This window comes from Sarcophilus harrisii, chromosome 6 (assembly GCF_902635505.1).
Source record: "Sarcophilus harrisii chromosome 6, mSarHar1.11, whole genome shotgun sequence".
Lineage (NCBI taxonomy): Eukaryota > Metazoa > Chordata > Mammalia > Dasyuromorphia > Dasyuridae > Sarcophilus > Sarcophilus harrisii.
In genome coordinates, this window is record NC_045431.1 from 109,788,365 (window position 1) to 109,860,453 (window position 72,089).

Below are 72,089 nucleotides of genomic sequence, written 5' to 3' on the forward strand. Positions count from 1 at the left end.
AATTTATTCAGCCATTCTCCAATTGGTAGGCTGTATAATTTTTAAGAACTTGAGTTAAAATAATGGTGGTTTCTTAAATAATAACTTAATAGTTAATGTTATTTTAATAAAATGTTTTATAAGTGATAAAAATAATATAAAATAAAAACATTGGAAATTCAGGTTACTAAGCCTTCAAAAAGTATCACATGAAAAGATAGAAAACATTTCAATTTCAAGAGTTGTCATTTTTTTCACAATTGACAGCTAGATATGATTTCCATCATCACTGAATTCACTGAATTCTGCACTTTTTTATTCACTTGGCACCTTCTAATTTGTATGCTATTTATTTCTTCACATGCCTAGCACCCTAGTAGCTTGTGAACTAAGCAGAGTAGGGGGACAATATCTAATTTATCTTTATATTATTCTAAGCATCCTGTTTTTGCACATAGTAGGGACTGAATAGAAAGGGAAAGCGTGAATGGTTAAAGAGAAAAACATCTTGACAGAATTTATAGAAAAATTTGCAAAAGCTTTCTTTTTTTTTTTTGGTGAGTCACTATATAAAAAGAAAACTAATCTGAAACAATTCAATTTTCAATCCATTTCACATTTCAGAATCATTCTTTTGCAAATTTCTCTTTCACCAGACTCATGCATAATTTCCAATAATTAAAAAAGAAACAAGTAGCTTATTCCTATTCAAGACAATAATTTCAATTCTTACTTGTATTTCTAGTGACAGCAATCAACACTTACATTATTGTCAATGCTGCTCTCATGTTAATTAACCTCCACTGTTGGATGATGAGTAGGTGAGGGAAAGTAATAGGATAAGAAGGAAATTCTGTCTGAGCAAAATCATGTTTCCTTTTTTCTTTTATAATATCTCTTAGCAGAATATTGCTATTTCACCCATATTTTAATCTTAATAAGATACTTTATTTAGTTTCAGATTAGAATTAAATATCAAATGCACATATCCTTACCTTTTTTCCTTTGTGAATAAAGATGATCTTTTTCTCTTTCTCATCAGAAGGTCCATAATCAAATCCAAGTTTTATTTGGATAGGACTGGTTTGGATAAAATTCATTGTAACATGGCTTATTTTTTTCTCTCTTTAAAATGTTTATTAGAGTTATATTTCTCTCTCACAGAGGCCTCAAATAATTTTATATGGCAAAGGAATATAGGAATAAAATGTCCTATATTGGCTGTATCTCCTCATGTGATAATTAGTAAGTTGATAACCTGAAAGTTCCTCCTCTCTTTCTGACTACTCATGTTGTTTTCTAGAATATTCCCTATATTCTGCCCTCTGACTGTGAGTGTTATCTGAAGATCTCATTCTGATTCATCTTTCCTCCTCTTTCTTTTTATACTCTATGACTTTCTTTTTATTCAGTCATTTAGTGGTATCCTTTTTTTTATAGTGACTCACCAAAAAAAAAAAAAAAAAAGCTTTTGCAAGTAGAATCTTAGTGATCCCAGGTATCATAACAAACCAGACCCTTCTATCCTCAAACTGAGTACAGTTGTCAACATTGTATAACTGACTTCTAGATCTATGTACTCAAATTTGTCTTTTATCTGAGAACCAGTCCAATACCAACTCTCTATTGAACAATTCAAACTAGATGTCCCATAGAAACCTCAAATTGAGTATATATCCTTAAGGTAAAGAATTATTCCACCCCATTACCTACTTTAGCACTCTCCTTAGCTTTTCTATTTCAATTGAGAGAGCCTCTATCCTGGTTTTACAGATTTGCAACTTCATAGACAATTTTTGACTTTTTACTCTCCAGCATGTATTAGATATCCAGTTAGTTTCCATATCTTATTGATTCTACTTTTGGCATCTGCTCTGTACTTCCACATAGGTACTATCGTACTTCAAATCTTTATCACCTCTAACCCAGCACATTGCAATACCTTCCTTATTGATTTAGTTCCAATCTTTTGCCTTCTTACCCCAATACAGTCTCCACACAACTTTCAAAGTGATATTCTTAAAAGCATAGGTTCAACAAAGTCACTCTCCTCATTAAAATCCTATCCCTTTATTAGTTCTAAGCTCAAATTCAAACACCTCTTTTCATTTAAACCTTTCACAAAATAATTTCAACTTACTATCCCAGACTTAAAATAAATTCTTCTTCTTAATTAATTCTGAATCTGAAAAAATTGACCTTGTTGCTGTTCCTCACAGATAGCATTCCATCTTCTATATTTCTGCCTTTCCACAGCATGAGACTTAGGTCTAATTTACTCACTCCCGTTTTTGTTGCTGTTTTTCAGTCATTTCAGTCATGTCTGATTCCTCTTGGAGTTTTCTTGACAAAGATTCTAGAGTGGTTTGCCATTTCCTTCACCATCTTATTAGATACATGAGTAAACGGAGTCATACAGGATTAATTGACTTTCCCAGGGTCAGACAGCTAGTAAATATCTGAGATCAGATTTGAATTCATGAATTCCTTCTAGCACTCTATAGATTTGATTTCATGTCTACCTCCCAGCACTCTATCTACTGTTATAGCTAGCTGCCTCCTTCTACCCTAAAGAATCCCTAGCTTACTTAAAACCATTTACACATTATATCTTCTACATGATACTTTTTCCTGATTCTTTCATCTGTTCATACCTTCATATAATTGTCATATTTATTTTATATATACTGTCATTGAGAACATATTATTTCCTGAAATAAAGTATAATCTCTTTGGGGCCAGGAATTGTTTTATTTTTTTATTTTTATGTCCCTAGCACATGGTTAGTAGTTAATAAGTACTCACTGATTGATTATTGTATTGATGCTGCCCAGAGCTATAATTCATGTATATAGATAAATCAATGTAAACTATACATAAAATACAAAAAAAAAAAAAAACCCTGTGATTTCAAGGTGTCAGAAAGAAGAACCTGACAACTGTGGGAATCAGGAAGGCCTGATGTAGGATGTTTGTGTTTATATTTTAATTAAACTGTTTTTGTTGTTTGTCTTTCCTTCTCAAAGATGTCTGTGATTTCAGGGAAGTAATGCTACAACATGAAAGTGAGTTGGATTTAAGTGAGGGAGAATTTTGCAAGGTCACCTGCCTCCAGAACCATCTGATCCAATGGCCAAATACTGATCAGCTAGAGATGAGGAAGGAGAGCTTCTATCCTAGTTGCCCAGATTTGTATAGATGTAATGGATGAATACAAGGATAGGGGCAATGTTTTTATTGTTATGTAAAGGAAACACCAGTAAGCAAACTAATCATTACTCTAGAAGAAAATGTTGTCAATATAGAAAGATCTATTTGAGGCAAATAGTGAAGCACCTGACTTAATAAATAAGCAAAATTGAATTATATAGCTAACAGGAAGATATTAAATTTTCTTGAGCAAAGTAGTGAACTAGGCTTTAGAATTCAATTTGGCAACTATGTAGAAGCAGGAATATAGAGGTGAGAGGGTAGATGAAGGGAAATCCAGTTATATTTATTATATTTAAATGAAAAAATCCTGTTCTTTTAGTCTTTCCACCTTTATCCTTTTTACCTGTCAATGGAATCCTCTCTTCTCCTGTGCAGTACTCAAAACTCATGTTTTCTTTTACTTCTCTGTGAAAAACTGGCTTTCAGATATACTGTTTACATAAAGGTTTGATTAACTATATAAGGTTTAAATGTTATTTTAAAGACAGAAGGGGCACAGATTTCCAACTTGAAAGTCAGCTTGGCAAAGTGCATATACACCATACTTAAGTCATCAAGACCTGGATTTAAATCTTACCTGCAATCACAAACTGGTTGTGTGACCCTCAGCACATTACTTAATCTATCAATTCTCTGGAAACTATCTAAGACCCCAAATTTCCAGAACTTCACTACTTAAAAAATTTCTTCATCTACTGTAATATTCTTCTCTAAAATGTAATATTCTCTTGTTGGGGCTTTCTTGGAGTCTCTGGAGGCAGCCTTCATTTCAGGTCAGTAATCACCACAAGTGCAGCCAGGGATTAAAGTTCAAATTCTTTATTGTCTCTTTCAAAGTCTTATCGCCTTCATTTGGGGCTCGACTAGTTTTTCTGGAGGCTTTCAGGATCTTGGTTTCAGTAGAGAAGCAAAGGAGGACAGACTGCCACCACTTCTCTGTTTTCCTTTGTTCTGATTCTGGCTGAGCTTGTCTGAGCTTATATGGTCTCTTATCAAAGGTGTGAATCTTGTAGAACTATAGTTAGTACTAAGTACATGTCCTGAACACTGAACTAGAGAACTGTTAAGCAACATGCCAAATAACCATTGTCTCTATCAATTCCACTGACTTAGCACCTTGTTTCAAGTTTTCAAGTTCTGTCCCATAACAATCTAGCAGTTCCATATACTGAGGAAAACATAAATCTAATTCCTCTCTCACAGTCTTCTCTCACAGATTAAGGACACCAGGCTAAAAACTATCATCCTATAGACAGACAGATAGATAGATAAACATAGATATAGATATAGATCTTCTTTTCCTCATTAAATCTCCTTGGGAGGTGTGTGTGTGTGTGGGGGGGGCAAACAGTCTATACTTACAGTTTCTCTTACCTGTCCTTTTACTCAGTATCATTATTAAAATAAAAGTCATCCCTACACCTTTTCCAGTGTTTCCTCTTCCCCGCAACTCTCTGAAAAGGGGTATTTAATGGAATAATATAGCAAGAACAGAAATGAAAATGCAGCCCTTAAACTAGATGTACATTTTTTGTTCTATAATCTTGTTGCTATGGAAAATGGGCTCTCTTTGTAGTTGTAAGCCCTAACAAATTTATTTCCAAATATGGAACAGCTGCTTGATATTCTCACTCTTATTTGTAGGGCATGGCATCATGCTGCCAGATCAATCTGCTCTGCTGGGTCAAAAAGGTTATTCCACAAAGCTGATACCTTTGCAGCCTTGACTGTTGGACATCTGGTAGCTATTCCAGTCTTTTGAGATCTTCCAAGTTTCATTGGCTACTTGAAACTCTCCAGAGAGCTTTAAGAATTGTTAAAGATTTAACAATATATTTTTATTACCATAATGCCCAAACAGTAGGCCAATTAGGTCCACTCAACCCACCATCTTTTCTTTTAGCTTCTCCCCATTAATATAATGTGTTCTGATAGTTTTAGATAGAAGCTACTTATTACTTTAAAATAATTTCATTTAAAACTTCATTTATTCCCATGCTCCTATGCTACGTGTATTTTGTCAAAAGCTTTTTCTGAATCTATTTAAATTTTCATATGATTTCTTTTAGTTTTGTTATTGATATAGTCAATTATGCCAATAATTTTCCTTGTATTGTATTGGTCCTACATTCCTGGTGTAAATCCCACTTGCTCATACTGTATTTACTCCTGATAAATTATTGTAATCTCTTTTCTAATATTTTATTAAATTTTTTCATCAATATTCATTAGGAGATTCGTTTATAATTTTCTTTTTCTGTTTTGGCTCTTCCTAATTTTGGTATCAGCACCATATTTTTGTCATGAAAGGAATTTGACAGGAATCCTTTGACTATTTTTACAGTATCAGAATTGATTATTCTTTAGATGTTTGATAGAACTCACTTGAAAGTCCATATGGCCCTGGAGCACATTTCTTAGAGAGCTGATTGAGTATTTATTCAATTTCTTTTTCTAAAATGGGGTTACTTAAGTATTTTATTCCCACTTCTGTTAATTTGGGCAACATATTTCTATAAATATTCATACATTTCAATTAGATAGTCCAATTTGTGTTATATGGTTTGCAAAATACCTCTTAATTATTACTTTTATTTCTTCTTCATTGGTGGTAATTTCACCTTTTTTCAATTTTGATATTACTCATTTGTCTTTCTTTTATTTTTCCTAATCAAATTAACCAAAGATCTATTTACTTAGTTGGTTTTGTTCATAAAACCAACTCTTAATTTTATTTATTATTTCAATACCTTTTTTACTTTTAATTTTATTAATATTGCTTGATTTTTAGAATTTCTAATTTGCTATTTAATTGAGAGTTTTTAATTTGTTGTTTTTTTGTTGTTTTTCCTATCTTTTTTAGTTGTATGCCCTATTTAATTGATTTCATCTTTCTCTATTTTATCCATGTAACTATTTAGATATATAAGATTTTCCCTGAGAACTTCACCCCATAGGTTTTGATATGTTGTTTCATTACTGTCATTCTGTTGGATGAAATTATTGATTATTATTTCTTTGATTTGTTGTTTGATTCACTCATTCTTTAGAATTAGATTATTTAATTTCCAATTAGTTTTTAGTCTCTCTTTCCCTGTCTCTTTATTTAACTTTTTTTGAATTATAATTTGAAAAGGATGCATTTACTATTTCTGCCTTTCTGCATTTTATTGTGAGGTTTTGTGTCCTAATACATGGTCAATTTTTGGGTAGGTGCAATGTACTTCTGAAAAACAGATATATTCTATTCTGTCTCTATGTGATTTTCTCCAGAGGCTATGATATCAAAAAAAAAATTTTAAGATTCTATTAACCTATCTATTTTCTTTCTTGTTTATTTTGTGGTTTGATTTATCTAATTCTGAGAAATGAAGGTTGAGGTTTCCCACCAGTATAGTTTTGCTTTCTATTTCTCCCTATAATTGGCTTAAGTTCTTCACTAAGAATTTGAATGCTGAACAACTTGGTATACATACATTTAGTATTGAAAGCACTTCATTATCCATAGTACCCTTAACAAGATGTAGCTTCCCTCCCTATCTCTTTTAAATAAATATAATTTTGCTTTTGCTTTAACTGAGATTAGAATTGTTACCCCTGTTATTTTAGCTTTAGTTGAAGCATAATAAATGCTTCTGTAGCCTGTATGCATGTCTTTCAAATGTGTTTCTTGTAAACAACATATTGTAATTTTTACTCAGCTATTTGCTTCTTTTTTTATGAAAGAATTCATCCCATTTACATTCATAGTTATGATTACCAACTCTGTATTTTCCTCCATTGTTTTTTTTTACCTGTATATATTTTGTTTTCTTTTTCCACCCTCTCCCTCCTTAGTAGTATTTTGTTTGACCCATTCTTTTTATCACTCCTCCTCTCTTTTCTTATTTCTTTCTCTCCTAATTTTTGTGCCCTTCATTTTATCCAGTCCCTCCCTTTACTTTCCCCTTTCTTTTCCTACTTTCTCATAGAGTAAGATACTTTTATTGTTCTTTAATAAAGTTAGTATCTGATTTCCTGTCATTTTTTTTATTTGCCTACTCTTGCCCAGTTTGGGGACAATGAATTCCCAGTTTCTCAGCCTAAATGAGTGAATGTTATTCCCTCTTTTAGCCAAAACTGATGAGATTAAGATTCAGACAATTCTTATCCCCTATCTTCTTTGTCTGTATTATAACAAGTCTTTTCTGCCTCTTCATGTGATCTAATCTATTCAATTTTACCTTCATCTTCCTTTTCTTTCAGTAATAAGCCTTTTCCCATCCATTAATGTGTTTTTCTTTAATATCATCACATCAGAGTCATTTCATACCCATCCCCTCTTTCTCTGTATGCCTCCTCTAACTGCCCTAATAAAAGATACAGTTCTAATAATTACAAGTATCATTTGCCCATTTAGGGATGTATGCAGTTTAACCTTTAAATAATGTTTTTTTTTCTTCCTTTCCTCTTTGCCTTTCTATGCTTCTCTTAAGTCTTGTCTTTAAAAGATGATTTTTTTTCCCCCTTTAGCTATGGTCTTTTCAATAGAAATGATGGAAAGTCCCTCATTTCATTGAAGATCTTTATCCTCCCTTCAGTCTCACTAAGTAGTTAGTTATTCTTGGTTGCAATCCCAGGTAATTTGCTTCCTAGAATATGTTAACTCCAGATTCTTTCTATCCTTTATTGCAGAAGCTGAGAGATACTCGGTAATCCTGAGTGTGGCTTCTTAATACTTTGTTTTTTTCTGACAGCTTACAGTAATTTACCTTAAGATTATAGCTCTACAGTTTTGTAAAAAATGTTTTTTGAGATTTTCCTTATGGATCTCTTTCTGGAAGTGATGAATGTATTCTTTCAACGAGTTTTTCTCCCTCTTTTTTTAGTATATCAGTTTTCCTTAGTAATTTCTTGAAGAATGCTAACTAGGCTCTTTTTTTTAGCTGTGGCTTTCAGGTAGACCAATAACTTTTAAATTGTCTCTTCTGGATCTATTTTCTAGTTTGGTCAATTTTTTTTTCCAATGCAGTATTTTCTTTCATGTTTTTCATTCTTTTTACTTTGTTCAGCTGATTCTTGATATCTCATAGAGTCATTAGTTTCATTTTCCCTCTTTTAGTTTTTCTTTTTATTAAAGCTTTTTAATTTTCAAAACATATGCATAGATAATGATTTTTTCAAAATTAACCCTTGCAAAATCTTGTGTTTCATTTCCCCCCTTCCTCCCACCTCCTCTCCTATATGGCAAGTAATCCAATATATGTTAAACATGGCAAAATATGCATTAAATCTAATATATGCATACATATTTATGTAATTATCTTGCTGCACAAAAAAAAAACAAATCAAAAAAGATAAAAATGAGAAAGAAAATAAAATGCAACTAAACAATAAGAGTGAAAACGTTATGTTGTAATGCACACTCAGTTCCCACAGTCTGCTCTCTAAGTAAGTGTAGATTACTCTATTACAAGATCATTGAATCTGGTCGGGATCATCTCATTGTTGAAAAGAGCCAGTTCCCTCAGAATTGATAGTCATATAATTTTGTTGTTACCATGTAAAATAATCTCTTGGTTCTGCTCATTTCACTTAGCATCTGTTCATGTAAGGCTTTCTAGGCCTCTCTGAAATCATCCTGCTGACCCTTTCTTATAGAAAAATAATATTCCAAAACATTTATATATCATAACTTATTCAGCTGTTTTTCCAAAACACAGCCAGGGGATAAAAATTCAGATCTTTTATTGTGTCCTTCAATATAGCCCGGTTAGCCCAGAGGCCTATCTCTCCACTTGGTTCTAAGAGCTCCACCGAATGTCTCCAAATCCAAAGGTTTGTTCTTCCAACTCCAGCCAGCACCAAGGTAGAAGATAGGATGAATCTCTCTTGCCTAAAAGATAGGGCTTGTAGGCTTTCTTGCAGAGTGCTCCTCTCCGACTCTTGGGAATGCTCCCAAGTACCTCTTTTGAGTGGCTTACTGGAGCTGTATTTATGCTACTTCTCTGAGAGTGAGATTGTGGGATATCTCCCAGCATGCTCTCTGGCCCTAAGGGAGGTATGAATTCAGATATCTCTTTCTAAACCCTGAATTCTCCCAAATATGTGAACTCCATTGAGTACTTAGATACTTATGAACTCTCTAAAGGTGTGAACACAAGCATTGTTTTCATCAGTTGTACTTAGTACCTTGTTTCAAGTTCTGGCCCAAAATATCTCCTTCTAAGATCAAATCAATCATATTGAACCATAACAAATTAGATAATTATTGTCTCTATCAACTCCAATGTCTTAACACTTTGTAAAGATTCCAACATCCAACAGATGGGCATTCACTCAGTTTCCAGTTTCTAGCCACTACAAAAAGGGGTGGCACAAACATTTTTGCACATGTGGGTTCCTTTCCTTTCTTTAAGATCTCTTTGGGATACAGGCCCAGTAGAAAGAGTGCTGAATCAAAGGATATGCACATTTTGATAGGCCTTTGGCTATAGTTCCAAATTGCTGTCGAGAATATTTGGATCAATTTACAACTCCACTAACAATGTATTAGTTTCCCAGTTTTCCCAAATTCCTGTGAATCTAACCTATTTCTATGATTGAATATTCTATTTCTAATCAGTACTAAATGGTTTTGATGACCACTGCTTTATAATGCAGTTTTAGGTTTGGCACAGTTAGGCCTCCTTCATTTGAAGTTTTTCATTAATTCCCTTGAAATTCTTGACCTTTTGTTCTTTCAGATGAACTTTGTTATTATTTTTTCTTGATCTGTAAAATAATTTCTTGGAAGTTTGAATGATATGACACTCAAAAAGTAGATTACTTTAGGTATCATTATCATTTTTATTATATTAGTTCAGGCCTACAAGTTCTTTGAGAGAACTTGATATTTTTCCAGTGGATTAGATCTGATTTTATTTGTGTGGGAAGTGTTTGTAATTTATTCATGTAATTCCTGACTTTGCCTTGGCAGGTAGACTCCCAAATATTTTATATTATTGACAGTTATTTTAAATAGAATTTCACTTTTGGCTGTTGGGCTTTATTGGTAATATATATATAAAATGCTGATTATTTATTGGGGATTTGTTTTGTATTTTGCAACTTTGCTCAAGTTTTGAATTGTTTCTAGTAGTTTTTTAGTTAATTCTCTAGAGTTCTCTAAGTATTCTATCATATCATCTCCAAAGAGTGATAATTTGGTTTCTTCATTATCTTACTCTAATTCCTTTAATTTCTTTTTCTTCTCTTATCATCAAAGCTAACATTTGTAATACAATACTGAATAGTAATGGTGATAGTGGGTAACATTGTTTCACCCCTAATCTTATTGGGAATGGTTCTAGTTTGTCCTGATTATATATAATGCTTGCTGATGCTTTTAATAAATGATACTAATCATTTTAAGGAAAGCTTCATTCATTCCTATATTCTCCAGTGTTTTTAAGAGATATGGGTGTTGCATTTTATCAGATGTTTTTTCTGCATCTATTGAGACAATAATGTGTTTTTGTTAATTTGGTTATTGATATAGTCAATTATGCTAATAATTTTTCTAATATTGAACCAGCCCTGCATTCCTGGTATAAGTCTTACTTGGTCATAGTATATTATCCTGAGGATGATGTTCTGTAATATCTTTGCTAGTATTTTATTTAAGATTTTTCCATCAATATTCATTAGGGAAATTGGTCTATAATTTTCTTTCTCTGTTTTCACCTTCCTCATTTAGGTATCAGCTCCATATCTCTGTCATAAAAGCAATTTGGTACGACTCATTCTTTCCCTATTTTTCAAATACTATGCATAGTATTAAAATTAATTGTTCTTTAAATGTTTGGTAGAATTCACATGTAAATCCACTTGATCCTGGAGATTTTTTTCTTAGGTAATTGATTAATATCCTGTTCTATTTCTTTTTCTAAAATGGGGCTACTTAAATTATTTATTTCCTCTTCTATTAATATAGGCAATCTATATTTTTGTAAATATTCCTCCATTTTACTTAGATTATCAAATTTATTGATGTATAGTTGGGCAAAATAATTATCATTTACTTATTTTTGTTTTAGCTTCATCTTCACTGGTTGGAAGTTCTCACTTTTCAGTTTTAAAACTAACAATTTGATTTTCTTCTTTCCTTTTTCTAATCCAATTAATTAATGGTTTATATATTTTGTTGGTTGTTTCATAAAACCAACTCTTAGTTTTATTTATTAATCCAAGAGTTTCCCTATTTCCAATTTTATTAATCTCCCCTTTTATTTTCAGAATTTCAAATTTGGTATTTATTTGGGGTGTTTTAATTTGTTTTTTTTTTCTGTCTTTTTTACTTGCAAGTCCAATTCACTGATATTCTCTGTCTCTAGTTTATGCAAGTAAGCATGTACAGATATAACATTTTCTCTAAAAACCTCTTTGTCAGCATCCCATGAATTTTGGTATGTTGTCTCATGGTTGCCATTTGCTTGGATGAAATTAATGATTGTTTCCATGATTTATTATTTCACCCACTCATTCTTTAGGATTAAATTATTTAGTTTCCAATTAATTTTGAGTCAATTTTCCCTGGACTTTTATTGCATGTAATTTTTATTGCATCATGGTCTGGGAAAAGTGCATTTACTCTTTCTGCCTTTCTGCATTTGATTTTTAGATTTTTATTCCCCAATACATGGTCAATTTTTGTATAGGTTCCATGTATTGCAGAGAAAAAGATATATTACTTTCTGTCTCCATTAAATATTCTCCAAAAGTCTATCATTCCTAACTTTTCTAGAATTCTATTTACCTTCTTAATTTCTTTCTTACTTATTTTGAGGTTCAATTTATAAAGTTCTGAGAGAGCAAGTTTGAGGTCCCCCAATAGTATAATTTTGCTTTTAATTCTTCTCTCAGCTCTCTGTAGTTATCCTCTAGGAATCTGGATGCTATACCAGTTGGTGCATATATGTTTAGCATTGATATTACTTCATTATCTATGGGGTGGATATAGTTTCCTTCTTTATGTCTTTTAAATAGATCTATTTTTTGTTTTTGCATGATCTGAGATCAGGATTGCTAGCCCTGCTTTTTTTTTTTTTAACCTCAGCTGAAGCTCCAGTCTCATCTTTACTCTAAAAGTTTCATTTTGTTTTAAATGAGTTTCTTGTAAACAACAAATTGTAGGATTCTGGCTTTTAAGCCAGTCTGCAATCCACTTCTGTTTTATGGGAGAGTTCATTCCATTCATATTCACAGATAAAATTACTAACTCTTTATTTCCTGTTATCATCATCAACTTTTTGGAAATAGCAAAACACATATCTTAGAGACAACCCAAACTCAATATAACTAAAATACACTTTATAACTTTGTCCCCTAAACTTTGTTTTTTTTTTTTTTTTTGAAACTTTGCTTTTGCTTTTCCCCTTCTAAACTTGCTTATTTGTACCATACCATTACCATTTCTCCATTTCGTTAGATTCAGAACTGTTTTGTCATATGGACCTTTCAACAAATCCAATCAGTTGACAAATCTTTTGTTTTTCTCTTTCCACAAAATCTCTCTAGCTCACACTTTTCTCAGTACACATGTAGCTACTCCTGTAATTTAAGCCTTGATAGCTTCTCATCTAGATTATTGCAATACCATTCTTATTAGTCTATCCGTCTCATGTTTCTCTTTGGCATTCTGTTACTAAACTGCTAACATGCTTTTTCCTAAACTGAGATTTGACTACTTCATGCCATTATTTAATGAATTACAGCTTCTCACAATTGTCTGTAGGATTAAAGACAAATTCTTTTCCTTAAATTTTTAAATACTTTTGCATGTTGGACCAAATTTAGCCTCATTAAGCATTCAATCCCCTTTGCATACTCTGTGAATTTACCTTTATGCTATTCCTCACACAAAGCAATTTATGTCCAAACTTTGTGCCTTTGTACAAACTGTTTCCCCATGTTTGATATATACTTCTTCCTCACTTCTGTCTCATAAATTGCTGTTTTCCTTCCAGACACAGGCTCCAAATTTGTTCCTCACAAGACCTTTCTTAATTCTCTGAAATGCTGGTGTGCTTCTTATATAATGCTGATGTTTGTGTTTAACCTTCTTTCTGTGTATACATACAAATATTATGTAAATATTATATATATATATGTATAATTTGTGTGTATGTATGTGTTTATTTGTCTATAAGTATATACATGCTTTTTGCTTCCTTTTTACTGTTTGAATGTATATATGTATATGTTTCCCTAGAATATAACTTCCCTGAAAATAGGGATGTTTCCATGGTTCTATAATCCTCTTTCACAATATAATAATATGGAGCCTTAATATATTTTTAAGTTTTATTAGTTTTAGAAAGAAAGGTCTGTTTTGATAGTACATACCTGTAGTCCTCCTAGTGGGGAAACTGAAACTGTGGGACTTTTTCTTGTAACTTCATTAAAGAAAAGAAAGTATTTAATCAACATTGAGGGGGTGGATATTGCTATTATATGTATGCGTGTGTGTGTGTGTGTGTGTGTATTTAATATGATCTTTAGTCCTTTGGGAAATACTTATAGTATAGGAAATTTCAAGCAATTTGACTGAGGTGATTCATCCTTTTTTCCTCTGCTATTTCTGTGTGACATTGGTTCTTTGGAAAATAGTCACAAGGTTTCTTTGGTGTGTTTGTATTCTATCTGCTATATTCCTTTGGATCCCAAGTTACTATAGAGCTCAGTTACATAATTCATCAAAAAAGGGGACTGAACAATGCTTACACCTTTTGCAATTTTAGTTTCATATGCAAATTAATTCCTCCTGCATTGAGCTTAATACCATTTTCCAATGAAAGCAGGCAAAGAATTCTTTAACTTTAATGTGGCTATCTGAAGTAAACCCAAGCAAAAGTTAAGATGTTAAGTCATCCTTTGCTTCAGGAATATTCAACCTCTATACTTTCATAGGTAGTGGAAGAAAAATAACATCAGACATTCTCAGAAACCTTTCTCTCCCCCCATAAACAGGAGCAGCTTAAAGTTGTTGTGCTGAGTTAGCACATTTTAGGGACAACTTGTCCCTAAGGTATAAGGGGAAAAAATCATATGATAAGAATCTACTCAGTTTTAATGTAAAATACATTATTCACCCTTGCTTTTCAACTATATTTTTCATGAACACATCCTGTGGAAAAACAAAAACTAAGATGTAATTGGTGACTCATTCATTAATAAATAGAACCCTAAGGGCTACAAATGTGCCATCTCTACTTTATGCCCTGAATATATTGGGTGTTCAAGTTATTGTGCACCATATTTAACTTCCCAAAATGAAACTAACTCATTAAGAAGTAAGATTTAAAATCAACTAATAAACATGGAAAAATGAAAAATAAGGAAACCAAGAGAAAAAAAAAATTACCTGCCTATAAAAAAACCAAAAACTTCTAAATGACTAATAATGAGAAGAAATGTGTTTTTAGAGTTCACTCCTTAACATTTAGCAAACTTAAGATAGATGGTACGTTTGATTATTTAAAGATACAAACTTTTTTTCACTGATTTATGACTCTCATCTTAGAGTTGTCTTTTGAGGTATTAAATAAGATTACTTGGATCTGAAATAACCCAACACAGTGACCTCCAGAATTTTTTATCTCTCTGTTTAAAAGAGTGATTTTTGATATTTTTGATAAGTGAATTTTATATTTTATGTTTTTAAAAATATGATTTGCTATTTTACATTTGTAATTATTTAATGCTTGTTCAATTAAAATGTGGTAAATTTAGGGAAAAAAGATAACAAACAGTAGTTTTTTATGACAATTTCCATAATATGAACATAATAGATGTCCCACAAATCCTGGGATGCTTCTTGAGGTCCATGAATTATGAGAGGCAGGAATTATGAGAGGCAAAGGATTGAGACTGAAAGGACTCATTATTCATAGCTCTACTTTCTTTTGGTTTTGTTGTTGTTGTTTTTTCTTGTTTACTCTCTTCCCTTTCATTTATATAAGGATTTTCTAACTAAATTGAATAGAGGATTGAAGCAGATATATTATTAGTGGATATGAAAAAGGACATTCAAAACCAGAGTAAATACTTAAAGGATTTAGTTAGCTGACTGAATTTTCAGTGTTTAAAAAGATTTTGGCCTTTGGAGGATAAGGCACTCCTTTTGGAGAGGAAAGATGAACAGAAATAAGATTATAGATACTAACAGATTTCTGTTCCATTGAAGAGAGAGATGCTAAGAATTTTCTGACATTATGGTGACTGGCTAGGTGAAAAAGTGGCTGGCTTCTCTCACTTAAATTTTAACCTTTACTACCTACATTCATAGAGATAAGGTAGAGCCTGATTTTCAGTTTAGCATTTCATCTAAGAAATCCAATTAAAGACCAGATGCTGTTAGCAAAGAAAATTTCTCCTGTCTGATAACCAACATTTACTTGCTTACAATGTGCTAAGTATTATGTTAAGTAATGGGGATACTAGAAACCATCCCTACCTTCAAGGAGTTAATATTCGAATTGGGGGGATTAATTGGTATATATGAAAGAATATACAAAACATATATAAAGTGAATGTCAAGTAGTTTTGGAAAGGAAAATGGTAACAGAAGAATACATACTCTCTATCAGATAATATGAACATTTGAATGGGTGATACTCTGGGTTAATCTTTCAATACATTTATTTCTACTTAGTTTAGCTATACAATGAACTATTCTCAGAACTGAGTATCATTAAAAAGTTCAGTCTATATGTCATTTGGAAAATTATTTAATGTTTTTAGTGATCTCACATAGCAACTTTCTGCTCAAATCCATTTCTTTCTGTCTGCTCTTTTTGTCTCTATCACTCTCTATTTCTATCCGTCTCTCACTCTGTCTCTCTCTTTCTGTCTTTTCACACAACATACTTTCAGTGATACTATACGATTATGACTTATCAAACACAATAGCTAGAATAATAAAAATAGATTGCTGGTGGATAATGGAAAATCTATGGTGGATCTAAGCAGATACTTACAATATTTTAGTAATGATGATTCATAGATAAGTAATGCATTAAAGACATTTAGAACATAACTTAACAGAAAAAGGAGGGGGCAGTGATCATGTAAGCAAGAAGAACAACAAAATGGATGTTCTAGATGTGGCATTGATACAGATGAAATATTGTTCCATAATAAAGTCTCCAAGGTATTTGGTCAGCATTTTTCTCATGGAGTTATGTGAAAGTGAACATCTTTTGCCCTAGAGACAGTAAGGAGTTTTTTAAAATCCTTGGACAAAGTTATTTGATTAAGAACATAATTCTGACAACTGTGGAAGATCAAATGGAGATAGCTAAGGAATCCACTTAGAAGTTTGTTTTCCTTTTTTAAAAATTCATTTTTATATTTATTTAGCAATATTTCTAGAGTGTGATGATGAGGGCTTGAAATAATGTGGTAGCCTTATGAATGGAAAGGCAGAATATGAAATCTTTTAAAAGTAAAGTCTCTTTGGAGGATTTAAAAGAGTTAATACAATTCCCATAGTGCTTACTCCACACTTAATTATGGCTTATTCAGCTGATAGAATCTTATCTACTTTTTATGTGAATTTTACAACCTGTACCTTTTAAAGTAATTGTATTCAGTAACCTTCCATCATAGTGATGACATTATTTGATATTGTGAAGATCTGATTTTATAATATTTGTATGAAAAGTAAAGTAAAAGGAAACCTTATTCTAAGGCCACCCACATAATGCCCCAGGTACCATCTCACAGGCAGCTAATGATGAAAGAAATATGTTAGCCAATCCCATTAACAAGATGTCAGTACTTGAATTCCAGAGTCTGGTCCTAAGAAAAGTCCTTTGAGCATTTTTGGGGAAAGCGGGGAAAGTGCTAAAAGTTGGCTGACTGTGACAGTTATTCTGGGAATGAGGACCTAACCTGCTCTTTCTCAGATAAACTACTCCTTCTGCCCAACCCCTGCTCTCTTTTACATTCTCAAGTTCTCCAAAAATGAAAAAGACTTGCTTGACATCAATACCATGGAAATTAGATGTTCATCTTAAAGTGAGAGACAATTTCACATAATGGCTATCATACAGGACCTTGTAGTTAGCAGACTTAGGTTCACATTCCACCTCACATGCTTTCTAGGTGATGATACCAAGTCCTTTTACTTTGCTGAAACTCTCGCCTATTATATAAGCATAAGCATACCTGTGCCATGTACTTCAGGGGGCTCTTATGGGGAAAGTGTTTTGAAATATCTAGCAGCACTTTATAAATTGCCAACCTTTTTCCCCCCAATTCAATGTAAGAAGGACAAAACAGCTAGGGTGTATCCATGGCTTTATTCCTCCTAAATATGTGAACATGTAAATATTACAGCAATTGAGCTCCAGGTGAATATAGGCATCAGGGTTTTCAAACACAAAATCACAGAGAAGGGGTCTAATATAAATCACATAATGGTCTTTATTAAATCATCTCTGGGATGTGTTGTTTTTCATAACTGGGAGTTGATATGAATCAGCCTGAATTGGTTATCTGTCATAGCAAGGAAAATTCTGGATTTGGTATGCTAATACTGCAAGGAGCTTTCTAATGAATGGATATTGCAAGAAACCCTTGTATGACTAGCAAAGAATGCTCATCTGAATGTTAGGTCAGTCCAACTTCTTCCTGCTAGTAAAGGAGCTTGAGCAAATCAAGGTGATTCGATTAGTAAAGTCATTAACCATTCCACTTTCACAAAATTCAAGATGTGTCCTTTATCTATATTGGCAGTAGAAACAACTTCACTGCCAAGTCAAAAGAATCATGGCATGCATATAATTGAAGTTAAATATTATATCTATAGTCATTCATTCAACAAATTCTTAAATGCTTATTATTTAAAACTCAGATATAGGGGGTAGGAAGAAAAGTTAAAAAAAACACAAAAACAAAACAGAACAAAATTAGAAATAAGCCCTTCTTTTCATCCAATAGCATATACTATAAGAAAAGAGATATGATTAAAAAAAAAAAAAACAAAGTAGCAATACATAGATTAAGAGAAATGTGGTAAAGTTCTATGCTCTAGTATGTTTAAAATGATCAATTCTTCTCTGTATGTAAAACATTTAAGAAAAGATGCATTATAGTTAGCCTCAATTTCTAATTCTCTCTATATACACAGGCAGGAAAAAAAACTGATTCATAAGGCAACTTTATTTAAAGGAAAGCTCTTTATAGTCATTTTAAGGGCATTAAGTAGGATTGGACAAATAATACTAATGAACAGATAACATTCTAAAAATGTAAAAACATTCAAAATTAAAAAAGAAAAAGAGAATTGAATTGTTCTGGCCAAAGATTTTTCCCTCCAGAAAGATAAACATTGGATAAAACTGTGCATTATCTGGGCATCTATTCAGCCATAAGTATGACATTATTACAATATCATAACAAGCTATAAATTTTAAAATACTATTAATTTATTCAATTGTGTTTAAATGTGTATAGGGGGTTTGTTATAGCTATCACAAATGGAGATGTTTATTACTGTAATTGAACTTGAAAATACATTGCTGTATGAGATATAAAAATGGTAGATGCATTCAACGTTTTCATAGAACATTTTCTTCTCCCAAATCTATATACATAAAACTGACAGTGCAGGAAGGAATAATGAATATATGCAGCATCTTCATCTCTATGCAGATGAAGAAGTAAGTGTAAGCTCTTGTCCTTGATTTAACATTCACAGAAAATCAACCAACTTAAAGAGTAATATGAAAAAATATTTGTGTCAGCACTTTTAGTGTAATCATGTACTTCAATAGTATAGTGTACGGTTTAATGAGAATCCCTTCAAAATAAATCATAAGAGTAGTGTACTTTTATAAGGCATGTCTCATCACTGAAAAGTTCCAAAGAAAGTCATTTCTGGTAAACAATATGCAGATCTATGAAAAGAAGGGGGGGGGGCAGTGAAATGTGAACTCAGTCAGACTTCTTGAATGTGTCCTCGTACATTAGCAATGGGTACACAGATAATACAATGTGAACTCTTTGACTAAAAGTAAAGCAGCATCAGATCAGCATGAAGAAAACCTATAAAAACAATCTTCAGATGTCCAAGGCTATTTATCTGTGTGTATATATTTTCTCTCCTCTTGCTGGTTCATAATTTCAATTTTTATATTTATGAAGCAAAACAATGCTGCGTAAATAAGTAGGAATGGAAAACAAATATTGTGAGCTTCATTTGGGATGAGGGTGTTATCTCTATCTCCTAAATTCTGTTTTGGCTTTATTTGCCTTCTGGGGGGTTGCTGTGGCTTGCTTTATAATACATGCATCGACTACTGCAATTGTGATTTCTCTCTAGTGCAGAAGGAAATTTCCTGTGTTTTGATAATAAGGACCCAGAAACTCAAGCTCCAATCCCCATAAGCTCATTTCTGACATTCTTTAATATTACTATGATTTATCAATGACTTACACTATTCCCTCCTGATTTCTCTAAACCATATTTTAAATGGTTTTGCAATAAATCTGTTTAGTGACTGTCCAATATGACACAAATTTTGACAGATCCAATCACTGAAACTCTTTAATTCCCTGGAATGATAGGGAAGCCCATTACCTATTTAAACTAATTTGTTAGTGCTAAACTTTTCCTTTTGTTTGGAATAGAGGTGGGAGAACAAAACAAAGTATATTAAATAACTCAAGATTTATTTAATTATCTCTCTAACCCTCTGTAATTTTTTTTCCTCTGGTGACATATAAAAAAACAAATAAAACCACACATGTACCCTCCAAATCTTCTTAATCCTCCCTTATACCCTTAACTTATATCATTTTATAATAGATAAATATTGCTGAAAATAGAAATCAAACTAAAATATTTCCTAGAGAACATCCTGCAATACATTTATATATAAATACATATATGTATATATATATATATATATATATATATATATGTATATATGTATCTATGCATGATAACAAATGAAAGCAAAGCAGAGTATGTCCTAGATACTTGGTATATCAAAAATACTAGCTACAAATAAAATATTTATGAAGTTGAGCAGTATGCACAGTATCCTGGTAAGGTGGTGCCCACTAACTTCATACTTGGGTGATCTGAATTTTAACTGGGAAATTTTTGTGTTGGGCTTAAATATTATCATTTAATGAGACTTTAAGAACTAATTTGCATAATCCTGAAGCAAAACATTGCTCGATATTCAAAAGAGCCATCAGTGTTCTTTTTGCAAATCTCATATTAATACAACTTCAAAAGGGAATGTTTATGACACCCAGATAAGAAAATACAAATACAGTTGTTAATCACTGTGTAATTACAAAAAGTCTCTCATTATAGTCAGAGCAGAGCCTTATTCAAGGCTTCTACCCAGAGTACTTTGCAGGTGTCTTCTTTAATTCATTTATTGCCCTCTTTCTTGCTTACTTCCCTGTGAAATATGAAAAGTATAATGAGCTATTTTATAATACCAGTGAAACTTTTTTAGTAATGGAGATGTTTTCTATTTTCAGTTGCTTTTTCAGAGAAAGGTGAAATATACATGAGATGGGCCTAGCATGGTTTCATATTTACTAAATATGTATCACAGTTGAAATGAAAATTCTTTAAGTGGGGATTCTTAGTCCCGGCTCTGTGGCACTATATAGATGTGGCTAATCTGTGGGCAATATTATCTTAGTTTTTGTGCAATAATTTTTGCCTTCTTGCTGCTCAATTACCTTGGAAAAAATGAATATATTAATTTTAGAGTATAAAGAGAATACTTTAAAGCTTGTGAATATATATCAGAGTATATCTCACAGGATCTCAAATAAATAATCTATGAGCAAGTAGGTGGAACTCAACTTCTCACCCCCTTTCCTTTATGTACCTATTCAGCTCTTGATTAAAATTCAAATGATGTAATAGGGAAAGTTTAAGAGGGCCTATTTTTTTTCAATAAACACATTTTTTTAGTGCTGACATAGTTTCTTTTTGTTTTAGAAATATAACTTCCATAGATATATGAAGATATTCATCAAATTATTGAAATGCTTATTAAAAACTCCCATTTAAAAAACTTTTTAAAAGAGTTTAAATAAACTACCTTATCAATATAACAACCAATCTAACTACATATTGGGATCAACAATAATAAAAATATATGTATAGTAATATGATTATTAAAAAGTAAATAGAGATTTTTGTACAGATGACAATTTTTAACTATAGATTAGTGCTATATTCAGCTATTCAATGAATCATGTGGGAAGAATTCGGGTGACCTGGAAGGATTGATATTTTAACAATCTGGGCTCTTGAGGTTAGAGTCTGATTAAAGAAGTAAAGGGTCAATTAAGAGTGAAGTATGACATTATTCCAGCCAACTGGGATACACACTAAGGTGGCACTTTAATAATCTTGGCATAAGAAATTCCTTGTGTACAAAATTTGGGGGCAGAATTCATAAACTAAATATTATTTAAATTAACATTATGTAAAACTAAGAAAGGAAAGACAGTTATTCATAAAACAAAAATAATAGAATATTTTTGCAGATAATGTATATTTGGAGATAAAGTAAATGTATATTAATTACAAGAAATATCTAAAGAATTATATTCTGAGTACAGTTAGTCTCATTAGCAATGAAAAAAATCTGGTCCCCAGATCAAATAGAGAGGAAAATTTTCTCTTTTAAAATTTTTCCTTTCAAAAAAAAATTGTTCCTTATTTATTTTAATATACTTTTTTTGTTTTTAATTTTGAGTTTCAAATTCTCTCCCACTCCTTCCACACTCACTAAGAAGTCAGTTATATATGTGAAATTATAGAATATTAGCCATATTGTCAAAAAAAAAAAAGGCAAGAAAAATAAAGTGAGAAAATTGTAGTTCAATTTGCATTCCCAGGTCCTCATTTCTCACTCTGAAGGTAAATACTGGTTCTTTTCTTTCTTTCTTTTTGTTCCCATCATGAGTACTTTAGAATTGTCTTGGATCACTTTTATTGATCAGAATAGCCAAGTTTCCCACTGGTAATTATCACTGTTTTTCTGAAACATTCTCTTGGTTCTTTCCTTCTCTCCTTCTTCCTTCCTTTCTTCCTTCCTTCCTTCTTTCCTTCCTTCCTTCCTTCCTTTCTTTCTTTCTTTCTTTCTTTCTTTCTTTCTTTCTTTCTTTCTTATCTCTTTCTCTTTTGAAACAAATGGATTTCATTTTTTCTTTCTTTTTTTCATTAAAGTTTTTTTATTTACAAAATGTATACATGGGTAATTTTTCAACATTGACCCTTGCAAAAGCTTCTGTTCCAAATTTCCCCCTCCTTCCCCCCCCACTTCCTCCCCTAGCTGACAAGTAGACCAATACATGTTAAATATGTTAAATCCAATGTACATATACATATTTATACATTTATCTTGCTGCTCAAGAAAAATCAGATCAAGAAGGAAGAAAAAAAAACCCGTGAAAGAAAACAAAATGCAAGCAAACAATAAGAGTGAAAATGTTTTGTTGTGGTTCTTTCTCCATTTCCACAGTTCTCTCTCTGGGTATTGATGACTCTCTTCATCACTGAACAAGTGGAACTGGTTTGAATCATATCGTTATTGAAGAGAGCCATGTCCATCAGATTTTATCATCATATAGTATTGTTGTTGAAATGTATAATGATCTTCTGATTCTGCTCATTTCACCTATCATCAGTTCATGTAGGTCTCTTCAGGCCTCTCTGAAATCATCCTGCTGGTCATTTCTTACAGAACAATAATATTCCATAACATTCATATGCCATAATTTATTCAGCCATTGTCCAATTAATGGACATCCACTCAGCTTCCAGATCCTGCCACTACAAAAAGGGCTGCCACAAACATTTTTGCACATGTGGGTCCCTTTCCCTCCTTATGATCTCTTTGGGATATAATCCCAGAAGAAACACTGCTGGGTCAAAGGGAATGTACAGTTTGATAACTTTTTGAGCATAGTTCCGAATTGCTTTCCAGAATGGTTGCATCCCTTTACAATTCCACCAAAAATGTATCAGTGTCCCAGTTTTCCCACATCTCCTCCAACATTCGTCATTATCTTTTCCTGTCATCTTATCTGACAAATGTGTAATGGTATCTCAAAATTGTCTTAATTTTCATTTCTCTCAATAATGATTTAGAACACCTTTTCATATGATTAGAAATTGTTTCAACGTCTTCATTTGAAAATTCTCAGTTCATATCCTTTGCCCTTGGTCATTTCTTATAGAATAATAACTTTTCATTGTATTTAGCCACTCCTCAATTGATTCCTCAGTTTCTAATTATTTGTCACCTCAAAAAGGTCTACTGTAAATACTATATGCACATAGAAGTCCTTTCCTCTTTTTGGATGTCTTTGTCGTATAGATTTAGTAATGATACCTGGGTCAAAGCCTTTTTTAAAGCCTTTGGTCATTGTTCTAAATTGTTTTCCAGTAGATCAGTTTGCAATTATATCAACAATGCATTAGATTTAGCACTATTTTATTATTTATAATATATAATATTAAAATTATTACTATTATTATTATTTATTTATTTAGAACTATTAGTACTATTTTCCTCCATTCTCTCCAGCCTCTGTCATTTCTGATAGGTATGAGGAGGGGATACTTTATAATACTGATATTTGTTTTACTCCAATAAAGTGACTATATTTTCACATGACTACATTTTTTTCTTCTGAAAACTGCCTATTTATATTCTTTAACATTTTATTAGTTGGGGAAATTTACTCTTATTTTAATAAATTTCACTCAGTTCTTTATGTATTTGAAAAATAAGGTCTTTCTTTGAGAAACTTTCTGTTAAAGTATTTGATATTACTTCATTGCCTATGGTACCTTTTAACAAAATGGAGTTTCCCTGATTATCTTTTAATTAGGTATCTTTTTTTTGCTTTTGCATTGCCTGAGATCCTGACTGTTTTCTGCCTTTTTTTTTTTTTAACTTCAGCTGAAGTGAATTGGATTCTGCTCCAGCTCTTTATTTTAGCTCTGTGTATCTTTCTATTTCAAAAAAAGTCTTCATTTCCATTGGAACAAATTGTTCTTAGCTGCCCATTCTGCTAGGGAAGTCTTCCCAAGCTTGCATTAAACATCCCACTAGCTCACTGATGGGTTTAAAGCCTATAGGTTACTTTCAAACTAGTTTAATCTGTCTGCTGAGACAATTTTACCAGGGTGTAGCTTTTGCACATTCTTTGTTTGTTACTTTTTTTCCTCTTAATTCACTTTCTATTTCAGGAAATATACAAAAAAGTTAAAATCATACACATGCATACACACACACACACACACACACACACACATACAAACACATCAATTAGATCAAAGTAGATTTGTAGTAACTTCACAAGAAAGAAAATGTGAACAAGCTGTATGGATTCCACAAAGTTTGGAGGCAGGAGTTTTTCTTAGGCTGTCAAATTAAAATACATTTTCTAAAGTGCTCTTTGTTGCTGTGCATAGTCATTTAACTGTCACAGCTCACAATGAAATGACTCTTAAGAACAAACTAAATCAACGCTATAAATATTGAAATCTCACTCTACGTTTTTTTTTCAAAAATTGCAATAAGCTAAAATATACCCAGTCTTAAATTGCACCTGCAAATCATTTTGTTCATGCAAATTTCCCACTTTGTAAATAATTAGGCACACACATTTTATTTTAGAGGGGGATATGGTAGCCAAATGTATTTGCATGAGATAGCTATTTGGCAATTATTGGTCATTAAAAATGAGAGTATGAATATGATTCTTCAAAAGCATGCTTCAATATAATTTGATAAAAATGACTCATTGAGAAGCTGAATGATATAGTGATATTGCATGATATCCTGGCTTCCTAAAACTTGTCTGTAGTATTGATCTTATGATAACTCTTTTTAGAATAATAATAAAGAATATATCATAAAAAATTCAGTACTTAGGTAATGTTTTGTAAGAAATTTTGAAAATGAGTTTTGATTTCCAAGCTAATGGACAAACTATAGAGTTCACCAATCAGAATATGTATTTCTTAGACTTACACATCAAATGTCTAATGAGAAAAGCCAGAAATTATATAGGTGGAACAGGACTGGCTGACATCTCTTGAGAAAACTGCAAGGTTCTTTTACTGTCCCTGAACTTCTCTCTGAAACAAAGTCCTATCTTTTTAACACCAGTAATTCCCTGTGTTTTTGTATGACTATGAAGCTTAGAGGATTACAATCTGAAAATCCATATATGAGGATCACTGCGAAGCAGAAAAGCACATGATAGGTACACATACCCTACAATACATTGTGAACATAGGATTTGGGAAGAAAAGCAGAAAAAAAAAATGTAATCAAATACACGTAGGAAGAAAAACAGGAAATGGATGGTTCTAAGGCAAGAATGAAAGATGGATATAAATATGCTCCACTGTTGCTTCACATTGTCTCAAGTTAACAAATAAGGTGCTAAAACACCTTAGGTGGAATCATTGTGGTAGAGGGAAGACAAGAACAAACATAGAATAGAATGGTCTAGGATTTATATTACTGTAAAATTTGCCCACACTGATAGGAGCACAGATACAATATGAGCTTGATTTTGAATATGAGTTGAATAAGTGTTCTTAGTTACAATATTCTTGCTCTAGATGAAACAAAATACATGTTTTGGCCAATTTAAAATATTTTCTACTTTGAAGATGGTAGAATTCCATGACTTTTTATATCCTTTTTATGAATACTTTGGGGTTTCATATATCTGCTGTAATTGATCCCATGATTCATGACTTCATAAAAGTTGGTATGTCTCTCTGAACTTGATATCATGATAAATGGCCAACCTCAGCTAGCTTTGATTGAAAGCTACAATGAAAAGAGTACTATTGTGCCTCTGTGGGATGTTGAAGAAAGCTTCTCCTTTCCCAAAATATTTTTCTCAACCAAGGGTCATCTTGCCCTATATGTCATAAATAAAAAAAATTATTTATCTCTCCTTATTATGTCCAACAAACTGAATACTTACTCCTGGAAATAAATAAATAAAAATACCAACACTTTGCTGAGATTTGCTTTTAATGATGTGCAAATAATAATGTTTTCCTCTACCACTCAAAAATCAGGTTGTCTGGTATGAAAAAGAAGATTATACTTCAAAATCAAGGGAACCAATTCTGTCCACAAAAAGAAATAAATACATTCAGAATGAAGGAATAATATTTTGATTACTACTTATTTTTGCTAATTTTCACATATTCATTATTGTCATTGGTAATTCACAACCTAAGAAACTTCAAGATTCTTTTTGTTTATGTTTTTGTTTTTCCTTTAAGGTTAATGTAGTCTGAGTTTTATCTGTAATGATTTTTCTTACCAATTTTTTTCTATTTTTTTAAAATTCACTATACTACCTTATTTTCAACAATATAAAATATCAAGAAATGGCCCTGATGTCATGGAGTAGACACAAGTCTTTGTATTTCCCCATCATACTGATATCAAACCAGATGTACCATAATGTACCTCAATGTCAATGACCCTGCTCCACGGTCCTCGAATGTCTTAATGTCTCAAGCATTATTTCTTTTTGGTCTTATTCTTTCTTTTTTATTATGTTTTATTTCATCTTTTAACCAATGACAGATCTATTTATAGGTTTTTGAACAAAGCAGTTAGTCTTTAAGACACTTTTTCAAGTAATCGGAATATTGTTTTCCTTTTGCATAGATGAAACAAGCAATTACAATGTGTCTTCTATGTACCTTCACCTCTTCTTGGATGTTTTAGTTTTTAATAATTTCTCAGAGGTTCTTTCTTGACACTATTTTCATGACTGTGTGTGAGGGTGTGTATGGGTGTGTGCATGCACACGTGTGTCTATTTGTTTCTAGTTTCATGTTTCAGATGCTTTATTGTAGTTGAGGTCTATCTCTAGGTAACTAGGATTGTGTTGTATATATAAATATGCCTTTACATTTTTATTATATTTCACTAAACCATTTGTTCATATTCTTAAAGGAATTGAAATATCACACTTTACAGATGATACTATGAGATCTTTAGAGAATCAAAGAAAATAACCCCCAACACTTCTCACACAAATAAAGAACTAGAAAAATAATATCAAAATTCATCTGGAAGAACAAAAGAGCAAGAATATCAAGGGAATTGATGAAAACAAATACAAAAAATGGTGGCTTAGCAGTACCAGACCTAAAACTATGTTATAAAGCAGTCATTCTTAAGGGTAAAATAACAAAACCATTTGGTTCTGGCTAAGAAATAGAGGTGGATCAATGGTATAGAGTAGATACACATGACAATCAATCAAGACTTCTAATAATCTAGTATTTGAGATACCTCCAAACTCTTAGATAAGAACTGACTAATTGGCAAAGATTGCTGGAAAAACTGGAAAGTAATATGTCAGAAACTTTATATAGATCTACATCTCACACCCCATATCAAAATAAGATCAAAATGGATATGTGATTTGGACATAAAGGATGACACCATAAGAGAACTACAAAGCATTCTGAAAGGCAAAATGAACTTTGATTACATTAAATTAAAAAGATTTTGCACAAACAAAACTAACAGAAACAAGATTAAAAGGGAGGTACAAAGCTGAAAAAATCTTTACAGCCAGTTATTTCTGATAAAGGTCTCATTTCTAAAATATATAAAGAACTATGCCAAATTTATAAGAATGCAAGTCATTTCCCAATAGATAAATAGTCTAAGGATATGAACAGACATTTTTGAAATGAAGAAATTAAAGCCATCTATACTTATATGAAAAAAAATTCTCTAAATCACTATTGATTAGAGAAATGCAAATTAAAACAACTCTGAAATACCACCTCATACTTCTGAAATTAGCTAAGATAACAGGAAAAGATAATGATAAATGTTGAAGAGGATGTGGGAAAACTGGGAAATTAATGCATTGTTGGTGAAGTTGTGAAATGATCCAACCATTCAGGAGAGCAATTTGGAACTATGCACAAAGGACTATAAAACTGTGCATACCCTTTGACCCAGTAGTACCATTATAGTAGGTCTGTTTCTAAACGTAATCATGAAAGAGGGAAAAACACCCACATGTGGGAAAATGTTTGTAGCATCTCTTTTTGTGGTAGCAAAGAATTGGAAATTGAGTAGATGCCCATCAATTGGGCAAAGACTGAACAAATTGTAGAATATGAAGGTAATAGAATATTATTGTTTTATGAAAAATGATGAACAAGCTGATTTTAGAAAGTATTGGAAAGATTTACATGAACTGATGTTGAATGAAACAAGCAGAATCAGGAATACATTCTATACAGTAACTGCAAAAATGTGCGATAATCATCTATGAAAGATATGGTTCTTCTAGTTGTTCAGTGATTCAAAGTAATCGCATTCGACTTTGGATAGAAAATGCCATCTGTCACCCAAAAAAGAACTATGGAGATTGAATGTAAGAAAACACAGGCTATGGTCACTTCTTTTTTCTGTTCTCTCCTCTGGATTTTCCTCTTTGTTCTGATTTTTCTTTTTCAACATGATTCAAAACACAATTTATATTAAAATTAATATATTTTAAAATAATAAATTTAAGCCACAAGTTAAACTATCTTTAAATAAAGATTGTACCCCAAGCCTCAGTACATTAAGCAATAGCTTAAAGCTGCACTGACATGAAACACTGTTATCAAAGACTGCCATTTTTATCCCTGAATCTTTACACATTTGATAAATTAATTTCTATCTTTAAGAAAAGAAAATAATAGTTCTTCACTTTTGAATATAAGAAACCTAGTAATTACATATTTTAGAAGAGAAGGAATCCATTTTTAAATGAATTATGAAATATACCATTTAGTTGGCAAAATTTTTGAATGCTCATGAGTTAACTAAATTGAAACATTTATTAAACACCCACTGTTTCCATAGTATTATTTTAGGTAGTAGGAGATAAAGCTTCAAGAAGACATAAATTCTTTCCTTATGAAGCATAAAATTAGCACAATCAAATTCCAACCATATATTTTTTGAAAACCTTTAATGGAATCTTTTCTTAACTAAGAATGTGAAAGATAATTGCTTTGAAAATTTCAAAGATTAGAGATCCTTATTTCATAACAGCAAAGAGTTAAGAGTTTTAGAGATTTTTATACATCTTTAAATTCAATGTTTGAATCTATTCAAGGACTATAGTTACTTATCTTTTGCTTCATTAATTTTGTGGTTGTTGCTACTAGTTTTCTCTCAAGAAAGCTCTAAACCCATTCATCTAATTCTAAAGTGCTAGTGAAAAATATTTCTCTGGCTCTTTGGAATGAAACTGATTAAGATCACCAAGAAATGTTATTAAAATGTTAGGTTAGTATTCCATTAAAAAATGACCTCATAAGACTAACAGTGTTTATTGCTGAGTTTCATATCTCAAGGTTTGATATTTTCCTTTTTTGTGCCACTCATTTTATTGTAAAATGATGGTGACATTTCTAATTTCATGTCATTTTTATATGAATACTTTATATTCTAGGAGTTCATTTTAAATTACTTCATTGAAATCATTATATCTTTTTCATAAATTGCCCATTACAATTTAAGAAATATTTTAAATCTTCCAGATACTTCATTATATCACAGTAAATCAGGATTACCTAAAAAAATTGATGTGTGACTATCAGCAAAACATTTAAAACAGATAAAAACAATCAAAATGCTTTTAAATGAGTGAATATTTTCAGTGAAAATGGATTTAGCATTCCAAGCACCCAATTGACCATCTGATTTTTTTCTTCTTCTCCTTTAACCCTCACTTTGCCATTCTTGTTTTCATAGTTGTTTTCTTCTTTGTGGAAGCAGTAGTAGTTTTCAATTTGTATCCTTTTCTTTTCTTCTTTTTCTTAATCCTACATTTTGTCTTACTCCTCATTCTTATCTTGTTCCACTTTGTTCTTCTTTTCACTTAGCAGTACTCTCTTCTCCATTAATTAGATTCATTTTTCTATTTCTCATGCTCTAGGATAATATAATGAGATGTAATAAAATGGCACCTCAAAACTTAGACCTGAGAACAGTTGCTCTTAAGTATTTGGTGGCATGGAGTTTCTTGTATAAGAGGAATAGTCGTATAACAGTTTTCTTCTAGAATAGGCCTTTTTTAACCTTGAATCTATGGACCTACAAAAAGATAAATAGATTTGTGGTGTTCTTTGAATTTTTAATATTTTGATACATTTTAATATAATTAGTTTTACTTTAAAATTAAATACATTATCAGTGGAATAGATTAGGTTCAAGGGATAAAACAGTCAGCAAATATAGCAACCTAGTCTTTGACAAACCCAAAGATCCCAGCTTTTGGGATAAGAACTTACTGTTTGATAAAAATTGCTGGGAAAATTGGAAACTAATATGGCAGAAACTAGGCATTGATCCATACTTAACGCCGTACACCAAGATAAGGTCAAAATGGATTCATGACCTAGGCATAAAGAATGAAATTATTAATAAATTAGAGGAACATAGGATAGTTTACCTCTCAGACCTGTGGAAGGGGAAGGTCTTTATGACCAAAGCAGAACTAGAGATCATTACTGATCACAAAATAGAAAATTTCGATTATACCAAACTGAAAAGTTTTTGCACAAACAAAACTAATGCAGACAAGATTAGAAGGGAAGCCATAAACTGGGAAAATATTTTTACAGTCAAAGGTTCTGATAAAGGCCTCATTTCCAAAATATATAGAGAATTAACTCTAATTTATAAAAAATCAAGCCATTCTCCAATTGAAAATGGTCAAAGGATATGAACAGACAATTCTCAGATGAAGAAATTGAAACTATTTCTAGTCATATGAAAAGATGCTCCAAGTCATTATTAATCAGAGAAATGCAAATTAAGACAACTCTAAGATACCACTACACACCTCTCAGATTGGCTAAGATGACAGGAAAAAATAATGATGATTGTTGGAGGAGATGTGGGAAAACTGGGACATTGATGCATTGTTGGTGGAGTTGTGAATGAATCCAACCATTTTGGAGAGTAGTTTGGAACTATGCTCAAAAGTTATCAAACTGTCATACCCTTTGATCCAGCAGTGTTACTACTGGGATTATATCCCAAAGAGATTATAAAGAAGGGAAAGGGACCTGTATGTGCACGAATGTTTGTGGCAGCCCTTTTGTAGTGGCTAAAACTGAAACTGAATGGATGTCCATCAGTTGGAGAATGGCTGAATAAATTGTGGTATATGAAAATTATGGAATATTACTGTTCTGTAAGAAATGACCAACAGGATAATTTCAGAAAGGCCTGGAGAGACTTACATGAACTGATGCTGAGTGAAATGAGCAGGACCAGGAGATCATTATATACTTCAACAACAATACTATATGATGACCAGTTCTGATGGATCAGGCCCTCCTCAGCAACGAGATCAACCAAATCATTTCCAAAGGAGCAGTAATGAACTGAACCAGCTATGCCCAGAAAAAGAACTCTGGGAGATGACTAAAAACCATTACATTGAATTCCCAATCCCTATATTTATGCCCACCTGCATTTTTGATTTCCTTCACAAGCTAATTGTACAATATTTCAGAGTCTGATTCTTTTTGTACAGCAAAATAACGTTTTGGTCATGTATACTTATTGTGTATCTAATTTATATTTTAATATATTTAACATCTACTGGTCATCCTGCCATCTAGGGAGGGTGGGGTGGTAAGAGGTGAAAAATTGGAACAAGAGGTTTGGCAATTGTTAATGATGTAAAGTTACCCATGTATATATCCTGTAAATAAAAGGCTATTAAATAAAAAAAATTAAATACATTATATTTAATATTCTTTAAAATATTATTTTAAAAGCATTCTGAGGATTCTGTAAATTTCACCAGATTACCAAAAGCATTCATCTCTCTCTTTCAATCTCTCTCTCTCTCTCTCTCTTTCTCTCCCTCTCTCACATACACACACACACACACACACACACACACACACACACACAGAGAGAGAGAGAGAGAGACAGAGACAGAGAGAGAGAGAGCACATACAGATACAGATATACATAAAAGTTAAGAATTTCTGCTCTTCAATTCTATACTATTGACTGTCTGAATCCTCTTAAGAGAAAATCTGAAGACAAATAGAGCTTCTGAAAGAGGATGTAAAAGTAAGCATTTAACAAGAAAGTGCTTGAAACATAGTAGGTAGGTATTTAATGTTTTTTTTTTTTTAATTATAAAAACGTTTTATTGACAGAACCCATGCCAGGGTAATTTTTTACAACATTATCCCTTGAACTCACTTCTGTTTCGATTTTTCCCCTCTCTCCCTCCACCCCCTCCCGTAGATGGCAACTAGTCCTATATATGTCGCAGTATATATATATATAGTAATATATAATATATAGTAATAGCAGTATATATATATAGTCCTATATATATGTCGCAGTATATCTTAGATACAATATATGTGTGCAGAATTGGACAGTTCTCTTGTTGCACAGGGAGAATTGGATTCAGAAGGTAGAAATAACCCAGGAAGAAAAACAAAAAAGACACTTAATGCTTAAATAAATTGTTATTGATAGATTAATGGGGAGCATAGAATAAAAAGGATGTGAAGTGAAAATTCCATAGATGATAATTGTTTTGTGTTATAGAAAAATAAAAAAATAACTAAAGCAATAAATGCATAGCCATTGAATTAAAGCAGAGCCAAGTCAAGGATAGCTTTTCATATCCTTTTATTCTTATTTAGTGTGAAGGTTTTCTGGATGCAGCCTTAGTTTCAGTTACAATCAATAATTACTCCAAAATGCAGTCAGCTGGTAAAAATGCAAAGGTTTATTTCTCCTTCCAAATTAGCCCAGTTAGTTGAGTCCTATCTCTCTGCTTGGTTCAAAGAGATCTTGCAGCTTTGTCCTTGGCTCCTGCCTCTGCTTTCTTTAGCCTCCAGCTCAACTCCGACTCATGGCTTCTCAATCTCCAACTGAGGCGAGTAGGCTTCTGTATCTCCCAATATGGTTACGCCTTCGAGAGTGAGCTTCTGCTGAACTGACCGATGCTTCCTTCTTCAATCTAATTCAGCTGAACTCTTATCTCAGTGTTTTCAGCTCAGCTCCCCAAGAGAGCCTCTGTCTGTTTCTTATATACGATCTCTTCTGAGAGAGAGGGATTATGGGTTATCTCCCAGAGTGCTCTCTGGCCCTAAGGGAGGTGTGAATTTGGATCTCATACTAGCCCTCAACTCTCCCAAACGTGTGAACTCCATTGAGTATTTAAATACTTATGAGCTCTCTAAAGGTATGAATACAAGCATTGTTTCCATCAGTATTAGCAACTTATCACCTTGTAAGGATTCACTCTAAGGTGTGAACCAATAAGCACTGTATCAATTCTATTGAGTTAACACCAGGATTCTGACATCACCCTTGAGTTTTCACCTTGTTTTAAGTTGAGATGACACTAGGATTCCAACAATTTAGAGTTTATGAAACTTCCTGAGCTGATGTCCTAGCTATATGTGGACCCAACATTGTATGCCAAAAAGCTGAGTCAAATCTGTAAGGATACTTTTTGATTATGAACCATTATGAATTGTTTTTATGTTATAAATCTGAAAACATGATATAGCCATACTCTTTGAGCTGGAAAAAAATTCAGTGATCATTAAAATGAATATATTATTAGTCTCCAAGTACAGATAATTATATATATATATAATATAATAGATTATATATATATGTGTGTATATTTAAAATATAATAGATTATATATATATATATATACACATATATATATATATGTATATATATATATATAAAACATAACATAACAGATGATTTCCTTCTCTCAGGAGAGAGGTGAGGAAATTGTATGTTACATGTGTTGTCAGAGGTGTTCCCTCCCCCCCTGCAAGGTTTGCTTCATTTTTTAAAATTACTATATGCGAGAGTTAACTTGGATAGATGGAAGTAGAAACAGAGAAAAGGAAAGGGTGAACAAAATGCTTAGAGATAACATTGGTGCATGAGGGGGAATCATTAAAATTAAAAATGATAGATTTTTTTCTTTGAATTTCACTTTACAATCTTTTAGGAGCTATTATTTTTAATAAAATATAATTTTTACAAAGAACTTGAGAGCAAAATCTCTTCCTTATTTAATTTTCTTTTTCTCATGCAGTACCAGGCAAATTATATTACTATGTTAACATATTCAAAACATTCATTAGAAGGGATAAATTTCCCACAATGTGAATCCAGACTCTGCAAACCTCAACAGATGGGTTTATAAGTTTTAAAGTGCTGTGGCCAAAGGGAAATTGACTTGCATGACTTAATGGCCAAGGTTTTATTGAGTTTATCTGCATTTAGCTAGGCTGGACCTCTGATGAAATGCCCATAATCTATAGTGGGTCTTTTTAGTTTGGTAGTGTCTACCAGATTTAGTATACTACTAGCTCAGGCTTTGATAACCAAAAAGTGAAGAAGCATTGAATTAGCACTTTAGTTCAGGGAGGTCTTAAACCAAGTGTTTTAAGTAATTTTGTTTTTTGTTTTTTTAATTTAATAGTCTTTTATTTACAGGTTATATGTATGGGTAACTTTACAGCATTAACAATTGCCAAACTCTTGTTCCAATTTTTCACCTCTTACCCCCACCCCCTCCCCCAGATGGCAGGATGACCAGTAGATGTTAAATATATTAAAATATAAATTAGATACACAATGAATGACCAAACTGTTATTTTGCTGTACAAAAAGAATCAGACTCTGAAATATTGTACAATTAACTTGTCAAGGAAATCATAAATGCAGGTGGGCAAAAATATAGGGATTGGGAATTCAATGTAATGGTTTTTAGTCATCACCCAGAGTTCTTTCTCTGGGCGTAGCTGGTTCAGTTCATTACTGCTCCATTGGAAATGATTTGGTTGATCTCGTTGCTGAGGATGGCCAGGTCCATCAGAACTGGTCATCATATAGTATTGTTGTTGAAGTATATAATGATCTCCTGGTTCTGCTCATTTCACTCAGCATCAGTTCGTGTAAGTCTCTCCAGGCTGAAATCATCCTGTTGGTCATTTCTTACAGAACAACAATATTCCATATTATATATTCCATAATAATATTCATATACCACAATTTATTCAGCCATTCTCCAACTGATGGTCAACCACTCAGTTTCCAGTTTCTAGCCACTACAAAGAGGGCTGCCACAGTGTTTTAAGTAATTTTGAACTGTATATTGTTAAATCTTTTGGAAAGGTAAGGGATTACCCAACATTCCCCTATTCCTGCCTAATGGAATTTCTAATTTATAGTAAGTAAATTAAAATTAATGAAACTTTTGTTAGATATGTAACTTTTGATACCATGTTTCTTTGTTGTCACTTAGTCTATGTCCTGAGTTTCCACATTAACTGTACTTTGAGATATAGACAGTGATATGGAGTTATATACAGTTACTGTCACTGGTAGTAAAATAACACACTTAATCTGTTTGCATGTAAATTACTGCTTTTATATGCTTTGTGGCTTCCTGAAATTGCAAAATAACAGTTGTTATAATTTTAGTAGTCAGTAACTATGACTGCTCCTGAGTATTCATTATAGGTACCAATTATTTATATGCAGCATATAGCTTTGTATTTGCAAGTACAACATGTGGATAACCATATTTGACACAATACATGTATTTATTAGAAAGGGGGGGTATCATGAACTGTAATTCTTGTTGTATTTCCTTATAAAGGAAGTTTCAGGAAGTTTAACGTTCATTCAAAAAGCTTTAAAGGACTTTTACAAGTACTGCTGTTTTGGATGGCAATTGGAAAATGTTTAGTAAATTACTGTTAAAATGAAAGACAGGAAATATATGGCTAGCTTCTATATACTCCATATTTTAAAACCATGAGTAAATAGGATTTTTTGTCAGAATGATAGTAGCTTCTTGGCTCCAAATGAAATTAGAATCATACTAAGAGCCAAGTGACACAGAATTAGTCCAATCTATCATCCTCCAGACCTTGCAGTGGCTTGCTTGACTTTGGAAGTTTTTCACATCAGATGATCTTAATGAAATTTAAGATTTTATTTCCACTAAATACCTAAGGTATATTAAAGTAAATAATTACATATATACATATGATAAATCACTGTTTCCTGAATTATAAAATTAATTCATCAAGACAATTTAGGTTGTTTTAATTATTTTTATGGGGAAAATTTGTTTGCTAACAAAATAGGAAAATCATTTTTCAGGGTTTTTTTCTTTTAAAGTTATCCTTTTTAAAATTCATATTTATGTACAAGTATTTATTAAGTCTTATCAGTTCTACATTTGCAACATATGGCATAAGGGATAGGACATCAGGGTTGAAATAAGGAAAACCTGAATTCAAATCTGAAGTTGAACACTTAATAGCTCTATGACCGTGGGCAAGTCACTTAACCTTATTTACCTTAGTTTCCTCAACTGTAAAATGAATTGGAGAAGGAAAAAACAAACCACACCAGGATCTTTGTCAATAAAACTCCAAATGGAGTCACAAAGAGTCAGACAGACAGAACAATAATACTTTTTGGACATGTTTCTTCTCTTCCACGACATTATAAAGATGCATGTCCTTCTACACTCACACCTGATTATAACCTGCTGATTGGTCATCCTGCCTACAGTCTCTCCTAACTCTAATCTTTTTTCCATTTAGCTATAACACTAATGTTTCTAAAGTGCAAGATGGATTATATTATCACATCACTGCTTCACTCAACAATACTTAATTGTTTCCTATAGGATCAAATATAAAACTCTTCCTTTTGCTTTCAAAAACCTTCATGTCATGCTTCCCTCCTACCTTTGCTTTCTGCTGTTCTTATATCTTAGTTCCATCCCTAAACTCTGATATAGTAACACTGACCTCATTGCCCTTTCTAATTTAGGATACTGTATCTCCACACACTAGGCATTTTCCCTACTTCTCCTCCCCCATGTCTGACATGGTTTACCTTCTTATCTTTACTTCCTACCTTCCTCACATTCCAGCCAATTATCCTATCTCCTGCAAGAAGTATTTTTCACATCTGCTTAATGTGTGTGCCCTTCCTTTGAGACACCTCAGAATTTACACTGCCTCTTTTTATTTTGTTCATATTTTGTTTGGTTGCATGTTGTCTCCCCTATTAGACTAGTTTTATATTTGTTTGTTATTTTGCTTTGTTTCTAACTTTCTTTGTTTTCATACTTAGCATAGTTCCTGGTTCATGGTAGGTGCTTAATATAAAATTATTGATTGACTGATTTATGCTTGGGACTTTACCTGAGTGAAATACCTTAAGAATTAAGTTAAATAAAACTTTTAGGAATCCAGGGAATATTATTTCAGTAAGAATTCAATGCTATTAATGTGGAATTTTACTAAATTGTGATTAAAAAGAATACTTAAGAATGAAATGAAACAATTAAATAGCATTTTAAAGTTACAAAGCAATTTTAAAATTTTATCTCTTTAGGTACTTAGAGCAATTTCCTTTATTAAGACTAGGAAACTCAACTCAGGGGGATTGAAAGACTTGGTCAGTGACCTTGTTAATAAGAACTGGAGGCAGGATTTGGAAGTAATTCTTATATTCCCCCACCTTCAACAATAAATTCTTTAAATTATAGTTGCCTCATCCCCTTCTAGTCCAAGGGTTCTTCACTTGTATTTGTGATGAAAAGACTGGGAAAGACTATGGACTTCTTTTCAGAATAGTTTTTAAATTCAATTCAAATGGAAGTGAATAAGTTTCCTGGAATGGTGATGGATGTACTGTCCATGTTTCACAGGCATACAACAATGAGATCAGCACAATTGCTCTGTAGGTCTTCAGTTTGGTAGTCAGTCAAATACCTCTCCTCTGACACACTTTTGAGCTTTCCAAATTTCCAAATGCAAGTTAACTCTTTCAATACATGTTTAAATCTCATTATCAGTGTGGATGTCCCTGGAAAGTATCCTGCCAAGGTAAGTAAAGGTATCCACAGCATTTAAAACTTCTCCATTTGCTGTAACATACTTCCACACATGGATGATGTGGTCCTGGTTGATGGAGTTCCTGTGTTTTCTTGGTGTTAATTGTTAAACCAAAATTAGCGCAAGCAGCAGGGAATCAATTCATACTTTTTTTGTATCTCAGCTACAGGGACTACATTGAGTGCACAATCATCTGAAAATGAAAAAAATCATGCACCAATATTCCTTTCACTTTAGTTTTGCCTGGTAGCCTTTTCAAGTTGAATTATTTACCATCAGTGTTCATCCTTTTTAAAGGCATTTCACAACATGTGCCTAAACATTATGCTAAAAAGCATGGAAGGAAGAACACAACCTTGTTTTATTCCATTGTTACTAGGAAAGCTGGAGAGCATTGTCCATTAAACATTGTCCAGAACCCAGGCAAGCATAATCATTTTCATTTGAGTTGTCTTAGGAAGATTTTTAAGATCACCTGGCAGGATAAGATACAAGACACTAAAGTCCTTCTCAAACTAATCTGTCAAGCACAACTCCATTGGGCTGGTCACATTGTTTGAATGCCAAATGTATACTTGCCAAAAAGACTATTTCATGAAGAACATATAGAGCGCAAGCACTCACAAGGTAGTCAGAAAAAAGTGATAAGACATACTCAAGGGTTCTCTTAAGAACTTTAGAACTGATTGAAGATATGGGAGACACTGGCAAAGGACTAACCAATATGGCATGCCCTTATCAGAAAAGTTGCTGAGCTCCATTAGCAAAACATAAGTGAATTAGCTCAGTGGAAATTAGAGATGCACACAGTTAGAGAATCCTTCACATATAAAAACTTGACTCTAACTTCACTCTAACTTAGTTATGTCATTTTGGTCCTCTTCAAGAATAAAGAACAATCAAGAACCAACTTTTAAACGGTTGAAATATATAGTTTTTCAAAGGAAACAAAACATGTTGAGATAAAGATGCAATTTTTCACCATCCAACTTCACTGATTCCCTGATATGTATCCAGGTTTAAGAAGTATAATTGTAGTGTAATGGTTTTCAAGTATAATTAAGGCATGGGCCTGATCTAAGTAAAATTGTGAAATAAGTGGAGATCATCTTTTAGGGGGCCTTTTCACATCCTGAAGAATCAAAATCCTTTCCTGTCTCCTGGCCTACCAACTCAGTAGATTGATTAGGCTGATTTTTTCAAATAGGAGACTTAGAGCCCATCCCAATCTCTCTCTCTCTCTCTGTCTCTGTCTCTCTCTCTGTCTCTCTCTCTCTCTCTCTCTCTCTCTCTGTCTCTCTCTCTCTCTCTCTCTCTCTTTCCCCTAATCCTTATTTAACAGTTAACTGATAAGAAAGGTATTAGTTGATAAGGGTTGAGGGCTTTGCCCCTCCTACAATGATTTGCATTTTAATAGCGGACTCTCAAATTCCTTGGAGTCAGAGAAATTAACCTGTAATAGTTGAATAGAAATCTCCCAGGAGTTATTTTTAGAGTAGCAGAAGGATGCTATTCTCTAGCCAGTCTGATTTACTTGCTTATGAAAGCAGCCCAGTTGAGGATTCTCAAAGACAAGCTAGAAAAAGAAAGGACAATTTGAAAAGTTCTAAAATGCTAACCTCTTAGTTTTTTTTTACCCATATCTACATAAACACCATATGTGCTCCAATACATAAACATACACACACACACACACACACACACACACACACACACACACATTTCATTTCTCCTAAAGGAAAACAAATCTGGAGTATGAATTTTTTTTCTTCATTAAAGTTTGGTAACAACTTAAGAGTGGGCAGATTTCAAAGCTTATATGTGAAAGAGAGATCTGTCTAGTAAATAGGGAAAAAGAAAATAAAAAAGATGACAAGTTTGTGTAAGTCAGAAAGTCTCAGGCAAAGGGAGAAGAAACAAATCTAGCACCAAACCCTAAGTTACAAATCTCCTGGCTAACTGAAGAGCTTGTAGGCAGCCCAAAGGCATTGAACCTGGAAGTGACATACAATCAAAGGTAGAAACAGGTGCAACTACAAAATCCCCCCCAGGCTCACAGATTCCTAAGAGAAATTTACTAGTTTGTCCAATCAAAGGAACTGTGTATCCATGAGAGGATATAAATGTTTTGAGTAACAAAGATTTAGTAAATCATTGATTCTATTTATATTCAGAACTTTGCTGTTGTAAATTCATAGTTTTAATGTCTAGATTTAGCATTTTGACTATGGCAATAGTCTATGTGACTCTGAAACATCCAGAGGAAAACAAAATTTCTAGTCAGATTTATGGATGATTTGCATATTTGAAATCATAATTCTAAATTGTTTGGATGTGACATTTTGTATCCCTCTATTATTAATATTCCGTATTAACATAAATTTGGCTAATCTATAGAATGCAAGTATCTTGATATTAGGGGCTTTTGGTTTTTATTTGGGATTGTTAAAGCCTTATTCAGAGCCCCAAAATATTAAGGCACATAAAGATTTCTTAAAAATTTTTGGGTTAATGAAGGAAAGAAAGAATGAATGAATAGATTAAATTGAATAAATATTTACCAAATTCCTCTGCATCTTGCAAACTCCCAAACTATTAATACTAGCAAGAATAGCTATGGCACAAAGAAAAATTATTGGATTATAAGTCAGAAGTCCTGCTTTGGAATACTGACAATCACTTATTACATGTAAGCTTGGGCAAGTTACTTAAACTAAACTTTGAAGGCATAAGGAAACATTAGAAGTTGTGTCCTAATTTAAAACCTGGTTGAGATAATTCTTTGTGGGAGGATTTTCTACTTTGGGAGTTCTCCCTAGAACAATCATAGATTCTTCAGTAAGTTGATATCAGGAATGACATTTACAACATAAAATCAAATTAGTGGCTTATTATTAGGTTGAATATGTTATAGAACCAATATAGTACAGAACAAAGGATGGGGAGTATTGGGAGGGAGGTTTGGGTGTGCGCAGATATAGCTGCTTCCTAAGGGTTTGAACCAATGATTTTCATTTTCATCTAATTTTCAAGTATTAGAAAAAGAAAGGGTGGTACAGAAGAAAAGGTAATAGATAGTGGAGGAGTAGAGGTTATATTCAGTCTTCCACTGAGGGAATGAGTAAAAAGAGATGAATTTGATGAATTTGAAGGTCACATATGAATGAAGAAGGCGGGACATAGAGGTAATATCAGAATTAATGATTAGTCATAGAATTCTTAGATGGACCCAACCTTAGAGATCGTCTTGTTTTAACCCTTTATTTTACAGAGGAGAAACTAAGCCTAGAGAAACCATTTGACATGGCCCAAGTGATATAGTTATTAAATTTAATATCTGTATCACTTTACACCTCTTAGATTGATAAGATGACACAGGAAAAAAATAATAATAAATGTTGGAGTGGATGTAGGAAAACTGGGACACTAATGCATTGTCGGTAGAATTGTGAAATGATCCAACCATTCTGAAGAGCAATCTTGAACTATGCCCAAAGGATTAGAAAACTGTACATATTCTTTGACCCAGCAGTGACATTACTGGGTCTCTATTCCAAGGAAATCATAAGGAGAGAAAAGGACCCATATGTGCAAAAAATGTTTGTAACAGCTCTTTTTGTGGTAGAAAAAAATTGGAAATTGAGAAGATGTGTGATGACCGCATATTTTAAAATCAGCCAGAGTCAGGAATTCAGATTAAGGGAAAATCTTCGATCTTTATTCTTTGTGTAGGTGAAGAGGGGTAGCGATAAGAATGTGAGCAGCCACCACACAAACCCGGCCAGCAGTCCCTCTGACTCTGTCTCTGCCCTTCTCTCTCCACCCACCAAAATTGTCGCTACCTCATTTCCTATACAATACATCAGAACTTGCACAGAGAGTGGGTGGGGGCCATTCTTTCTCCAAGCATATATTAATAAAGTATGGTCCAATTACAATTTAGCCTCACGTGCTTTGGACCTCAGTGCACCAACTTGAGCTTCAGCCCATTACATAGATGCCTATCAATTGGAGAATGGCTGAGCAAGTTGTACTATACAAATATAATGGAATATTACTGCTCTATAAAAATGATGAACAAGCTTATTTTAGAAAGGTCTAAAAAAGTGTGCATGTACTGATGCTGAGTGAAACAAACAGATCCAGGAATACATTGTATATAATAATAGCAAGAAAGTGAGATGATCAAGTATGAAAGACTTGGTTCTTTGATTCAGTGATTCAAAGCAATCCCAATAGACTTCGGATAGAAAATGCCATCTGCTTCCAGAAAAAGAACTAAGAAGACTGAATGTAATTCAATACATGCTATGTTCACTTCTTTTTTCTGTTGTGTTTTTTTTAATCTCTCCCATGGTTTTCCCATTTTGCTCTGATTGTTTTTTCCCCAACATGATTCATTATAAAGCAATATATATGTTAAAAAAAAAAAGTCAATCAAGAGAGAAATCTACATTATATCCCAGCCATATAAATATTTAGATTCATGTTTATATTTGTGTAAATATGTATGTATGTATCTGTGGGTAGGCATGTAAGTATATGTAAGAATATGTAGATATATGCATGTATATAGCTGTGAATATATGTGCATATATAAATATAAATTATATATATATATGCATATCCATGCTTAACTATAGTCTACTTGGATGAAGTGAGGGGAGGGGAAATGAAAGAGGGAAAAAAGAATTAAGTAAAAATTGCACAAAATAAAACAAAAGAATAACCTATAAGAAAGCAAAAAAAAAGAGATGGATTGTCATGAATATAATCTCTTATATTATTACATATTATTTCTTGAAATAGAAATTTATTTTTACATATTTTAAAAATCTCCCTGATGTTCTGCTGTGCATATGACAATGTTTTGTTTTGTTTATTTGAATATTCTGTCTTTCTTTTTCTATTTTATTTTTTCTTATTCTGTATTTAGTAAACAAACAAACAAACAAAAAAAACCCTGTAATATATAGAATTTAATTTAAAATAATTCAACTATAATATGTTAAGTTTTTGAAGTCCATAAATGGGAAATGATAAAATGCATTCTATTGGTTTCTGGAAAATATAATTAAAATAAGCAGCATTTATTATATTATACATTCAATCTCTCATGAACATTTACTAGTAATTAATAAAGGCTCAATAATGGTAGAGTTTAATCACTTACCTGACAGACAATCTATCTTCAAATCCTATGCCTTTGCAAAAGAATCTGTTCCTATTCAGGACTGCATTCCTTTCTCATCTCAGTCTGTTAAAATCTACTTTTCTCAAGACTCAGCTCAAGGGTTACCTCATAAAAAACAAAAAACACAAAACACCCACCTTTTCTCATATGTCCTGCTCTCCCAACCCCCAGCTGTTGGTGTCCTACCTACCCATAATTTACTCTTGTATTTATTATATATGCTTAGTTTACTTATTTATCTATCTCTTGAATTATGTATTATTCTATTTATTTATTTGTTCCTTTATTTATATATTTGTGTATGTCCCTCTCCTTTTATCCTCATTCCTTCAGATAAAAATCTAACTTCTTTGAAGTGAGGGATTGATTGCTTTCTGTCTTTGTGCCCCTAGAAGCTAGTTCCATGCTTGGCAAATGTCAGACACTTAATAAATGCTGTTGAACAAATAAAAACAAAAGAATTAGTATATAAAGATTAAACCTAATCATATATTATGTGTTTATATCCTATCACAATATAGAATATCATTCCAAAATGAGTGTGGAAATGGAAGGGAGTTGTCGAAGTATAATATCTTTCTTTGGGGATCACCAGTTTCTCCATGAGGCAAAAAGTAGATAAAAGCAAACAAAGCACCATTATCTACAGGATATCCATCCAAAGGCAAGATTGGTATTACACACAACATCTTTTCTAAGGAAGGAAATTCTACTGTTTTTGCATTTGGGATTAAGGGATGTTTATTTTATTAGTTCATTTGGATGAAGAAAATTGGGGGACCTTAATAAGTCCTGGTCTCAATATTAAAATTAACAACTTTGATTTTTAGTACTGGATATTATTACCTTAGCTAAGAAGGTTTAAATGTATATGGTTTCTAGTTTTGATAAAATTAAAAACTTCATAATTGTTTGTTTTTTTCAAATCATATAGTTTCTTATTACCTTTGGCCTAAACTACAATATTCTCTTAATTTGTCTCCATATTTCAGTTCTCTTTTTTCTTCTAATTCAACTTGTTAAATTCAACTTTCTAATCAACAGTTCTGATCAAACCAATACATTATTCAAAAGGCTTTCTAAATAAAGTCTAAACTTTTTAACTTGGTGTTGCAAAACCCTTTTTGAAAAAGCTATGTGCATTTTGGGATATTATGATATTTTATATTTTACATGGTAAGGTATTATATAGTTTTAAGAGGGAACTAGTTGGCATAGTGAATGGAGCCCTGGGCCTGGAGTCAGGAATACCTGTGTTCAAATCCAGCCTTAGAATCTTTAACTTTAACCTCTATTAGTTTTGATTTCTTCAACTATATAATAGGATAATGGTTTGTCATGAAAATCAAATAAGATAATATTTGAAAAGTCCATAGCATAGTTCCTGGTATGTGGTAGGTACTATATAAATGCTTATTTCCATCTCTTCTTGTCCATTTTATGCTTAAACCAATGTCACCCTTCCACAAACATTACCCATCCTTCATGGTTCAGCTGAAACTATCTACAAATGATTTGTTTCTTCTTTCTCTGCAATATCTGAATGCTTTGTTTATATTTCTCTTAATTATTAACCTTATTTGTAATTTAGAGGTGACTGGGCAAAAGGGAATCATAGTAAAGTTTTAGTAAGCTAGGAATTGTTTGTAGCATATATTCCACAACTGGTTGCTTCATTATTATTATTATGATTATTATTTTATTATTATCTTTGTTGTTGTTGTTGTTGCCTGGTACCATCTTATTTTCTGACAGTGTATACTCCTTAAGGACTGTTGTTTTTGTTTATCACTGTTGCTTTCATTTACCTCATTGCCTAACAGAGTGCTTCAGAATTTTTTTTTTCCAAACTGAAAAAATTAAATTGAAATCCCAGGAGAGAATCTGAAATTTAAACTGTCCTTTAAAGATCATTTTAACCTGTACATATTTTGCAAGGTTACATTTTATATGCTGTCTTCCTCCTCAGACTGTAAGTTTCTTAAAAGCAGGGATTGCTTTTTGCCTTTCTACATATCCCTTGCTAATCACATAAATTAGGTGATTTATAAATGCTTGAGCACTTGACTTGGATCTCAAAGGGTATAAGATTAGTGGCAAATTTCTTTGTCTTTGAGAATGTAAAGAATTCTTCCTGGCTTGTTTTTATTTTATTTTATTTGTAATTTTTGGAATAAAACATGCATTTCTATAACTTAGCAAAATAAAAATATGATTGCGCATGAAACTACAGATTTATTATATAAAATTGCTATTCCTTTTAAATATATAATAAAGTTATTATAGAAATTTCCTCTCTTTTTTGGCAATGAGTTGTAAGACAAACTAATTATTTAACAAAGGAAATTTGTAAAGAAATTAAAAAAATGGTCTACATCTCCTTCTAATTTCACTCCAAAATCAAGATGTTTCATACAGATATGGTTGGATTGAAGTAAACTAAGGCAGGAGAAGAGAAAGGGGCTCTGGGGTTCTCTTTCCTCTTTTAATGATGGAATAAAAACTAGGAAAAAAAGACTTAAAGTCTCTAGGCTAGGATGACTACTGGATGAGGTATGTTTGACTATATGCATGTCATGACATTTGTGAATGTATATATATATATATATATATATATATATATACATTCTACATACATTCATATATGCACACATACATATGTGTGTGTGTGTGTAAACTAACCTACAATAGTTACTGTTCTGTTTGATCTGATCCCCACTGCATAGTGCAGTTCCTGGAATTTAACAAATGTTTATTGATAGAGCATTTGATTGAGTTGTATCCTAGATTAGTATGCATTCTTTGACTTAGAATTAAGCACAGCTAGGGAAATTCCGTGTGTGTGTGTGTGTGTGTGTGTGTGTGTGTTAGGAAGACACACACATACAGAGAAAGACAGAGACAAAAACAGAGAGAGAGAGACAAAGACAGAGACACAGACAGAGACAGAGAGAGACAGAGGGAAATAGAGAGACAGAGAGACAGAAATGGAGTTAGTCAGAACCAGAGAGACAGACAAAAAGGGAGATCTATACTTCTGTTCAAATACTAGTTCTGCTTTTGTCCTGTCACCCTCAGATTTATTGTAATACTTGGGATCTCTCCTCCTTGGAACATCATTAATAAATATCCTTGTTGCCCCACCTTTTGTCTTGTCTGGTGTGGCCTTGCCTCTTTGTGAGATGCTGGAAAGACCAAGTCTATAGAGAAGTGTGTGTGTGTGTGTGTGTGTGTGTGTGTGTGTATTTGTGTGTGTGTGTGGCAATAATGTTTTTAATACATAGAATTACAAAGAAAATGGATTATATTGAAATGTTTTTATCAAAATACTGAGCAAAAAGATAATGAATACATGATCAAGAACTCTTAAGTGTGTTCAATGTAATTAAAACAAAACAACAACAATAAAAGCTCTGTTATTATTTTGTATTCGACAGAAACCAATTGGCATGAACATTTCCTCTTTCAAAGAACAATACCACTTTCATCACCAACAACAAACAGGTTGGGGGTGGAGGTGGTTGCATATGAAACTATGCAGCTCTCCTAGGAACAAATTGATTCTTTTATTTAGGCTTATAATAAAATTTTAGTTTCAAAGCCATCCTGCTTATTCATGTTCCTCTCCAAACCTCTCCCTGTTACAACTGTGTTTATTTGTTTGGATTTTTAATGTTTCAGAATTCTTTTTTTTTCCTTTCTGTCTCTAAAACACTCCTTTAAACTAAAACCAAAATACAACAGAGAAACACCTATCTAGTGTCAAATAAACATTATCTTGTGTCAAACAAATTCCATCAAGCAAAATAAAGCCACATTTCAGTCAATCCCCCAAATGCTGTATTCTATTTGCTAAAATATCTGGGATGCTTAGAGAAGGCACTGTGCTCTGCACAATAGGTATGTATAAACATAGAATAAAAAATGCACAGCTAGATAAGATCATACTTCTAATCCAGGTCTTTCCTCTTTTTTAAACATAAGAAAACTGAGGTCCATTGACTAACAGAATAGTACATTTTAAAGCAGGATCTCTACCCAAGTCTTCTGATGCTAAGGCTACCATACATTCTACAATATTACTTATTAACTTTTTCATAGGCAATTGATATTTTCTTTCTACTTGTTTTTAGTTTTTTCCTGAGAGTAAATTAGGTGGCATAGTGATGCTAATACTAGAGTCAAGAATTTGTTGTTTTTACTGTTCTTTGTGACCCTGTAGACCATAGCAAATCAATGCTGTCTATGGAATTTTCTTGGCAAAGATACTGTAATGATTTGCCATTTTCTTCACTAGTGGATTAAGTGACTGGCCCATGATTGCACAGTTAGTAACTTTCTGAGGTCACATTTGAACTCAGATCTTCCTGACTCCAGATTAGCAATCTATCTACTCAGCCTCTCAACTGCCCCTTGAATCAGGCACTTATTGACTATGTAACCATGGTCAAGTTATTTTAACCTCTCTTTGATTTTTCATTTGTAAAATGCGAATAAAAATAGCATCTATCTCTTAGGATTAGTGTGAAAATACCATGAGATATTATTTGTAAAGTACTACATAAATGCTGTCATTTTTGCTTCAATCATAATCTGAATTATGACTGCTTCTTCAATGACTCATCGCTTTCTTAAGACTACTAATTAAGTTCTGAACAAAACAAAAATGAAGCAAAAGAATAAAACTTTCATCTCTTACTCTAACTTTCCTTTGCTTCAGTCTAGGTGTTTGGATTCTCTTTGACTACATTCTCTGTCGAAAGCCATTTGTTATTTTCTGTAGAACACCAATTATACATTGTATATGCATGTATACATATATACATGTTTCTGCATATATAAGCAGAAAATGTTAGGGTGGGATTCAACTCAAAGAGAAAGTTTAGAACTAAAAAAAAAAACTTCAATATCTTATTGGCATCTTCTAGAGATAAACACAACTGAGGGCATATCTCTACTCAGAATTTTCCAATTAGATGGGTTAAATGAGTAGGCATTTTTATCTACTACTCATATGTCTAAGAACACTATGATTGGCTATGGAGGTAGAAAAGCAAAACAAGATATACTTTCTGTTATCATGATGCTTACACTCTAGAAAGCTGATGGGACCAATTTTTAATTTTTGAGGATAAGTAATAGAATCATAGATTTTAAGTTAAAAGCAATCTAAATGATCATCTAGTATTACCTCTTATTTACTAGATAAGGAAAATGAAACCTGGAAAGATGTAGTAATCTGATTAAGTTCATACAAGTGGAATTCATCAAAGAGAAATTTTGAACCCAAGTCCTTTGAATTTAGAGATAATATTCTTTTCATTGTACTATGCTGCCTCTTCGTAATAGTGGATTATGAGACATGATAAAGGTATAAATAGAGAGGATTGAGAGATTTGACTGCAAAGATTGCTTTTAAATGAGCAAAGGGAGGAGGAATAAAGAGAATCAGAAGAGTTATTAAAGATATGGCACTTGACCCAAGGAAATCAAAAAGGAAGGAAAAGGACCCAGGAGTACAAAAATGTTTGGAGCAGCTCTTTTTGTGATAATAAAGAACTGGAAAATGACTAGATGCCTGTCAATTGGGGAATGACTGAACATGTTGTGGCATATAAAGGTAATGGCATTATTCTATAAAAAATGATGAACAAGCTGATTTTAACATGGCCTTGAACTATTTACATGGACTGATGCAAAATAAGCAGAACCAGGAATACATTGTACATAATAACAGAAAGAATTGCAATGTTCAATTATGAAAGACTTAGTTCTTCTCAGTGATTCAGAGATCCAAGGCAAATCTATAGACTTTGGATAGAAAACACCATCTGCATCCTATAGAGAATGGATGTAAATCAATACATGCTATGTTCACTTCTTCTTTCTGTTTTTTTTCTATCCTATTTTTTTTCTCTTTTGTTCTCATATTTCTTTCCCAACATGATTCATAAAACAACGTGTATTAAAAATAAACAATTTCTAAAAAAGAAGATATGATACTTGAGTTGAACCTTGAAAGAAGTGTTGGGTTTATATAGCTAGAAACATAAACAAAATCATTTTACATATGGGAAACAATGTATTTCAAAGTATAAAGGGAAAAAAGGTCAAGAAATGTGGAATGATGTATAATTTATTTTACTCAGAATAGAAAGTTCTCTAAGTAGAATTGCACATGATAAAGTTGGAAAGGAAATTTAAAGTTAGATTGTAAAAAGCATTAAATACCAAACTGAAGTCTATACTTTATTCTATGAGTGAATTATAAGCTTAATGCAATGAACCATTCCTGAATATTTAGTGACAAAGAAATGACTTAGATGTATACATTAGGAAGATAAACTGAAAGACATCTTTTGTGAAAAAGATATCAGAAAGGAGAAAGAATAAATAGAAAGACATCATAGGAGAAATTGTAATAGATTCCCTGAGAAGTAATAAGAAATCTGAACTGGAATGTTGGGAGTGGGAAAGGAAAGTGAGATAGATATTGTGGAATAAACTATTTAGAATTTAACAGATGAATAGGGACAAGAATTTGAGAGATGGAAGATAAAAATAATAATGATAATTTGCAATTATATCACATTTTAAAGTCTGCAAAATGCTTTAGAAATATTATTTCAAGTTATGTTCACAAGAATCCTGGGAAGCAGGTTCTATTATTATCTCCATTTTATAGATGAGGTAACTGAGGAAGATAAAGGTAAAATGTCTTGTCCGGGTTCTCACAGCTAGTCAGCACCTGAGACCGGATTTGAACTTAGGCCTTTTTGAGTCCAACTTCATCTCTATCCACTTATCCATTTAGCTGACTTATAGAAAAAAAAAAAGATAATGCAAAAGTTTCAGCTTGGGAAAACTACAAGAGTATCTGATGGGAGAGACAGTCTTTGAACTTAATGTTGTGGGTTTAGTATTTAACATGTTGAATTAGAGGCAACATGTTAGAGACAATCATCTCGAGTGCCAAGAAAAAGAAAATGAGACAAAAGTAATTTACTCGTGATGTTGGTACAAGAGTGATCTACCTAAAAAACAAAAAGACTCCATCCATATCACCAAGGAACTTATATCCCAATAAGCAACAACAATAAAATTATCAAAATATGGATAGTAATTTAAACCATGGGATCATCAATAAAACTAAAAAATTCCATGTCGACTCAAAGATCTCCAAAAGAGAAAAGCAAACCAATCCAAGAAAGTTGAAGTGGAAATAATTCTGCAAATAATTTGCTTTATTGTAGCCAGAGAGAGACATTCTCACTTTTTTTAATAATTATAAATCAAGATTCCATTTGCTGTTGCTGGGGTTAGTAAGGTATATTTTCCTTCTTGACATGTACCAAGGATTCACAAATTAATCTGCTTTTCCATACAGGATACCAACCACAATAAAGACTACCACTTGCAATAATCTTGGAATTGCACTAGACAAAACTCTGGCATTAATCCCAGTTTACTGTTAAACTAAGATCTCAGTGAAATCCTTCTTTCTTTTCAGGAAAGCAGGTTAGGAAGAATAAAACATGAGTGAAAGGCATTGAGTTCTTTAAAAAAAGTGCACTTACTTTATAAATCTTTTCTCAAGATATTTGATATTCACTTGAGTCATTGTGGCAGTCACCAAGCTTTATTCTTCTACCAGCACATTCTTAGCCAGGTTTGTTTGCCAAAATAAATAGTAGCATGCTATGTCTTATTATAGAACTTGAAACTTAGATATTGCTTTTTCCCTCATAATATTTGCTCTTCAAGTCAGAGCAAACTGAATGAAAAGTCTACTTTAAATTGAGGCAGACATAGGTGTAAAAAGAAAAATATACTGACCAGGATGACTTGTAATAAATCTTGAAATGTTGGGTGGAAATCTGTCTAGAAACCTAAATAAAATGCTTTCAAGATTAGGGGAGTTTAGAGCAAAATAAAATCAGACTACTCCATTAAATTCCTTAAACTATGTCCAAGTTGACCATAATAATAATAATGATAATAATAAAAATATGGTAATAATATATAGTAATAATTATAATTATAATAAGGAAGAAGACCCTGATGCTGACCTTCAAATCAAGACCATTGGAATCAGCGCTTCTACCTGGTTCCAGCATTCCTATGAATCTACAAATCCTAACAAATACCAGAACTGGCTCCTCTTGCTGCACTGCAATACTTTTCACAGCTTAAAGAAAACCTGCTTTTCCTACCACTTATGTGGCTGGTCACTCAATTTGACAGGCATATCCCAGTGCGGACTTTTTCAATGGGAGGAATGAGGATAGAAATAAAATCTATCTACCGGAAGAATAATTGATTCTGAATGGAAAAAAAAAAGATTCTGCCCTTAGTGCTGTCAGTTGACTGATAAATCATAGATCAAAATCCTTCCTATAAAATATTGAAGGAAGCCTTACATTCCTCAGGCACAGACTAGTGCTTTAATGATTTGCGCATACTAAAGACTATTTGAATCTAGAATAAATTCCAAAAACTGTGCTGGGGTCCAATTTTCTCTTAGCCAAAGACCATCTGCTCCAGAAACCTTTAATCTCACTATTTTGTGTCTTTTCTGAAAGAGTTAAGCATTTGGAAAAGAAATCATTTAAATCTATAAATAATGGGAGTGATGATTTTCATCAAAGCCTGTGCCACCACTTTCAAGACTGAGACTACAAAATGTTAAAGCAACTTAGTAAAAGGTGAATAATTTGGTCAAGTGACTTGCTCTTATTTTTATTGTTATTCTCTTTGAATTCAACTGTGTTGGTTGATTTTTTTTTCTTCAGTTGAATTAGATTTAGGATTCAGGCTCCAGGGGACCAAAGGACGTAGGGATAGAAGCTAGTCCCTATTTTTTTTCTATCCTTTTTTAACTTTTTCCCTAATTTACCTCTCATATTATAGAGTTGAGGTTGCTATGTCCCCCAAATGTGCCCCTCTCCTGAATCTTTTTTTTATTACAACAGCAACAATAATATAGATGTTATGTAGAAATAGTTTCAGCACAAAACTAAGTACATACAAAATATATATTATGTGATATTGATATGGGGAATGGAAAAATCAAGAAAGGTCTTCTCTAAGAGGTTTTACTTGATATGAGCCTTGAATGATGCTGGTGATTCCATAGAACTTTCCACAAAAAGTACACGAAGTAATTTTACACTCATTCTTACTTTAAAATATAATGTGCCTATACTCTTAACTTGTTACATATATATTTTGCATATATATATATATATATATATATATATATATATATATATACTATTTTGTATATATATGTGTGTGTGTGTGTGCGTGTGTGTGTGTGTGATTTTGTAAACATGCACACACATATGTAGGGCTAATAGGTTTGTCTGATCTTATAGAACATTATTTTCTATTCCTCCAAAAATATTTGCTTTAATTAAATAAATGATTATACTCTTTCAAAAATAATTCCTCAGTATTGACATGTCAGAAAAATGAAATGATTCCCTTTTCTTCTTTGCCCTTTCCCACCCTGTCTTGCCTTCCCCATTCTGGTACTCTTTGATTCCAAGAGCTTACTGTATTGATGAATTTTATGTGAATGCCAGATCACTTTAGCCCACTGCAGCTTAGAACACAGAAGATCAACAGATTCAATAGCCTTAGCTTCCCCTGTAGAAGGGATTGCAGGAATATATTTCTATCTCTATCTTGCTGAATTTCAAATGTGAGTAACATAAATGTGAAAAGGAAAGGTTTAATGAAGGTGGTCCCCTAGGATGTGCTGGCTCACTTGGACTTCCCTCGCTGACTGCCTATGATAGAGAAAGACTGAACAAATTAATGGAAGCAGAAGATGAAATATTGTATATCAGAATCAGACAGCTATCTAATTTGATTAAAACAAAGAATCCATGAAAGAGAGTAACACTAGTAGATGGGAGATAAGCAGTTAAAGGGTTTAAATGAGAGACTGAAAATTTTGTATTTTTTTCGTGTGAGCAATAGGGCCTAGTCACAGAGTTTTTCTGAAGGGAAATCATAAAATCAAATCTATATTTTATGAATTTCAATTTGACAGCTGTATGGAGGATGAATTAGAGTGGGAAGAGACTGAGGGCAGGGAAACCAATTAACAGGCTACTAAAATAGTCCAAGGGATTACTAAAAAGAATCTGAGCCAGAGTAAAAATTGTTTGAGGGAAGAAAAGGAGATAAATATGTAAATATTGACAAAAAAAGGATGTTCTCTGCCATTGGTCACTTTCTCTGTGTAAAATACCATTACTTATATTGTAATGTCTAACTCAGCTATCTCCTAGATTATTTATAGCTTCCAAAGCCAATGTTTAGATAATGCTTTCTTCAGATACTTATTTGCTCAAGATCAAGAAAAAACAAAGTGACAGTTCATCATGTATGTAAATGTATGGGTGTGTATGTATATGTATGTGTGTATGTGTATGTACAGAGCTACTTCTTTCTCTTTGCCTTTATTCTTCCCTGGTATTACATAAACACATATCTCAAGTATACACAAATACATATATCCTCTCTCTCTCTCTTTTTTTTTTTTTTTTGTGGAAAAACAAGAAATTTACTAGGGCAAAAATTCATTAAGGAAGTCTGTTTTGTGGAAATTTCTCTCCCCTTTGTCTTTGCTTTCTCCCTCTCCTTCCTTCCCTTCCACTGAACTCTCTCCTTCCTTCCCTTATCCTCTATTTCTTTAAAGCTTTATATTTTAAAACATATGCAGTTAGATTTAAACATTCATTTTTGCAAAAACTTGTGTTTCAAATATTTTTCTCCCTCCCTTTCACCCAACCTCTCCTCTAGACAGCAAGAAATCCTATTTATGTTAATCATATTTCTATACATATTTCCACTATTATCATGATGCACAGGAAAAGTCAGATCAAAAAGGAAAAAGAATGAGAAAGAAAAAACAAATGTAAACAAACAACAACAAAAAAGGAAAAATCCACACTCAGTCTCGAGAGTCCTCTCTGAATTGCAGATGGTTCTCTTCATCACAAGACTATTGGAAGTGACCTGACTCACCTCTCTGTTGAAAAGAACCATGGGTCCATCAGAATTGATCATCATATAATTTTGTTGTTCTATATAATGTTCTCTTGATCATTCTTTATGTCTACTTCATGTACCCATTTCAACCTTATCTTGGTATAGGGTGTAAGATGTGGTCAGTGCTTAGATGCTGAAATATTAATTTCTAATTTTCTCAGCAATTTTTGTCTAATACTGAAATTTTATCCCAGAAATGGGATAGGGGTCGCTGGGGTCTTTGGGTTTATCAAACATTAGATTACTATAGTCAATGACTATTGTATCTTGTGAACCTAATATATTCCACTGTTTGACTACTCTATATCTTACCCAGTAACAAAACTTTTTAATGACCACTTCTTTAAAATACAGTTTTATAGTACAACTAGCCCTTTATTTGTATTTTTCATTAATTCCCTTGAAATTCTTGACCTTTTATTTTTCCAGATAAACTTTATTATTATTTTTCTAGCTCTTTAAAATAATTTTTTGGGAGTTTCATTAGTATGGCACTGAATAAGTAGATTAACTTAGGTATAGTTGTCATTTTTATTATATTAGCTTGGTCTACCCATGAGCACTTGATAGTCTTCCAATTGATTAGATCTGATTTTATTTGTGTGGAAAGTGTTTTGTGCTTTGGCAGAGAGACTCCCAAATATTTTATATTATCTACACTACTTTTAAATGGAATTTCTCTTTGTATCATTTGCTATTGGACTTTGTTGCTAACATATAGAAATGCTGATAATTTGTGTGGATTTATTTTGTATTGTGCAACTTTACTAAAGCAAATTGTTTGTAGTAGTTTTACGATTATCTAGATTATCTAAGTATAGCATCATATTATATGCTAAATTGTTATAATTTGGTTTCCTCATTACCTATTCTAATTTTTAAACTTTCTTTTTCTTCTCATACCTAAAGCTAATATTTCTAATTTAGCATTGAGTAATAGTAGTGATAGTAGACAGCCTTATTTCATCCTTGATCTTATTGGGAATGGTTCTCATTTATTCCCATTACATATGATGTTTGCTGATGGTTTTCAAAACATGCTACTGATCATTTTAAGGAAAATGCCTTTATTCTGAAACTCTCTAGTCTTTTTAATAGGAATGGGTGTGGGATTTTGTTAAATGCTTTCTCTGAATCTTTTGAGATAATTATATGATTTCTGTTAGTTTGGTTATTACTATAGTCAACTATACTAATAGTTTTTTCTAATATTGAACTAGCCATGCATTCCTAGTATAAATCCTACTTGATCATGGTTTATTATCCTGGTGATAACCTGATGTAATCTCTTTGTTAATATTTTATTTAAGATTTTTGCATTATTAATTCATTAGGTAAATTTAACTATAATTTTCTTTCTCTGTTTTGACTGTAACCGCTTTAGGTATCAGTACTATATCTATGTCATCTCCTGTTTCTCTGTTTTTCCAAATAGTTTGCATAATATTGGAATTAATTGTTCTTTAAATGTTTGGTAAAATACACATGTAAATCCATCTGGCTCTGGAGATTTTTTCTCGATTAATAGTTTGTTCAAATGCTTATAATATATTTCTTCCTCTGTCATTCTGAGCAATATGTATCCAGAAATGTATTTTTGGTAAGTATTCATCCATTTCACTTAGATTATAAGATTTATTGGCATAAAATTGAGCAAAATAGTTCCTATTATTGCTCTAGTTTCCACTTCAAGGGTGGAAAGTTCACCCTTTGCATTTTTGATACTAACAATTTGATTTTCTTCTTTTCTTTTTCTAATCAAATTAACCAAAGATTTATTTTGTTGGGTTTTTTTCATAAAACCAACCCTTATTTTTATTAACTCAATAGTTTTCTTAATTTCAATTTTATTGTTCTCCTTTTATATTTTCAGAATTTTAAATTTGTTATTTAATTGAAGATTTTTAATTTATTCTTTTTCTAGCTTTTTAGCTACGTGCTCAATTCTTTACACAAGTAAGCATCTAGAAATATAAAACTTCCCTTAAGAACTGCTTTGGCTGCATCCCATAAATTTTGCTATGTTTTCTCAGAATTGTCATTCTCTTGGATGAAATTATTGATTCTGTCTCTCATTTGTTGTTTCACCCACTCATTCTTTCGTTTTAGATTACTATTTTACCATAGCCCTTTATTACATTTTGTTTTTATTCCATCATGATCTGAAAAAGATGCATTTACTATTTCTTTCTTTCTGCATTTAATTTTGAAGTTTTTATACCCTAATACATGGTCAATCTTTGTGTAGCTTCCATGTAACTCCAAGAAAAAAATGTTTCCATTCAATTTTCTCCAGAGATTTATCATGCCATTCTTTTCTGAAATTCCATTTGCCTCTTTAATTTCTTTCTTATTCATTTTTGGTTCAATTTGTCTAGTTCTGACAGAGCAAGAATGTTATCCTCCACTAGTATAGTTTTGCTATATATTTCTTCTTGCAGCTCTCTTAATTTCTCCTCTAGGAACTTGGATGCTATATCATTTGCTGAAGTAATGATATTACTTCATTATCTATTGTACCCTTTAGCAACATGTAATTTCCTTCCTTAACTCTTGATTAGATCAATTTTTGCTTTTGCTTGATCTGAGATCTACCTCTACTTTTTTCACTTCAGGTGAAGCATTATAGATTCTAATCTAGTTTTTTACCTTTATTCAGTATGTATTACTCTAATTTAAATGTGGTTCTTGTAAACAAGAATTGTAGGATTCTTTAATCCAGTCTGCTACCCACTTCCATTTTATGGAAAACTTCATCCCCATTAACATTCACAGATAAAATTACTAACTCTCTATTTCCCACCATCTTATTTTCCCCAAGTTATATTTTTCTATTTCCTCCTTTCCCTCCTCATCACTGTTTGGCTTCCTACCACCACCTCCTTCAATCTGCCTTCACTTTTATGGCCCCACCCTCTTTCTTATGCCTTTCCCCTTCTACTTCTGTTCTCCTTCTTTTACCTTCCATTTACCTTCCCCTTTCTCCTACTTACCTATATGATGAGAAAGTATCTAGATTAAAGTAAATATATCTGATATCCTCTCTTTGAGTCAATTTCAGTGAGATTAAAGTTCACACAATGCTTATCCACTTGCCTTCTTTCCCTCAACTGTATTAGGTCTTGTTTTGCATCTTCATGAGATATAATTTATCCCATTTTACTCCCCTTCCCTCTTTTTCCAATACAATCCCTTTACTACTCATAATTTTATTTTTATATCATCATAGTAAAGTCAAAATATATGTATACCCTGTAAGTATACCCCTAACAAAGACACATACCTCAAAAGTTAAATATATCATCTTCCCATTTGGGGATGTAAACATTTAAACAACATATACCATGACCAAGTAGGATTTACACCAGGAATGCAGAGCTAGTTCAATATTAGGAAACCTATTAGCATAATTGACTATATCAATAACTAAATTAAAATCATATGATCATCTCAATAGATGCAGAAAAAGCATTTAATAAAATTCAGCATCCATTCCTATTAAAAACACTTGAGAGTATAGGAATAACTGGATTTTTCCTTAAAATAGTCAGTAATATTTATTTAAAACCCTTAGTAAACATCATATGTAATGGTGATAAACTGGAACCATTCCCAATAAGATCAGGAGTGAAGCAAGTTGCCCACTATCATCATTATTATTCAATATTGTATTAGAAATGCTAGCTTCGATAATAAGAGTTAAAAAAGAGATTAAAGTAATTAGAGTAGGTAATGAGGAAACCAAATTATCACTCTTTGCTGATGATATGATGGTATACTTAGAGAACCCCAGAGATTCTACTAAAAAGCTATTAGAAATGATCCACACCTTTAGCAAAGTTGCAGGATACAAAATAAATCTGCATAAATCATCAGCATTCTTATATATCACTAACAAAATCCAACAGCTAGAGATACAAAGAGAAATTCAATTTAAAGTAACTACCTATAATATAAAATATTTGGGAATCTATCTGCTAAGGGAAAGTCAGGAATTATATGAGTAAAACTATAAAACACTTTCCACACAAATAAAGTCAGATCTAACCAATTGGAAAAATATTAAGTGCTCTTGGATAGGTCAAACAAACATAATAAAAATGACAATACTACCTAAACTAATCTATTTGTTTAGTGCTATACCAATCAGACTCCCAAAAAACTATTTGAATGACCTAGAAAAGATAACAACAAAATTCAACTGGAAGAACAAAAGGTCAAGATTTTCAAGGGAACTAATGAAAAAAAAAAAAAATCAAATGAAGGTGTCCTAGCTGTACCTGATTTAAAACTATATTATAAAGCGGCAGTCACCAAAAGCATTTGGTATTGACTAAGAAATTGATTAGTTGATCAGTGGAATAGGTTAGGTTCACAGGACAGAATAGTCAATAACTTTAATACTCTAGTGTTTGACAAACCCAGAGAGAGGGATAGGAATTCACCATTTGACAAAAACTGTTGGGAAAATTGGAAATTAGTATGACAGAAACTAGGCATTGATCCACACTTAATACCATACACCAAGATAAGGTCAAAACAGGTTCATGATATAGGCATAAAGAATGAGATTATAAATAAATTAGAACAACATAGGATAGTTTACCTCTCAGACCTGTCGAGGAGGAAGGTATTTGTGACCAAAGAAGAACTAGAAATCATTATTGATCACAAAATAGAAAATTTTGGTCATATCAAATTAAAAAGATTTTATACAAACAAAATTAATGCTGACAAGATTAGAAGGGAAGCAATAATCTGGGAAAACATTTTTACAGTTAAGGGTTCTGATAAAGGCCTCATTTCCAAAATATATAGAGAAATGACTCTAATTTATAAAAAGAAATCATTCTCCAATTGATAAATGGTCAAAGGATATGAACAGACAATTTTCAGATGAAGAAACTATTTCTAGTCATTTGAAACCATGCTTCAAATCATTGTTGATTAGAGACATGCAAATTAAGACACTTCTGAGATACCACTACACATCTCTCAGATTGGCTATCTTGACAGGAAAAGATGATGCTGAATGTTGGAGGGGATGTGGGAAAATTGGGACACTGATACATTGTTGATGGAATTGTGAATGTATCCAGTCATTCTGCAGAGCAATTTGGAACTATACTCAATAAGTTATCGAGCTGTACATACCCTTTGATCCATCAGTGTTATTACTGGGCTTATATCCCAAAGCGATCTTAACAAAGGGAAAGGGACCTGTATGTGCAAAAAATGTTTGTAGCAGCCCTTTTTGTAGTGGCTAGAAACTGGAAATTGGATGGATGTCCATCAATTGGAGAATGGCTGAATAATTGTGGTATATGAATGTTATGGAATATTATTGTTCTGTAAGAAATAACCAGCAGGATATTTAAGAAAGGCCTGGAGAGACTTACATGAACTGATGCTGAGTGAAATGAGAAGAACCAGGAGATCATTATATACTTCAACAGCAATACTATATGGTGATCAATTCTGATGGATGTGGCTCTCTTAAACAATAAGATGAACTAAATCAGTTCCAATTGTTCAATAATGAAGATAACCAGCTACCCCCAGTGAAAGAACAATGGGAAATAGTGTGAACTCCAACAAAACATTTCTATTTTTTCTGTTTTTGTCCATTTGTATTTTTGTTTTCCTTCTGAGGTTATTTTTACCTTATTTCTAAATCTGATTTTTTTGTGCAGAAAAATAACTGCATGGATATTTATACATATATTGTGTTTAACAAATACTTTAACATATTTAACATGTATTGGTCTACCTGACATCTAGGGGAGGAGGTGGGGGGTAGAAGGGGAAAAGTTGGAACAGAAGGTTTTGCAAGGGTCAATGCTGAAAAATTACCCATGTATATATCTTGTAAATAAAAAGCTATAATAGTAAAAATATAGGGTTTTTTTTCCTTTCCTTTTTATTTTTTTCTGCTTTTGTTGAGTTTTGTATTTGAAGATCAAATTTTCTTTTCAGGGCTGCTCTTTTAGTAAAAAAAAAAAAATGAAAATCTCCAATTTTATTGAATCTCCAACTTTTCCCCTGAAAGATAATATTTAATTTTATTGAAGTTGATTCTTGTCTGCATTACAAGTTCTTTCAGGCCCTTTGCTCCTTTAAAGTGGAAGCTGCTAAATCTTAAGTAATCCTGATTATGACTCCTCAATAATTGATTTCTTTCTCTCTGTCCATTTGCAGTAATTTTTCCTTGATCTGATAATTCTGGAATTTAGCTACAATATTCCTGGGACATTTCATTTTTTAGTCTTTTTCAAGAGGCTATAAGTGAATTCTTTTAATGACTATTTTACTCTCTGGTTATAGGACATCAGGGCAGTTTTCCATGATGATTTGTTGAAAGATGTTGTATAGGCTCTTTTTTTCATTGTGGTTTTCAACACATCCAATGATTCTTAGATTGTCTCTCCTCAATCTTTTTTCTAAGTCAGGTTTTTTTGATGATATATTTTACATTTTCTTTCTTTCTTTCTTTTTTGGGGGTTTTGTTTGATTGATTCTTGATATCTCATTGAGTCATTTGCTTCCATTTGTTCAATTCTGATTTTTAGTGACTTATTTCCTTCTGTTAGATATTTTTATCTCTTTTTGCATTTGGCCAATTGAACTTTAAAATGAATTATTTCATTCATTGGATTTTTTTTCCATTTCTGAAATTCTGTTTTACAAGGAGTTGTTTTCTTTTTCCATTTCATCAAAACTATTCTCTAAGGAATGATTTTCTTCAGACAATTTTTGTGTTTCTTTTTCCAGATCCCTCATTTCCTTTCCCCATTTTCCTTCTAACTCTCTTTTAAGATTCATTTTGAATTTTTCCAAGAGAACCTTATGAGATGAAGACCAATTTATATTATTCATTGAGGCTTCTTCTGGAGATATATTGCCTTTAGTGTCCTCAGGGTTTGATATCTATTATTCTCTGTCTTCATAAATGCTGTTTGGGCTCAGAGCTCTTTTTGCTTTATGCTCATTTTTAAATGTTGAGGTCTACTTTTAGGGCAAAGGGGAGATTGTCCCAAGCTTCATCTATAGGGCACAGCAACTTCATGCTGCTCTGGGACTAGTGCTGCTGGCTTCCTTCCTGTACTGGGTGAGTTTGGCCAAGTCCCCCATTATGCTTGGGTTCAGGGGCTCATTATTTGCCTTCTGTTTTGTTGGGGGTTGGGGAGGGGTCTCACAGTTAATCTGCTGATCCACTGGCTTCTGAACTGAGACAAGGTAGCAAGCAATGCTGTTTTTTGGCAATGAGCCCCCTAGTAGATTTCCCCAATAAGTGCGGGCCTCTCCAACTTGTCTCCCTGCCCCAAATTGAGCTGTGCTGGGTCTGTGCTGGGCCTGTGCTGGCCTGCAAAGCCCACCTCCCCCTCAATGTTTAATTACTACAAATGTTTCCTGTAGTTCTTCCAAAATATATTCTGTTGGAAATTTGTTATACTCCAAATGTTTGTGGATTTGGTCACTCCAAAACCTGTTCAGAGGGTTGATCTTGTATTGATGTAAGAAAGAGCTTAAAGACCTGTCTACTCTTTACCATTTTGTCTCTATCTATCATATATTCTAATAGAAAAAAAATCTACACTGGTGTTTATTTTTTTGTATACTAAAATATTGATTTAAATATATTAATTGAACACTTAATATTTTAAAATCTTGATAGTCATATAGTAGATTATAATGGTCTCCAAGAAACAATCATTTCTTGTTTTCAAAGCAAAATCAAGTTGTTTTTTAAAGGTTTTTTTTAAATATGTTTATTAATTTTATTCTAAACTTAAAAAGTAAAACATTTTTTCACATATAAATTTGCATTTTTGCATATGAATTTATAGACTGTCATGTATTCTTGATGTGGAAACATGAAGCCCAAATAATTTTGAGTTACCTTTTACTTTTTAATGTTGCTATTTATGCTCATTTAGTATGTAACCCTAGTTCCTTCCTACTGACTGTTAATATAAAAACATAGATGTTGAGATGAGATTAGGAAGAGGATTTATTTTAAATGAGATATTTAATCTCTCAGTCTAAGTAATTCACATGGCATTTAAATAATAATTTTCTATTTTTCATATATAGACTTGCTGTTATTGGAATTATCATTAACAAAGGTTATGTTTTAAATGTTTTTGCTTATTTGTTGGCTTGTTTTCCAGCCGGAAACATAGACCTGGATTTATCAATACTATCTTGCCCAATATCTGTTGAAATCAGCTATCTGGACAAGTGCCCCACATGAGACTTGGCCTTATATTTGTTTTCTTTAAACCAGTGGCATAAAACTCAAATATAGATGGGTTTCATTAAACCTTAGATAAGAATTTCTATGGTTCATATATTGACTTAAGAAAACAACACATGTTCATATATTTATTGTTTAATATATTAACACATTAAAATCAGAATATTTGAACCCACATTTATGTTCTATGTATACAAACCACCAAATATAAATGAGAGAATATATAATAAGTTCTAAAATATCCATTTTCCTAGCAATCACAGATATAAATAATTTTAAAACATAGTCCTACCTTTCCATTGTCAGGAATTCCAATTTTGTCATTTTAAAAATTCATGTTTATCTTGTGAAGAAAGAAGCTATTGTGATTATCAGGAATAGTGTTCCCATTGGGAGATTAGTGATGAACTATACCTCTGTTACTCCCAGGAAACCTTAAGGCCAGTGGAATATCATTCATTCATCATGCCCTTATAGAGGCCTATAGAAATAGGCAATACTTTGATAAATAACTTCAGATGATATACATCTAATATCTTTATTTTGGAAAAGTAAATTTATGGAAAAAATTCTTAAACAATTGTATATACTTAGGTGTAAGAGAAAAGACTATTTTTTTCCTTGAGGATCATTAGATTAAAGGTTAAAGATACCTTAGAGATAATAAGATTGTAGATTTAGACTACATTTAGTTCAACAACTTCATTTTATAAATGCAGAAACAGATTACTTTGCTTAATTCCCCAGATTATCTTTTTAATGGATCTAGTAATGGTGCCTAATACATAGCATTAGGGATACTAAATGTCTCTGGGCCAGAAATTGTATTAAGTGTAGATAGAATTCCCAGAGAAAAGAGGAAAAATAGCATAGACCTGTGAATTCATCACTTTAGGGAACTCCCTTTATCAATGCAAATCATCTTTTTGTCTGTCTTAGGCAGTTACCTAGAAGATTGACTCTTTATGTGACTTTCCCAGAGGTAACACAATCTTATGTCACAGCACTACACAGACTTGGTGAGATGTAGTCAGTTAGTAAATGCTTATTGATTGATTGGTCTACAAGGAACAGAATGAATTGCAAACAAAAGTTGATACATTCTCAGACCAACTCAATTTATGTGCTTCATAAAGATTCAAAAGGATACTCCTGGCCTCAATAGCCATAATGTAACAATAATAGAAAATAGCTCATATTTCTATAGTAAATTAACTCTTTAGAAAACACTTTATTCCTACAATGCTATGATTTAGGTAGCTCAAATATGATCACCTCATTTTGCAAGTGAGGAAAGTGATGATCAGAAAAGTGGAGTTTTACCAGTCATAAGCCTGATAGAAGCAATGAAATAAGAGAAGAACCTAAATCTTTTGACTTCAACATTGAGTTCTTTCCACCAAATCAAATGAGGGAAAAAAGAAAGGAAGAAAAGGAGGGAAAAGGGAGGGACAGGAAGAGAAAGAGAGGAAGAAGGGAAAAGGGAGATGGAGAAAAAGATGGAGAGGAGAGGGGAAAGCAGAGAGAAAATGAAATAGGTAGATAAAGAGAGGAATAAGAAGAGGAGAGAAGGAAAGATAAGGGGAAAGAAAGAGGGAGAAGGAGATGGAGAGAAAGAGAAAAGGGGTCAAGGAGGGGGAAGGAGTGGAGAGCATAAATGAATATTGTTTAAATACTTAAACATTTTCAAATAAAATGAAACAAATATAATTGTTCTAGTTATATATTCTCTCATGTGTGTTTGGTAGATTGTTGTAGGATAAATAACAATTACCTACATTTTTTAGATGAAGAAACTTTAGTTCAGAGGTATATAAAACATAAATGTAGAATTAATGTTTTGATAGAACTTCCTATTTAAACATCATTTAAAGGTTTATTACATAGTAAAAATGAAACCTACTGATACATTTTTGTCTTTGGAACATTGCATAAATTTTTCTCTAAAATTAAATTTCCTAAAAATAAATTTTTTCCTGGTGGAAAAAAAATTATACACATATCCACACTCACACACATTAAAGATTATTCTTCCTTTTTCTTTTGCAACAAGGATAATATTTTTAAAATGCCCTTCCAAAGGAAATTCCTTTCTAGGCAAAAGGTATGGGTACATGGATTTATTAAGAATGTATTAGTGCTTAGCACTTTATTAAATGCTTTCCTGAATTTTATGCTAAAATTTTATTTTAAAAAATTATTTCTGTGACAAAAAATCAAAGGCTGATCTCCTATTTTCTCCCAGGCAACCTCCCAAAATATTAAAATATTTCTTCTCCCAATGGCATTTACATTGTATTCTGAAATTAAAGTTATATACTAAAAGAACAAGTGAAATTCTGTTTGGAAGACTTACAAACAACTGTCCTAAGGAAGAAAAAAGCCTCAAAGATATTTTCACCAATCTGATATCTCTTGAAGACCCTAGTATCCATTTATAGGGAAGGCCATCTAGACCTCCAAAACAAGAATAATTTTTAAAAAGGTCTATTAATGGTGTTAATTTCTAGTTTTAAAAGTTCTCTTGTTCCCATATCAATTAGACAAGTGTTAACAACTATTGATAAGCTGCCATGGGGATTTAAGAAGTAAAGCTATTTCAATCATTCCATTTGTAAAGATTATCTTGGATCAGCACAAAAATGTTTGCAAACTTTAAAAAAAAATTTCCTTTATGTTTTACTTTGTCTCTCTTTGACTCTTTCCTATGTCTATTCTTCTCTCTGCCCCCCTTCCCATGCCGACTTTATCTTTCTGTCTCAATCACTCTTTTAAATGATAAAAATTCTAGGAAACTACAAAACTTATGCTAAAAGTTTTCTTCTTTGGTAATCCTATCAAACTGGTTTCGATGATAATTGCAATAAAGTCTTCATATACACCATTAATTTTTTTTAATGGTATGATGTCTGAGTATTTTTTTAAACATTTGGAGGGTTGTTCCTCCTGATGATTTGGCTTTTGGAACAATTTTAGATTTGCCCACACAATATGCAAGCAATACACTTAATATTTAAATGAAATAATTTCAGATCACTCTTAGGTCCTAAAGATGGTCTTTAAAAAAAAAAAAAAAAAAAACAAAGGCACTTATTAAGAAGCTTAGTTTCTTGTAGCATTATAATAGGCAAGCGGGAATTACTGTAATGCTTTCATGAAGATAAAGCATTTCCTTTCAACTAAAATAAAGTTCCAACCAGCTAGTATATTTATTCACACACATTTTAAATAACTTAATGAATTTTTGAATTTTCCCTGCATTTGGTTGTAGAAAGCAATATATGTGGTTAGATAAATAAAGCTAAAAAATGAGACATTATAAAAATCCATGGGGTTCTGAAAGTAATTGGAATTTAAGTAAAAAATGATAATTATATTTTCCACTAAAGGGTACATCTAGAAATAAGGGAAAGCACACTCAAATCAGTAGCACAAGAACTGAGTGGCTTATTAATAATACAATGGGGGAATCACAGCCTCAATTTTCATGTTTTAAAATTGAGATTCTTCTACACTACAAACTTTGAGATCATCAACAATTCACTTAAGAATTATGTGCCTCAAGAAAAGCTTTAAAATTCTCAGACTGGAGAATTATCATTCTTTTTTGTATATGTTTCCTGTACCTGACACTAATATCAAATAATTACATATATGTGTGTGTTTTGTACTTCTATAAAATTTGTAAATATACTATATTTATTATTTACATTTTATAACAAGGAAATTGGGTTCTAAACAGGGTAAAATGACTAGCTTGAGGTGACAGAGCTAGGGGGGCATTCAAAACCAGATCTTTTGACTTTGAGGTTAATATCCTTTCCAAGAGGGGAGAGAAGATCAGAAATAACAACCAATGTCTGGGATGATTAAGAAAAGCTTCATGGAAGAACTGACTTTTGGTGGAAGAGGATGATTTTGCTGTTCTGTTTTAGGAGGATGTATCTTTTCAGAAAAAATTAGACAGAATTTTTAAAAATGAATTTTATTTCATTTATTCTAAATTTTAAACATTATTACTATTATATTTACTTTTCAATATTTCTTTACTGGGAGAATATTAACACACAAACACATGTGAACATGATATTCCCATGTTATAATTCTTGGAAATAAGATTTTTTTAAATATTATATCAATGTGTCATGTTGTGGCATGGAGGATAATGAGTAGTCTTAAAATAAGGAAGATCAATTCAAATTCTATTTCTGCTACATATCCTCTGAATAAATTTAGGTAGGTCACTATCACTAAATCCCTTCAGACTATTCTTTAAGACTATAATTTATCCTTTGATGATGAAATCATATACTTGGTCCCTTTACTATGTTCGGTTTCATCACTCCTCTCCCACCCCACCCCCCACAAAAATAAAAATTTCAAAAAATTGCCCTAATTAAAGAAACTTTTAAGGTATATATAATCTGGTGATGTACATCAATGGGGAAGAGGGAAGTGTTTGCTTAGAATTCTTTATGTATCTTATGAAATAAGTGAAGTAAACACATTTGTCAATGTTCCTAGAAGTACAGTAAACAAAAGACAGAACATTTATTTTTCAAAGACAACATGACTGAGTATGATTTTTAGCTAGAAAGCTGATTAGAAAAACATAGCAAACCTAAGAAAATGTCATTGGAAAGCTCAAGGACTTTCACTCATGTTTTAGTAGTGTCAGACATGACTACCAAGAAACTTACTTCACCACTCTTGTTGACATTTGTTTTCCACTCTATTCCATGCCATCTCAAAAGGGAACTGTGAAATCACAAAGAATTATATATTTCCTTTAATTCATTGTGCTACATGTCTCTTCCAGAAGACGTGAACTTCTATGTCTCAAGTTAACACGCACCCATTGACAGCTAAATGAGAAATTGTGTGAAATACTAAACAGCTTTCAGACTGCTTTTTTCCACCATTTTTTTTTTTTCTTCTCTGAACTCCTTAAAAGTTTACCATTTTTATCTTGAGTCTGTCACAAAGAAACACTGACTATTTACATTTTCTGGCAGTGGGAAATCTTGCTTCTTTTTATTTCTCTAGTCAGCATTTCTACATGTGGCTGTGCCCAGTGGTGATGTAAGATGTCCAGGTGGCGATGTACTAAGTAGCATTCTAGGCTGGCATTGACAACTGATTTAGTTCTCTGAGTTTTTCAATCGAGTGAAGCTGTTTGTGTTCTGAAACTTCAAGAGAGAGTTATTTTGAAAGATGTATTTCTTTTGTTGGACTAAAAAGAGTAGTTTGTCTTAATTATCCTCTATGTTTCAAGCCTCATACCATGGAGTTTCCTCCAGGGATTGCAACAAACCACCAGTCTCCTCTAGAATCCAAGTGCAAAATGAATAAACAGAACTCTGTTTCTTCTCATACCAAGTGTAGTTTCTGCTTATTTCTTGAGGAAAAGGCCGGCTGGGTTGTTTCTTTAAATCCTCCAAGGAAACTCAGAGTATTGATAGGCGAAATATTGTGGACAATTAAGAAAAAATTGCTGTTATACAAAGCAATATAGGATAGGTCGTTGGTTGCTCTGTGCCTTCATTCAAAGCACTAGCATTTTCTCAGAGGGAAAAGCTGCAATAGAGCAACTCAGCATCAAACATCTTCCTTGTTCAAACTCGTGACTCTAGAAAGAAAAGGAAATTAACCATTAGTACATCTGCTCTAACGTGAAATTTTAATTTTAGTTAATTTAATTTACTTGGTTTTAAAAATCACATGACATGATATGTTGGGGATAACACTGGAATAAGAGTTAGAAGACATGAGGCATGGTGGTCAACATTAACTAAATTTAACTGTCCATCTTAAAGGAAAAACAAATAGGAAGAAAAAGAAATAGGATATTACATAAATGAGGAAAAGAAGAATCATATATTAAATTATCTTTCACTAAAATTTGACTGAAATCTTTTAATAAACCTTGAAATAACCTCCCAATGGGGAAAAATGTGTGTTATGGAGAGTTATGTAGCACCTAGGAGGATGAAGTCAGTGCATATTAAAGAGTATAAAAGATGAATATTATGAATATTAAAGTATTGTTTCTTCAATTTTTATATCTAAAAACAGTAATTTTGTCCCAAGTGACCCATCTTTTCAAGCTATATTATATGAAGTATGAGTGCACAAGTAAATGATGAACAGGACATTTTTAGATATAGTTGGTACTGGACTCAGAGTGAGAAAAACTTGGGTTCAAAACTCATCTTTGACATGTTTTAACTGTGTGAACTTGGGCAAGTTATTTAACTTTGTTCATCCTTAGATTTTTCATCAATAAAGGAGCATCTAACTCCTTTGGAGGAAAAGGTTGTAGTTAAAAATCACCTGAGATCACATTTATAAAGTACTTTGAAAACCTTTAAGTGTCATATAGAAAAAAACAAAAACAAAAGCAAAACAAATCTTTTATAGAACCATGAGCAAAATATGTTAGAAACATGAATACCAGAACTTTAAAAATAAGGGAAAAAATGGAAAGAACCACAAAACTATTTTGTGTCACAACATCTCCAAAAACATATCCATCCTATATAAATTATTCCTTTCTATCTTAATTAAAAGAATCTTTAAACATGCCAAGGTGAACTGTTTTTTGAGATTATTTTATTGTGGTAGGTGGGGAAAATATCAAGTTACTACTTCAGAAATTGTATTCTCCAGGGAAGGAAGATTATTTATAGATCTGGACTAATCCTAAGATGTTTTGCTAAGAAACCAGTGATGGATAGAACTAAAGAAGATATTCCTATTATTTCAATACTGTCAAATAATTCTGGGTGGGTGGGGCAAATCTCTTGAAGGCAAAGTTACATCATTTGCTTTGCAATCTATGGACTTTACATGGCATAGATTGGGTGATGACATTTAGAATAGAATCCAATTAGTTCTATCTAATGAGATAATCAAATGACTTAATGGAAAGAAGGTTGGGTATAGAAGTCAAGATTTAAGTTTGAATTTTACCTCAGAAATTCACTAGTTATATGGTTTTGGTTTCTTCAACAACAAATTGGGGATGATAACAACACTTATTTCTCATGCTTGTTGTGAGTATCAAATGAGTGAGGTATTTGTAAAACACATAATATAATATATGTAAATATATAGCATAGGGGCCATCTAAATGCTTCTTTCCTTTCCCCAACCCATCTCCCATTCTCAGTATCATTTTTCTTAGCAAAGACTAGCTCTTGTGGTAAAGATGAGTATAGTAAATAAAGGTAGTGTAGCACCCAGAATATACTGATAAGTGTCTTGAAGTACTAAAATGATTATGGATAAAGACCATTAAGGTAAGTGTTTAGGTATTGATTGAGATTAGGACTGTTTTCAATTCTGTTAAATGATGAGTACCTTGGAAAATCTGATCATTTTTCTCCAATAATTTTCCTCAGTTAAGAATGGCTTTTCTATAGTTATTTTTCCTCCACAAAGAGAGAGAAAAAAGGGGCACATTTCTATTTTCCTAGTGAACTGTTGTACTAACAACTGGGTATTATTACTACTCTTTTCCAGCCTCTTCCCCTACTTCACTCTATTTCCACATACCCAGCTTTTAAGCTGTGGTTTCCTATAGATCCTCAAGGAAAATTTTTTTTAACAATTTTCAACTAAGGTCTGGGATCTTATGCCTTCTATTGAGGTGGAGTTGCTGTAGACCTGAGAATTATGGTGCTACTACTTCTGAGGTCTGACTTCACTCTACTATAGCAGGCTTAATGGTCCCCTGAAAAAGGTTCCTACGGGACTTGTGCTGCCACTGTTTGTCTGAATGGGTGCTCCTGGGACCTGAATTTGCTTTCCCATGATAAAGGAAAGACATAAAACATAAAAAAGCAGCAAAGCCAGAGATTCCTCTAAGGTAGTGTGTGTCTATGTTCTATTTTCCATGTACAAGTATCAGTCATTTCTTCAGGCATTGGGGAAATGCTCTTGGGATTTGAGTTTCATGCTTTTCAGGGGCCCCTCATTGGATGCTCCCAAGAGAGATTTATAATTCACAATTCACAAAAAATATATATAGTTCAGGCACGAAAGTAGAAATTAAAAAAAAACAAACTGATTCAGAACTCCTGTCTGTCCTTGGCTAAATAAATTGAGTGCAATTGAGATATTTGTCAATATTCAGAAATATCTCCAGAATTATCTCTAAGCTTCTAGAAAGAATTTAGCATTGTCCTTTCAAGTGCTTCCCTCAAGGACTTGCATTTAGCAATCACAACAAAATTCATTGGGCAAAATTATGCTGATCTCAACCACATGGGGTTGGTCTCAAATTCTTGATTTAAAAGGGAAAAAAAAAAACCCTAGCTTTAACATTTTCTTACTCAATGTTATTAGGAAACCCTAAAATTTCAAAACTCTATCTGGATTTGTATTTTCTTATTCATCTTTAATGTCTGTGATACTATCAATTAATGGTTGCTTATAGCCACACATTTATTATATATAACTAATATATGGTTATAGAAACCATTTCATACATGTACATACCTCCATTACAGGACTGAGGACTGATAGTTGATCTGTACTATCATTTCTAAAAAGTCATTCAAAACCAAACAGTTAACATAAATTCAAATTCTTCTAAAGCTGGATAAACTCTCCTTTTGGTAGGCAATCTTTCATATTTCCAATTTTCCTTTATGCACAATAAATCCAATGCAATCACTTTTCCTTTCCTCTCTTCCACGAGAATGTTCTGCTCATCCTAGATGAGAGTTGGTGGCAAAGTAAATAGAGAATAAAGGGTCTAGAGTGAATTATTTTCGAATACATATATTTCAAAAATAAAAAGCTTTAATTAAAAACAGAAAATGTTACCTTCCTTATTCACTTCTCTGCCCAAGATCCTGAAAAAGTTTGAGCATTACCAGTGGAGTCACTTCAAAGTAATAGTTTTTGAAAACCTAGGATTAACTTCAAATCTTGATAAAGCATCATGGAGCTTTGGATAGGGTTTTATTTGATATAAAAATATAATGAGCATTATAATATAATGTCCTTTATTTTAAGAGAATGACAATTTTGATCATATATGCATTAATGTTTTGTTTTCCTGAATAAAGATTGACTTTATCAGGTGGATAATTGATACAATTCGTTTAAACTACTTGTTTTAATTGTTTTCTCAAGATTTTTCTATTTTTAGCTCTGTGAATTTTCATATTTTGGAATATATTGTTAATAACATCATCATAAATAGTTATGATATAGGTTAAACTTGTATAAAAATATGCATACATTCATTTCCATCACCAGTGAACAGGAAAGTGATTTCAAAGGGTTAACAATTATGAACTCATCCTTCAATTTAAACAATACTTTCTCAGAGGAGT